At 40.0% G+C, this 72089-nt stretch overlaps 4 protein-coding genes and 1 pseudogene across 5 annotated transcripts in view; 4 read left to right on the plus strand and 1 right to left on the minus strand.

Moving 5' to 3' along the window:
• The window catches only part of LOC311491515 (enkurin-like), a 2114-nt pseudogene extending 1309 nt beyond the window's left edge, over nucleotides 1-805 (plus strand). The window contains exons 4-5 of the transcript in view: nucleotides 115-261; nucleotides 632-805. The product of the transcript in view is annotated as an enkurin-like (transcript). The remainder of the gene's footprint in view (nucleotides 1-114; nucleotides 262-631) is intronic.
• Nucleotides 806-12770: 11965 nt separating this feature from the next.
• On the minus strand, nucleotides 12771-18668 carry LOC311491516 (alcohol dehydrogenase class-3-like). Its single transcript, XM_084549451.1, has 10 exons — nucleotides 18601-18668; nucleotides 18420-18466; nucleotides 18060-18161; nucleotides 17177-17327; nucleotides 16981-17068; nucleotides 16670-16889; nucleotides 15721-15981; nucleotides 15467-15599; nucleotides 14981-15119; nucleotides 12771-13061 (listed from the first exon to the last, which is right to left on the minus strand). The coding sequence occupies exons 2-10, from the start codon at nucleotides 18435-18437 to the stop codon at nucleotides 13034-13036; spliced, it is 1140 nt and encodes a 379-aa protein (XP_084405577.1). The 5' UTR covers nucleotides 18438-18466; nucleotides 18601-18668; the 3' UTR covers nucleotides 12771-13033.
• A 404-nt stretch (nucleotides 18669-19072) lies between these two features.
• On the plus strand, nucleotides 19073-21236 carry gar1 (GAR1 homolog, ribonucleoprotein; the record flags this gene model as incomplete). The annotated part of the gene is made up of 6 exons (XM_084550145.1): nucleotides 19073-19268; nucleotides 19870-20024; nucleotides 20145-20204; nucleotides 20292-20406; nucleotides 20497-20649; nucleotides 20745-21236. The coding sequence occupies 6 exons, from the start codon at nucleotides 19073-19075 to the stop codon at nucleotides 20753-20755; spliced, it is 690 nt and encodes a 229-aa protein (XP_084406271.1). The 3' UTR covers nucleotides 20756-21236.
• Nucleotides 21237-22287: 1051 nt separating this feature from the next.
• On the plus strand, nucleotides 22288-29255 carry LOC311491407 (alcohol dehydrogenase class-3). The gene is made up of 9 exons (XM_084549311.1): nucleotides 22288-22344; nucleotides 22902-23003; nucleotides 26337-26478; nucleotides 26575-26662; nucleotides 26812-27031; nucleotides 27943-28203; nucleotides 28332-28467; nucleotides 28716-28854; nucleotides 29037-29255. Exons 1-9 carry the CDS (start codon nucleotides 22327-22329, stop codon nucleotides 29059-29061), a joined length of 1131 nt encoding a protein of 376 aa, XP_084405437.1. The 5' UTR covers nucleotides 22288-22326; the 3' UTR covers nucleotides 29062-29255.
• Nucleotides 29256-30065: 810 nt separating this feature from the next.
• On the plus strand, nucleotides 30066-35267 carry LOC311491638 (eukaryotic translation initiation factor 4E-1A-like). Its single transcript, XM_084549613.1, has 7 exons — nucleotides 30066-30122; nucleotides 31253-31356; nucleotides 31646-31741; nucleotides 32286-32349; nucleotides 33507-33620; nucleotides 33795-33934; nucleotides 34189-35267. The coding sequence occupies exons 1-7, from the start codon at nucleotides 30105-30107 to the stop codon at nucleotides 34301-34303; spliced, it is 651 nt and encodes a 216-aa protein (XP_084405739.1). The 5' UTR covers nucleotides 30066-30104; the 3' UTR covers nucleotides 34304-35267.
• Nucleotides 35268-72089: the final 36822 nt, after the last annotated feature.

The raw sequence follows: 72089 nt of genomic DNA on the forward strand, positions 1-72089 counted from the left end.
TAACAGCCTCGAGTGCTAAAAAAGTCATACATATGAAAACATAGAATACGTTCATGTTTACATTTAATGATAAAATTATATATTTTGGTGCCTGATTCCTTTTCCGACCTGCAGGATTATGGTGAAGTACCTGAGTACCTGCGGCAGCGCATCAAAGAAGAACGGAGGGCTCAGGACGAGTTCAACAACTTTGTTAAAGAACAGCAGGAGCAGGGAGCCATGAAACGCCTGTCGGATGAGGAGCGACAGGCCATCCTGGAGGTACTCAAAAACATGGCTGCACAATGGCAGCTCTTTCCCTAAAAACAGCAGCAGGGGATTGTACAGACATCTGACCGACTGGCAGAGGACAGGACATGAATTTGATGATTTCATGTATTTAACATTTTTAGGGAAAACACTTCTTTACATAGTTTCTGGTCAGTATTTATACTAGTTTAAAAAGAGGCTTTTATAGTACTAATATAAATATTTCTGACCCACGCTGGAGAATTAGCTCTTTAGCACTCCTCTACTGTCGACAACACCTCTGACTAATGTCTGTATACTATACAACAGCCTTGATTCCTGACAGTTAAATTATCGCCCTGCCTGTCTTGTGACATTGATCGGTTTCCTTTCTTGAATCCAGGGCCTGAAGAGGAACTGGGATGAGCTGCATCGTGAGTACCAGGGCCTCTCTCTCTTCATCGACACACTGTCAAAGAAAGCCCACAAGGAGCACCTTGAAGAAGCAATGAAGCAGCTGGAGAAGGACATCAACATTTTTGAGAGATTCAAAAACATCTACATACCCAATAATTAGGACATTAGTGTCTCGGAATGAAAAGCACTTTCCGCTTTATTCAACAGGCCATGCTTAACCTGGGCAGAGGTGAGCTGAAACCCAAAATTCAGTCTTTGAAGAATCAGCTATCTGTTTAAAACAGATATACTTATACCACTGCTCTGGATATGAGTGCTTGGTTATTTGTAATGCTGCACTTTTAAAATACCATGTTTACTGTTGGCACTGTTTGACATGCAAGTTTTCATGAGTGATCGGTGAGAGTGTCTGCAATAATGTTCTCATAGTACAAGTACTGACATTGTGGTTAAAAATGTCAGATGCAAGATTTTTGGGCCCCAAGTTTAATAAAACTTTGAAAGAATGTACTTCTGTGTAGTGCTTTTTATTTTCTTAATTTAAAATGTGTAGTAAGCAGAATAAATAGGCAAAGCAATTTTTAAGGTAAATCAACTTGGAGGTTAGTGTATTCAGCTTTAACTTTTGAGTGGGATAAATGGGCAAAGCAATTGATATTACTAATGATTCTGAGTAAAACAAACCTGGTATTAAGTGTATTGAACTCAAAATAACAATGTCACCATCCACTCAATTTTTAAGTTAAAGTTTCACACATCACACATTACTTTTAGGGCAACCGTTTCCTAAAATGTTTTAAGTAAACTCACCTTATCCAGGTTTACAGTGTAGTATCAGCAATGATCACAATGCAATTGGTTCCTTACAGGGAGGCATACAGTCGTATGGCCCGGGGGACAAGCGACCTCCTCAATGAGCTTGTCTTTCTGACTATGGTGTTGTGTATAGGGTGGTGAACATTGTTCATGATGGACTGATTTTGTTCAAGGTCCTTGCATCTGCCACTGATGTCAGGGACTCCAGTCTAATTGCGACCCCTCACATACTGCAATTGTGATTTAATATGCGATTTTTTATTTATTTTTTATTTTATCCTCTTTTCTTCCCAACAAAACATAATGAATGATTTAAATATGAACAACACAATATTAGATACATTTAGTGTAAAATGTTCTTTCCCATACGCTGGGCCTATTTGTTAGAATTAAATTAAAAGATGTATGACTTGAAATAAATGACATTTTTATTTAACTGCTCATTACAGAAACAAAGGCATGCACTGTGCAAAATTTACAGTCTTAAAAATAATTTTGGTCACCATGCATCATATCTTTGGCTATGAACTTGGTTCATGCCCGAGTGATTTCTCCGTGCCGTTTTGAATTACGTTCATATGGAGTGACACTTTCAAACATTTCATTCAGTGATCCCTGTCTTGAGGTATTTGGCTTGTCTGGCGCACTGGTGCTCAGCATTTTGGCCATACAACTGTCATACATTGATTTGTGGTATTTTTTTAAGTGCTGGAACAAGTTTGTAGTGTTACCCCGTGAAGTAGCAACGGGAGCACGGCATGCTCTGCACAACAACTGACGCTGCGCAGCATCTTCTTTTTTGAAACCAAAATAGTTCCACACCACCGACGTGCTGTTCCTCTTCGAGACTAAAGTCTGAGCTGTGTCAGTTTCTGACTGTTCCGTCGAGCCAGAGGCCATTGCGCAACAGGTTAAAGGGCAGCATGAATGTTGATGCAGCCGAGTTCTCCACTCTTTCGCTCGCGTCACGTGACCACCTTGTAATCGCGCAAGTTTTATCATATCGCGATATTATCGCAAATGCAATTAATCGTTCAGCCCTACAGCACACCACAGCTTCAGCAGCAGAAGAGGGCACTGGCAACGATAATCTGATAGAACATGTCCAGCAGCTTCCAGCAGATGTTTGCTCCTGAGGAATAAGAGAAGACCTTTTTCGTGTACTGAGTCTATGTTAGCCAACCAGTCCAGTTTGTGATCCAGATGTAGACCCAGATACTGATAAGTCTGACCCACCTCTACACACTCCCCGTTTATGTTTATGAGCTCCAGGTAGGGTCTGGTCCTCCACTGCCATCTCTTCGGAAGGTGGTTCACTCTGCAACACGAGTTGTTCACCAGATTCTTGTACACCTGCTCTTGTCCATCCCTGATACATCCCACAATTGCAGTGATCTGAGAACTTCTGCATATGGCATGACTCTGTGCTGTGCTTGAAGTCAGACTTAACCAAGATGACTCTCGGTGGCAGATCCTCATGTGTGCTGTTGAATGAAGTCATACATTAATCACTTGCAGTAGAGGCAGCTATCTAATCTAATCTAGGTGTGGATTTAACACACAAATACACACTGAGTTTGTATATTAGTCCTGTTTAGGGCTCAGGTTGTCTCCTCTGGTGGAGCCGTAAGTTTCTCTATAAGAAAGACTTTTACCTCAAGTTAGGGTCCTCATTAGGCACATCTTGCAAGTGGATCCTGTTCTCGGGGCCTGCAGGCCGAACCAAGATGACACCTGGTGGCAGTGCATCACTTACCCTGTTGAAAACACACAATTAATTACTTGCAAGCAGCCGTCTCTTGATGACCCTGATGAAGGATGAATTTACACTTACTTGTCTTCAGTTTGAGTCCCTACATCAATCCTTTTTTGGCTAATGGTTGCTTCAGGTTCATTGCTACGAAAAATAAAGCTCACATCGTTGAGTTTTTCACCAAAAAGCAGAGTACACAAACATGCAATCAGCCAAATCAGGCATATATCACCCGCTGGGTCCACTGAGGCTGGAGGTGTCGTTTAGGTAGCTTTGGGTAATGAAAGGATGCTTGAGGATACCACTAGGGGTGATCCTGTCCTTCTCATCCCACTGGAGCATCGCCTTCAGCAGCTCGACACACTCCCTCCTCTCATCGGCCTCTCTCGGGTTGTGTCTCTCCAGGCGCACCTGGTTTAGGAAACATTTGGAGAACACAACTGTGGGTCAAGTCCTTCCAAAAGCTTGAATTATACACGATGAATGTACAACCCTTTTCAGCACTTGGGTACAGCTTCATCAAACACTTACCATTTTTGCTTCGTCCAGTGTGCGGAACTTGCAACTTCTGTCGTTTAGTGAATCTAGTGAATTCAGTGATCATAATTGGCCTGGTCCAGGCAGTACTCCTCAGGTGTCTAAATGAAGAGAAAATTCAAAATATTTTAAATACTGAATTAGAAAACCATTATCTCATTAGGTAAAGAAAAGGCAATGATAAAATAGCAGGCAAAAATGTAACAGCTTGTGTATCGTACCTTCAGCCACCACTGATCATCTATTTTCTTATAAAACAAAGGCGTTTTTCCCTTGTTTCCCTTGTAGATGCCCCGGTGGTGGACCCAGGAGATCAGTGATGAGTTTGAGCTGCACACATAGCACATCATCAAGTTAGTCATGAAGCTTTGGTCAGGTCAAATAAATAAAACACTGATTTGACTGATCTTGTCTCATCTCCTAATCACTTTACAGCTACAGGACATTACTTACTACGTTGTATTCAGTGTTCGCTGGAAAGAGTCTAGCACCAATGTCAGCCATTACACAGCCCAGTGACCAGATGTCAATGGCTTCTGAAAATGGCAACCCCAGTATGATTTCTGGTGCTCTGATTGGAAAAAAACAAAAACATAATTAATGAAGTAAGTTACATTTGAAACTTAACAAAAAACTGAACAAGAACAACTACAGAACTCCATCAGTACAAAATATGTAAGTAGCACTGAAGTGAAGTAGCACCTGTATTGAGGTATCTGGAGAGTCTTTCCTGGCATTGCTCGCCACCTGTAAATAGCTAAACCAAAGTCTATAAGTTTAATCCTTAAGGGCTGCCGCATGTGATCCACCATCATGATGTTGTTTAACTTCAGGTCTCCGTGGATCACACCAACACTCGAAAGCTACGGCCATCTGTAAGTAACAAGGGTCACATCAACATTGATACTGATGCTCCATTTATAGGAACTGTTTGTTTAAAGGAACTTTTTTGAAACTTAGAAATAAACAGTACTTCTCCAACCATGCCCAGACCCCTGTGATACCTGTACCCCTGTTTAACATGTTCTGACAATGTGCAATCAAAATGAACAGTGTCTCACCTCCCTCTGTGCATGTATGATCTCTGTAAAAACCTTTACTGTCACAATGTCGTAAGTTTCCTCATTCACACACGCCAGCACTGTCCCGAAGCTGCCTTGTCCCAGGATTTGCACCAACTCGTAGTCCTTTGGGATTGGGAAGGTGCTTTTTGAGTCGCTTTCGAGGGAGTGACTGTGAAGAGCTGGAGTAGTGCATTTTTCTTTTGTCACGGATAGCTGGAAGAGAAACATGGACAAAAGAGAGGACCAAGCCATTTCATTTTATGACTCTACATAAACACATCTGATAAACTATCTACAAGACTACATGTTTTGTATAGGAATATGCACCACTAATGCACAATAATTGTTATTATTCATATATAGACCGGGGATGATTGTAACACAATCACCAAAAGCACCTAAAACTACTTTTTTTTTAGCTACATGTCTGAAACTTTTAGGCAAAGTACCCACATTTGTCTACTACAAATGGCAACAATTTAAATTTCTTAAACTATATCACAGACTTTGTGAGATGATGACAAATACAAAGTGGTCATTTGTTACAACCTACCCCACTGCTGGGGTAGGTTGTAACACATACTGGGGTAAGTTGTAACAGGTAGACAAAATGCACAAAAACTAAGGGTACTACAAGTGATATGCCACAACAACAGTTTTATTGTAAATGAATGACTGCAACAATACAATATATGTGCATGTGCATATTGTGTGCGTTTGTGTGTGCATGTCTGTACGCGCACATTCATATGGGTGTGTGTGTGTGTGTGTGTGTAAGTGTGTGTGTATGTGTGTGTGTGAGTGAGAGCAAATTAAATGTATGTGTTGGTATTTATTTAACGTTTACCTGATTTTAAATATTTTATTCATCATTCTTTATTCATCATTATTATTTATTATTATTATTTATTTATTTTTATTTATTCACAAACATTAAATTGAGTTTGCATGAAAGGTCCTATAGAAATTAAGAGGTCTTGAATCTTGCCTTTTCTACCCTGTTCTCAAGACGCTAATCCATCGTGCTCACCTCACGTGGAGTTAGCCCATAGTATATATCGGCTGCCTGGCTTATATACTGTGACAAAGTCTCCTCCTGCTCCCTGTTGAAGACCTGGTGAGGACTGCAGTATCCTACACGAGGAAGGTCCCTCGATCCCTGGTCTTTCAGTTCTTTATATTTCCGCCAATATCTGTTCAAGGTGACATGGCAGATTCCTTGGGATTTTGCCGCTGCCCTGACAGACTTTCCTTTCCTAACTTCCTCTGCTGCTCTTTTTAAAACATTGGCATCGACTCCACGATTTGTTTTTCTAGGCATTCTGTAGAATTAATAAAATCACAAAAATGTTCTTAGTTGTATATAAGGGGATGGTTGTAACACTTTCAAAACACGTGTTTCAACCTACCCCGCCACTGTCAGCCATTGTTTAGCTAGCTGTATTAGCATGGTGCTTTGAAATTAGCAGGAGGTTGATACACCATTCTTTACTAGAGAAACTACAGTTTGACCTGATATAACTCATACAACATCATCTACAACGGTAGAGGTACTAAACAAAATATTATCTTGTTATTTTTTTTTACTGTCTTACCTCAGAATTCAATTTTCTGTTTTAGCTTCTGGAGAGATCGCAAGACTGACTGGAAAATCTCCACGTGTGATTGTTAAGGAAGCCTGAGGACACTGAAAATGTCACATGACCCCTATCTTATCCCTGATTCGTGGAATTGGTAGTGTTACAACTCTCCCTGTGTTTCAACTATACCCGGTCTCCCCTACATAAGAAAAATGAGATTGTAATATTTTCTTCTCTGCTTGGGCATTGGAGGCTATCTGGAGCTTCAAAATGTTTGCTGCCTAATACAGAACAGTAGAGCTACTTACTTCGCTAAAAGTGAGGTTGTTTCAGATTGAGTTGAACTGGTTTGAAGATGAATGTCGTCGATTCGTTGCTGTCCTCGATACTTTTGATTGTACAAAAGCCCCTTTTGAAGATGCATTTAACATTTGTAATAAACCTTTAGTTGTACAAAAGCACTTAAAAACTGTTCATGTTCTGTTCATGTTAAATAGTTGTGCAGTGGGTGTGCCTGTGTGTCAGAATAATGAAAATCAATTACCGGGCCTTGACATCTTTGAAACGTGGATAGACAGACAGTACGTTGCTTGACTGCTGTGCGTCGAGGACCATGTTGCGGTGGAAGTCAAATGTCAGCTTCATCTTCTTCTTGATTGTGTCCTCATCAGCTATATGTTTAATCAGTGTGATGGATCTTCACTGAGGACAGTCTGTAGTCTAGGACAAACTGGGGCTCTCGTCTGGCAGCTGGTCCTCCAAGTCCATCCAAGATGCTACGCAATATCAAAAAAACACCATATTTTGACAACCATGTAAACATACAGGCAAAGAAAAAAAACAACAACAAAAAAAAACAATGTTTAGCGTTACCTCCATATGATGCTTGTCTGTCTCTAGCAGTGGATCTCTGAATACTTTTAATCCTCCAGGCCGCTCTCTGCATCATAATAATGCTCCTTGGAGCGTGAAAGGATAACAAAAACAGACACTCCATTCATGAGATTCTTTTAAAGTTAAGTGATTTTGGACACAACAAAATAGGAGGGACATTTCGAATATGAATCCACCACTCCTCCCTCTCTGCTCTCTCGTCCTTCCTGTAGCCCACTCTAACACATTTTTGAAAAAGACTGTGGGGTGAAAACAACGCCATCTCAGCCATAGTTCCACATCTGCAGCTTAAAAAGACTCATGTATGCAGAGCAATTATGTCCATTTTATTGTGCGAATAGTATTTCTGTGAGATAGATTAGATAGAGAAATATTCAAAAAATGAGTCATAATGACCACTTAGTCATTCATTCATCTTCTGTAACCACTTGTCCTGTGAAGGGTTTGCCAGTAGGAGGCAGTGTGGCGATTTGTTTCTCCCATTGGCTCATGTTATTTTCTCAGTCTGCTGAGCGAAGGTAGATCGGGTTGTCCACGAACCAGAGGGTTAGCAGTTCGATGCCCGGAATGTGCCACATGCCGAAGTGTCCTTGAGCAAGACACTGAACCCCCGATGTGTGTATGTGTGTGTGCTTGTGTGAGCGAATGGCTAGATGCGTCTGTGACTGGAAAGCGCTTTGAGTACTAATAGGTAGAAAGGCGCTATATAAAAACAAGGCCATTTACCATTTACATGAATTACTCAATCACCTCTTATCATACAATGCTCCAGCTACTGATACTTAAAATGTAGATGTAAATTCAGCATTACTTACCTCATTGCCTTCTGCCAATGTGTAATCATTGAGAATGAGTAATGGGGACCAGTCACCTATAATGGATAATTTCAGGTTTCTTTTCTGTTCACCACAATTACCAGGAAAAAAAAGGATTTCAACTGTGTTCAGTTAGGCGTGTATTTTTGGGGATCGACCCAGTTCTTTTGTGGCCTGGCAGTCAGCCAAGCAGCAGTGATTTGGGAGCCTCATCTTTAGACAGCTTTAGTGAGTTGTTGTGAGGAGAAGGAGAAAAACAGCAAGATGTACCTCACTGCGGCGGTTTAACAAGGTAACTATGACTCACCACGCACTCATTTTGATTCGTCTTGTCTTACCGCAAACCTTGAAGTCATTTGGATCAACACTCAAATGATGCAAGATACATCAAGCAAGACAAGAAATGTGGAAAACCAGATGTCCAGACTCTTGCAGCCCAAGAGTCATTAGAGTCAGACTCTATCTCTGGGCCAAACACAGCAAATGCTTGTCGGCCACTGACCTGGAGCCAAGAGATAGGTATTAATCTATTCATTTTATTATTTTATTTCATCCAGTTTTTATTGTTTTTACTCTTTATTTTGAGCATTTGTTAATAGTAATAATAATAAAAAAACACTAAATCAAAGTTGGTTCAAAAAATAATGGACAATAAAGTAAAAAGTAGAACTTCCTACTAAGTATATTCCTACAATCAAAAAAATAAAAATTTCCCAAACATTCCCAGGAATTACCCCAAACCCATGCGGCTGTGGGAAACAGGGGAGAGGTAAACTGAGCAGGTCTGCAAGGTAGCTAAATCTCTCAGTACTTTCCTCAGGCTTGTGAACTTCTTGCGGATTAAGGGGGTAAACATGGAGGGTCTGAGAGAAATATCCCCACCACCACCACCATAACCACATCAGATGACTGTTGTCTCATTGTTGACGTACTGAAATAAACCATAAGTGGCAGAGGGGATAAGGCTATGTTGAAACCTGTCGTGGAAAAGTCCTGTCAAAACCAAAAGGTCAAATGAGTTAAGATAATGTAACTTTCCAGCAAAGTTTATGACAATAACGAGCAAAGACAGCGGTTGAATACTTGCGCATAATCCGATTCTGCCATTTGACCATCAAGATTAGAGATTTATCTGCAATCAAGACACTATATAGTGCATATATGTGCTATCAGTGCTATTTTAGAGCATTTCTAACAAACTATCTCACTGTATGACTCCTTCCCCTGCAGGTCGGTAATGTGCAGTGTGACCAATATGGGAGAGACCAAACAAAGGAGTGCCATGATAGCACCTTAACGCTAATCTCTCAATTACTACTTTACCTCTGCTGTTAGACAAAACACAACAAAAGCTTAGACCTGTCACGCATATACTTCTTCATGTGTGTGTTTGTGGGTCTCTTTGGTAATAGCCATGTGTGGTCTGTCTAATCCCGTCCTTTGTTGTCTATTTCTGTTGCAACTTAACTATAAAACACTGTCACAACTGACAGGTTACAAAATGTAAAACACATGGTCTTGCATGGTTCAATGAGAAAAGCATGATACAGTCATTATCAGAGGTTTAGTGTTACAAAAACGCCTCTGAAGAGCAGAACCACAGATTTGTATGATGAGCGCCAACAGAAATGTTGTATTTTTCATTTAATTTTATAAGCTGTATCATATGTCTTCCATTTTATGCATACGGGTTCACTGCATCTAAACTGTGCAACAGTACATTATCATAAAACCAGGGCGAAGAAATGTTAGTGTTGAGTCTTTCAAGATTAAGTTCTCCAACCAGATAACCACTGTTTAGGCCGTTCACAAGCCAAGTATTTTTTATCAAGCCCAACACACACGGCAGTTTCTAAAACATACACATTTTCAACATATAATAGGCTTTCACACTGAAAACAACACACCCTGCTGTGCCAGATTTGCCACAACACAGAGCACTAATGCAGCGGAAAAACAGTCGTCCTTCCAAGACACTAAATACTGTATTGTGCTGTCCTCCGGTGAAGCTGAGTATATTCCACTGACACAGAAGCTAAAGCTAAACGTGTTAGGCAAAGACCGGGGATGTCACAGGCAATGCCTGGCATTAGGCGTATAATGGCCAGGATTTGCTGATAAAACAGGGGCCTCACATTGGCAGTCTTTAGTGACTTAAGTGGGCCATAGCCGTGGGGCCATATGGTATATCTGTTCTTCAGTTTATCTCTTTCAAATGTGCTCTCTCCCTCAAGCTTATTCCGCACAGATATAGTTGATACAGTCGTCTCTGCCTGATTTTGATTTTATATTATTTTTTTATGAGATGAGGGGAGGCACAGTGGTGTGGTGGTCAGCCACTGATGCCTTGCAGCAAGAAGGTTCAGGACGAATCTAGGCCGACTGGGCCTTTCTGTGGGCGTAGTACTCCAGCTTCCTCCCACTGTCCAAAGACATGCTTGTTAGGTTAATTGTGTGCATGTGAGTGTGAATGGTTGTTTGTCTCTCTGTGTTAGCCCTGTGATAGACTGGAGACCTGTCCAGGGTGTACCCCGCCTCTCGCCCAATGACAGCTGGGATAGGCTCCAGCCCCCCGCGAACCCTTCACAGGACAAGCGGTTACAGAAGATGAATGAATGAATGTTTATGAGATGGCACACATTAAGACCAACAGGTGTATAAAAGGTTTGTGTAACAGGAATGATGCCACCCTTGTGTAAGCCCTGTTCTAGCCTTATACTGAACAGATGAATAACAATATTTAAAATAGGTTATAGTAATGTGTCGTATTTAAACATTTTGACTTACAGTACAAATATCAAGTGTCCAAGTAAGCAAAGTGCAACATTGAAGCCGCATGCATAATATAAATTTCCAGAAACAGAGGTAGCTCTCATTCTTTTATTATTCACTCCTATGCTTTTCCAGCTGTGACATGTCAAAATGTCTTCTGTAAAAAAAGGCTTAGTATAGAGGTTATCAGTTGCTATATGTTAACCATAGACATAGCAACAGTAAAAATGTTACGTTTGTATGAATTTAATAGCAAATACACAAAAAAATAAAAGTACAGACATTGCAATTTTGTGGAGTCAACTGTCTTATATAAAAAACACAGAAATTGTTATTACTGTAATTATTGTTATTCAAATAAAACAACCAAGCTTGAAATACCTGATAGACTCAGTGACACAGATTCCCACAGTGGTAGACTGTGTAGTGTATTTTGTGTTGTTTTTGACGATACAAACTTTCTTTGTTAGAACAGGGTATTTCCCACTCCGCATTTTGATGTTCTCATGATATTTAATGCACCGCCATCCATCTGCCACACAGGAATATGGCTTAATAAATAAGAGGAAATCCCTTGATCCTATTCTAAATATTGTGAAAGGCAAGGCAGCCCTTTTTGACATTTTTTTCCCCCAGACATGCCTTTTATTTGTGTGATGGCATTTATATTTCATCGAGCATTTCTGTTGTCAGTTATTTCCATGAAGAGTCAGCAAGAGGTAAATGATCATAGAAGTAAAATGGGAATATAATTTGCAAATGTCAGGGTTGGAATTGACTCTGTGACACTTCTTTCTACAGTCTCCTATCCAAAAGATGCCCACTGAGAAGCTGCACAGACAAATGTGAAGCATGACAAGAGGGGCAGTTTAGGCTTCCGAAAATGCGTGCAATGCCGTGGCTGTAATTCAGAGAGCATGTGCCCCCCGTATCAGTTGCACAATGCTGTGACAATCCTGGAGTTTGCAGGGATCAAAAACCAAAGAGGGAAAAAAAAAACATACGAGACTTATGGTCGTCACTTTGGACAGTTTTCCCATCGATGAGGCAGACATTCAGACACATGTACCCAAGACGGCCTTATAAATCTGTGAGCATGTCCAACATTTATAGATGACGGTGCCGAGTCGCATAACCACCTGTCAAAATTCATCTTCCTCTACCGTTTGATCTCCCCCTCTCATCTCCTTCTACTCCTCCATTATCTGCATTGTTCTTGCTTTCTATTTTTCAAAAACTTTCTTTACTCTGAGATTTTTTTTATTGGTAGTAGTTGCTGTATGTTTGGTGATTGATAGCATACAGGCAAAGGAAAAAAGAGCACCCATTTTCCATTTTAAATAAAGATGGAAATGCGGGATAACTGCCAAGGGTATTCATTTGATCTGAATGGAACTTCAATAAAACAAATTCCTTCGACAGCTATTTCAGTTCTACACTGAGAGGCATTCCCCAAACAACCTTTTGTCTTCTGTCCTGACAGCCCACAACTGTTATTCTAGCTCTTCTTGGTGACTCCCTTTTAAATCAATATATAATATTACCAAGGATGAAATCTGGTAAGTCTGACCACATGAAGCACATACTTCTCCATGGCTGATGGCAGATTCAGACATTTGTTTCCTGTATGTTTTTTCCCATCTTTTCAGAGGATATTTAATTCTAACTATTGCTGTATATTGATATCTGGACCAGAATGACAGCTCAGTGTAGCTGTCAAGTGTGAGAGATGTACAGAGAAATTGTCCCTATGTCACTACAGCTGCTGTATATTTATGAAGTACATCCTTAATCACTTCACATAAGAAGAGTGACTATTCTGTTTTTTTTTTTTATCAAGGCTGTGAGAATCAGGAACACAACATCAGAATTTAATGTTAATAAAAATACAGCATTGAAAGCAATGTTTTTTTTTAATCAGGTTACATGTTTTTATGGACAAAGGCTGGAGCTTTTACATGATGTAAGACTGCCATCTAGTGGCAAATGTGACTATTTCCTACAGAGTCAAGCAGAGAAAAGATTTGTTGATATATTTAAGAAAATGGATCAACATTTCACACAGAAATTGTGTGCTGTATACAAAACATAATAGAGTAACACGAAAATGTTGGTCCTTCATCTTATTTAGTAGCATTTTAAGGTGTACCCTCCTCTTCAGTGCAGAAGGATGACAGTACGGATGCTAAGAAAAAAAATAAAAACAAGAAATAAGATAATCCTGTAATTTATCCCACAAGACACATTGAATAATATAAACAATATAACTGAAATTATTTAAACAGTTAATTGAGTTACAGATCTTAAGCTAACATTCACTGCTTCCAGCTGCTGCTACAACTGTAAATATATAGTTGGCTTTAAAGTGCTGGTTGGGAAAAGATAAAACTTTGTGGATGTCACCTTGGACTGAAATCTTATAGAAAGGTCAATCTGTTAATCAGTTACTCAAGAAAATTATGTCCAGAGTATGCTATGGAATTGATAAGAGGCCATATGTAACAGAGAATAAACAAAATACATTTGCATTGCGCAATTATTCCTGGAATACATATAAGCAGCTTGTAAAAGCCCTGAATAATACATTTAAATTACACCATTTTCCACCTGAATGCATAATTCTCCAACCTGCCTATGATACCTATTCATTATAGCAGCTAACTCCCTGTAATAGAAGTCCAGCAGTCACTAACAGTTGTATGCCCCTGTGCCCTGGTTTATATTCTTTCTCAGTCTTTCATGTAAAATCATCAGCTATATCCTGTACTTGTACCACGTATGGTTCACCCAGATATATGTATGTATCTATCACAGATGCTTATCTTGTTCCTCTTGCTGCTCTCTTCTCTCTCTTTTCCTTCCTGTTGAAACAGATAAGTTCCTTCCCTTGCTTTCCTGCTTGCTCTGGGGGTTTCAGGCCGGGTGTTGCAAAGCATCTTAAGACAATTTCTACTGTTATTGACAGGACTAAAATTTAATAGAACTGAATTTTGTGGTGGTTTGTTGAAGTAGTGGTCTGAAGAGCAAGTTAAAGCTTCAGTTATTTTTATAATCACACTTTTTTTACCCGAACCACAAACCAAGTGTTTACCCTAAACCCTTTATCCCCAAATAGAATTTCAGTGCCATTAATGTGTGAACTGTCTGAACAGATTTCACAATGTCAGAAATAAAAATATTGCACACATACAGCGAGTAAAATAAGTACTGAACACCATCACCCTTGTCAGTGCACATTAATATCAGACTCCATTGCTGAAGAAAAAAAACATGTTGAAGCTTGTTTAAAGTTTGCTGTACAACATTTAGACAAGCTTGTGGAATACTGGCAGAATATAGTCTGGTCAGATGAGACCAAAATTGAACCCTCTGGATGCCATAATACACACCATGTTTGGCGGTCAAATGACACCGCACATCACCGCAAAAACATCATACCAGCAGTGAAGTTTGGAGGTGGGAACATCATGGTGTGGGGCTGTTTTTTCAGCACACGGCACTGGCAAACTTCATATAACTGAAGGAAGGATGAATGGAAAAATGTACCGAGACATTCTTGATAAAAATCTGCTGCCATCTACCAGGATGACGAAGATGAAACGAGGGTGGACATTTCAGCAAGACAATGATCCCAAACACACAGCCAAGGAAACTCTCACTTGGTTTTGGAGAAAGAAAATACAGATGCTAGAATGGCCCAGCCAATCACCTGTCTTAAATCCAATGGAAAATCTATGAAAAGATCAGAGTTCATAGAAGACGCGCGCATGATTTGAAGACTGGGCCAAAATCATTCCTGAGCAATGCATGCGACTAGTTTCTCCATACAGGAGGCATCTTGGAGCTGTTACTACCAACAAAGTATTAAATAATTTTAAGTGTGTTCAATACTTTCTCCCTATGTCATTCCATTTTGTAACATGATTTATGGACATCTAAGGTTTGATTTCTTTGCATGTGTGGGTTGTTACCGACATCTGGTGAAATCTTCATATCAGTAGCACTTTTTAGAAATGTAATTACTGAGAAAAATGGTAATGTGTTCAGTACTTACTTTACCCGCTGTATACAGTATGAAAAAAAAACATAGGAGCAAGAAATTACCTTGTACCACTTTTTAGGAGGTCGAAGGCCTGATTGATCTGATCCAGTTGGAGGTTGTGGGTGATAAACTCATCCAGCTTCAGCTTGTCGTTCATGTAGTCATCCACCAGTTTAGCGATGTCCTGCGCGTTCTTCCAGCCTTAAGAGGACGGTAACAAAACTTAGCTCTTACATACCACAAGATTAATGTGAGTGAAACCCTCTTCTGGATGTATGTTAGTTGTAAGTTTATGATCACTTGTTTTGTGCTTCTCTGAGAGTTCCATCAATTTTTTTCTGCTTCAGACTCATTACTTTTAATCATATGCCAAAATGTGGTTACAGACTACAATGATCATGCACTATTTTTGTTTAGCTAGCTTCAAGCTCCCATTACTTAACTGCCATTTCCCAATGAATGTACCCATTTCAGTCAGTTTCTCAATCATACCACATATCATAACATGCTGCTGGCACATGTTTGAGTGAACAAAAATGCCTGCAAACCTCCAAAATAGGTCCCCTTCAAGGTGCGTCCCATCAGTAACTTTTCAACCGGCACAGACATTGATTCTGTCTCTGTCCACCCAGCAATGACACAGGAGCCCCAGATATCTCTCGTGGATTCAAATGCGGCACTCTAGGATGACAGGACCAGTTATCTCAGTTAATTATCCTTTCAATATAAATTGGCAAATTCATATAGTCTGGTGTAAGGGAACTCCTGTGTCTAAAATTCTGAATGATGTTGAGACACCCACCATGACTTCTGGATTTCCAACACACTCCAGAGCGTAGTCCACCCCTCCATCGGTCATCTCCACCAGAACCTCTTGGATCGGCTTAGGATGGTCTGCAGGGTTGATGCAGTCAGTAGCCCCTAACAGTCTGGCTTTCTCAAACTTCTCTGAGTTGACGTCAACCCCGATGATCCTTTTTGCCATGGCAACCTTGCAGCCTATGATGGCAGCCAGTCCAACAGGTCCAAGCCCAAACACGGAGCACAAAGAATCTTTTTCAACCTGGATGCAGGAGTCATCCAAAAGTTATTTAACATGACTTCATCATTTTCACTGATAACTTTTACAGCATATGCTATACATTACAGCCACAACATTAAGACCAATGACAGGAAAAGTAAATAACATTGACCATCTTGTAACAATTCAATGTTCTGCTGGGAAACTTTTGGACCTGGCATTCATGTGGAAGGCCCATGTCCATTCCCTGATGAGTCACAACTGTTTTGGAGGCACAAGGGAGACCTACACAATATTAGGAAGATGGTCATAATGTTATGCCTGATTGGTGTATAGATTATGTGTTTATTGCGGCTTTCTATTTATCCATGTATTCTTTCTTTTTATTCTTATGTGAACTTGACCTTGAGTAATATTGTCAATTTGTATTTGAATCAGGCTCACATGCCACTGCTTGAGCCAATTCTCATCAGTCACTCAAGAATGCTATGTCATTTTTGTTATGCCAGTTCAATTCAGACAATTAATTAAGAATCAGACTTATTACTGAGTCACTTCATGTTTGTTAAAAACAAGCATTGATCAGGTCATCTTAATTTAATGGGCAGAAAACAAAAAGTTATGGATAGTTGGAATTACATTTGTTCCATTTGTATCCATCTAGTTCGGCTCGGAACAACCTGTGCTCCAGATCAGAGTTGGTGTGACCAGAAGATTTGAATCCACTTACCATGGCTGTATTAACAGCAGCTCCATAACCAGTGGAGAAGCTACAGCCAAGCAGGAAGACTTTGTCCAGCGGTGCATCAGATCTTATCTTTGTGAGAGAGGTGTCGGGAACCACAGTGTACTGGGAGAAAGAACTGATGCCAAGGAACTGGTACACCTGCTGCCCCTTGCAAGATATCCTGCTTGTTCCATCAGCTAATACACCCACTTGTGTGTTTGCCCTGAAGCCACAAGAGACAGTATACATTTAAACACCACCAAAATCAATGCAAATGTCTGTTTATGTGTCTAACCATAGGTTAATGCAATCACCAGTTCTTCCTGCATTGATTTGTTTTTGGGTTTTGATATCGTTCACATTCACCGCAGTTTGGCAGAAAAACAGGAATCACTTTGTCCCCTGAGAAAAAAAACAGCAAAATAATTCCGTCAGTTATGGGGAAAAAAAAGAGAGAAATGAGAATCAGAACCAAATGTCAGCTTGGTGGTTATGAGCTGTACAGTTTACCCGGAGAGAACTCGGTGACATCAGGGCCAATGCTCTCCACTATGCCTGCAGCCTCGTGGCCAAGCACCAAGGGGAAAGGTCTGAATCTCATCCCCTTTCCAGTCTCATACAGGTACCCCCAGTCTGTGTGGCACACGCCCGTGGCAACAATCTGTATGTAGACATAGGGTGCTGATTCAAGTCACAAGGTGGTTTCCTTAGAGATGGGTAGATATTCACCACAGAAGACAAACAGGAAGTGAAAAATATTCTAGACGTAAGAGCCACATGACATATCATTGTTTCCAAAAAAAGTAAAAAAAAAAAAAAAAAAAGTACCCTTCCTTCTGGAACCAAGCCAGTCTGCTCCAAGCAGACCACAAACACATCAGCACTGAGGACACAGTATTTTTACTGAGATACAACACTATGCACTAACACAGACTATAGTTAAATGTCATGAAATACCCGTACTGTGCAATATCTGTTTTACATCTCCAATGTTTCTAGCCTAACACTTGTATAAAACATATAGTAATACGAGTACTTGTACTTATTGTCTTAAGAGTTAATACAATTATCTCAAACTTAATCACAAACATTCAAAATCATCGCGTTCAGCAGCTTTCTGTAGATTATGAGCGTAGGGTAATCTGAAAAGTAGTTAGTAACGAGAGCTGTTGGACAAATGTGGAGGACTAAAATGTACGTTTGTGTATAGAATGTGAAGTAGGAGTATGAAGTTGCATAATATTGTGTACGTTGAGTGTAAGTTCCTGTATTGCACATCACGTTTTTTTTTATTTTTTACTTTGTTTCTAAACTATGTTCTAAACAGAACATATGCACACTGTTGTTTGTTTTGTTTTTTTCTTTGCAGACAAGTGTGGCATGTGCATTTAACCTTGATTCGGACTTCATGGGACTTTGGTGGGGCCACCTCAACTTCTTCAATAGACAGTGGCTTGCCAGCTTCCCAGGCAACAGCTGCCCTGCACCTAATCACCTGGTAGAGAAACAGGGAAATGAAACATGTGAAACAATGATGTTCTGTTGTGACCATGTCTGTTTTTGTTTCGGGTGTGGCCGAGCCTGGCAGATATTTACTGCAGTGACAGCCCTGAGAAAAACAATTTTCTACCATTTAACAGTAACTATTGCACACCATACTTAACCAGCAGTCAGAGCAGACGAACACTTAACATTTCCAGTTTGTGTTTTTATGAGACAAACGGTGAATATATCGTGGATAAACTTTTCTTACCTGACCTGCTGTTGACATTTTTGAATAATATCGCCGTAATAAAGAGCCTGTATTGGAACAAAATAGATTAGCGGAATATTTACATCTCAGTACATCACCAAATCACACAGAAAAACAGTGTCGTGTTTTATCAATACTGGAGTCTGTAGAATTAAGCATACACTGTACTGAACGTACTGACCCTTTCTCTTTATCAGTGTCTCAGTGAGCGGAGCAGCGGCGGCGCCTGCTCCTTTAAACACAGTTGGGGTATTCGCGACACTTCCCGACACGATGAAAACCTTTACGGCAGTCACTGATCACACGTGTTGTCATCGCATGGAAGTCGGTCGCTGTGAAAATAGCTGCTAGCCGATCAAAGTTGTGAGTTTTTTTGCTATAAATATGTATAGATAGAGTTGTAGATTGTGTATTTTTCTTATTTTAAAGGCGAATATTTAATGTGTTGGTTTGTGTTTGAAAATGTGGATGAATTTTGTAGTTTGAATGACTAACTTGAGCTAACATGCTAGCGATAACTCCTGTAGTGCTTCTGAAGACACGCTGTTGAATGCAGTGAATTCAGTTACCCGTGTTTAACTAATACTTTGTAATTCATTGACGTGTTTTAAGACGACTTTTCTGACTTCTCATTCACAGAAGATTCGAAGAAAATGTCGTACAGAGGAGGAGGAGGAGGTGGACGAGGCGGTGGAAGAGGTGGAGGTTTTAACCGTGGTGGTGGTGGAGGAGGATATGGCAGAGGCGGCGGAGGATTTGGTGGGGGCCGAGGTGGTGGATTCGGACGTGGTGGTGGAAGAGGCGGTTTTAACAGACAGCAAGACTATGGTCCTCCAGAATATGTTGTTGGTAAGCTCGTTAAATCACAAACTGATCTAATGTTGAAAAGGAGTTGCTGAAGCATACATTGGTGTTAGGGAACCATGTGATCGTGCCATAATATGCTTGAGTGATACAGTGACGACACTTGAAGTTCTTTTAATATGGCAGTGTTGGGCTTTAATGATGTGATCTGTTTCAAATTTGAAGTCCAAGGAGAAGCCACAGGAAACAAAAAACTGCATTGCTTTCAAAGCACCAATATTTCAGACATGTTACTGAATCATATAGAAGTACCTGATATTCAAACAAGATAAATGTAACCGTACTTAACTATTTTTAAAGTTCACACATTCAGCTTTACAATCATTGATCCGTCTGGGGTATTCTGAACAATTAGCTAGTTGTAAAAAAAAACAAACAAAAAACATCAATCTATCCCACTTGATGTGAATGTACCATAAGCGCTTTAAATTCTGCATGAGAAATGGGCTGCAGTGCCTATACAGTAATCGTTTTTTATTATAAGAAACTATGTTATGATATTATGTATTTTAAAGCTTCTTGCAGATATTTTCTGCATGTTCTTCAAAAATTAACTTTGTTATTCCAATGTCTTTCCACTCTGCAGCAGTGGGAGAGTTCATGCATCCATGCGAAGATGACATTGTGTGCAAGTGTACAACAGAGGAAAACAAAGTTCCCTACTTCAATGCCCCAGTGTACCTGGAAAACAAGGAGCAGATCGGGAAAGTGGATGAAATATTCGGCCAGCTGCGAGACTTTGTATCCTTTCTGTTGTTCTTAAATCTGAACCTCGGAGATGAAATGTTGTAGGGACCTCTTGTGATCAAGTAACAGTATTGTCATCTAGAAGTGTGTTGGTTCCTTAACATATACTTTCAGTATTTTTCAGTCAAACTTTCTGAAAATATGAAGGCATCTTCATTCAAGAAATTACAGAAGGTATAAATATCTGGCAGACATGTTTTAACTGCTGACTTTGGTTACCTCTGCATGCTAAAACTGATGTATTTATATATTGTCTTTTAGTTTTATATAGATCCAATGAAGCTCCTCCCACTGCAAAGATTCCTCCCTCGGCCGCCAGGAGAGAAAGGGCCACCGAGAGGAGGCAGAGGAGGAGGAAGAGGTGGTGGGCGTGGAGGTAAGGGATTAGTCTCTCGTTTTGAGTATTTATTTGGTGATGGTGTAAAGAGCTTGTGATAGAGATTTGATTAATTGTTTTTTGTTCTAGGTGGTTTTCGAGGAGGACGCGGTGGAGGATTTGGAGGAGGACGTGGTGGAGGATTTGGAGGAGGACGCGGTGGAGGATTTGGAGGAGGACGCGGTGGAGGAGGAGGCTTTAGAGGAAGAGGAGGAGGAGGTAGTGGTGGACGTGGATTCAGAGGTTGGTCCATTTACTGTAGTAAATATCTACTTAGTAATGAAGTTGTGACACACTGTATGCTATAATTCCTGCTTTTTTTTTTTTGGTACTTATAGGTGGTAGATGATCTGACTCTGAGAGTCTGCCGTGATCTCATCCTCGTCTTCACCTGCTCCAGCTAAAAGGCTGCAATCTGCGTCAGATTGGATTCATACGGACCTTACCTCTGTTTATAGAACTTGAGTGGATTTTCTCTTTTGTTTTTGTACCAGTTTTTGATGAGCGATGGGTCTTCATGATTTTTATTTAAAAGGTTCATATGTATGCTTGTGTGTAACATAGGGGGGACCTTTTCAGCCTGTTTATGAAGGTTATTGGATCCCTTTGTGAACAGGCATGTCGTTATATCTTGTGCTGATTTGTAAAAATGTTTGAAGATTTCAGGAAACACGATACAAATATGCTTCCGTCGTCACATACAAGAATTGTGTGGGGTATCAGACTTCATTCAATGTTAGCTGAAAACATTTTAATATACAATTTGTAATCTCTTTAGCCAAATATTGTTGCATTTTTGTTAAAGACCTTGATTAAAAGGTGCTTTGGAACTGTCTGTTTATTTTAAGAATGCAAAGTATCCTGAATAGAAATCACAATTGTACACAGTGCTCTATTTACAGAGCCTTTGACACTAAGGTGTAAACCTTTAAAATGTAACTTTAAGAAGTGGACGTATGATGAGTTTATAACATCAGACCCAGTGTAGAAGTCAGCTGTGTTTAAAAACGTATGTCCCCCTTGACATATGTGATCCTCTTTGATACAGTACCTGCCAATAGAGGTAGTATACTTGAACACCACAATAAAACTAGATTTTTCAGTCACATTTCATAGAAGTAATAATAAATGTACTTTTATGTGGAAAGGGCAAGCATGCCCATGGCCTTATAAGCTAGTATTTCATTATTTGGCTAGGATATGTGTTTTGCATAATTGTGCATGAGTTTCTAGCATTGGCTTGCTGACATGTTGGACCACTCTTAATATCTTGGAGCTGCACATTTGAACAGTTAAGAGAACAGCGGACCCTAGATGTTAGATTCAGAGAAATAAAATAAGACATGTTGCATTGAGTAACACCTAATCTGGAACCACTGAGTCAAAGTTTATGGATTTTTAAGTAATTTGGAAAATGACTGCAAGGTCACACTCTTATGAGCGATTTGAGTATATCCCGTGTATTAATTGTAGTTATAAAGATGATAAATGTTTTTTTTTTTAAAAGTCAACAATATTGTGTAATGAGAAATATGTGCGTGAACGTAGATTTTGGATATTTCAGTAAGGGAGAAGGTACATGTCCGATTTTACGACTTTTAAATGAGGGGTAATTAAACACACGTTGTTCCCACCTATGCCACTATGGCTATACACACCATAGGCAAATCAATCAACTTCTTTTCATATTTTAATGACAGTTATCATTTATATTTAGGGTTTAAATGCTTTGGTATCTGACTTTTAGTATTCTTTAATCCACTGAAAAGGTATTTTTGAAACATTTATTGTTCAAATAACTGTTTCCTCCGCCGCGCCTACGTCATACGAGCACTGAGCGTTCTCGTCTCTGATTGGCCCAGAGGTTAACTCCTTTACGGCCGCTTTTGACCCGTCCTCTCTCTTGCTGAAAGAAGCGACATGGAGACAGCTGGCAAAGTAAGTAAATTTCCCAAACATAAAATGTGCAAGTCTTATTTAAAATGCACTCATTCTAAATGCAAGCGTCATTAAGGCGCCATGAAATACATTTGTAGCGTAAATAGGCATGGCTCTGTCAGCTAACGTGAAACAATGAATGTGCGTTTCATGAACTGCTTCAAAGAATCACTGTTCCATTACTGAATAGGGATCTTTGGTCAGTCGGCTGTAACCGGTATGTGCAAGCTGTCGCAGGATATAGTTGGCATGTTTTCAAACTAATCTAATAAAGCATCAAAAGACGCGTTTTTCCATATCTTACACACATTGCACCCATTTAGCATTAGAACAACGATGCTGTAAAAGCAATGCAAGCTAACTGGTGTTAAAGCTGAATATTACTCGACAAAGAATCTACTGGAAGTCTTACATAATTTAAATCCTGGATAGAGGTCAAAGGTTTGCTACACTGTGCAACTAATTGTTAGATCCCCTTGAGCTGTAGCCAACCCAATGCTGCAGCCTGCAGTTATTAATTTAATTGTTTAAGTAATGTGCTTTTCTTTGACTTTCAGGTCATCAAGTGCAAGGCAGCTGTTGCCTGGGAACCTGGCAAGCCTCTTTCCATTGAAGAGGTGGAGGTGGCCCCACCGAAGGCCCATGAAGTTCGCATTAAGGTGCATTTTAAGCCCGACTTAAACGCGTATGCCTAAACTTTCAGAGGAACGGCTTAGTGAGGAGTTTCTTTTTAAATGGTATTTAAAAGTTTTGGTATTCTTTTCATGGTCACATTTTCTTGAGAAGGCAACAATGGCTCTCAAATTCCCCTTTGAACAAACACAATTCTTCCAACCATAACCCTGTGTTTTATCCTTTAAAGCATGCATCTAACATTGGTCATTATATTGTTTCACAGCCAAAGGGACTTACAGTTTTAATTTGTGTATAAAAAATGAAAAATGAAACCATTGCATTGAATGAGGCATTACAATGGTGACTATGGCCAGACCGACATTCCCCAGTCCACAGTTTTTTTTGTGGTGGAAAAGTTGTTCTGGGCTCACTCCATCGCGAACTGGTTATGCCCCGGCAAAGATCTACTGGTCCAACTGAATAATTTGGGGGGGGGGGCTTTATATGGTGATAGACTAGGATAGGATAGGACTATCCAATTGTGTGAAGAGATATTTGTCACCAGGATACCTCTGTGACTATGTTCCTGGGGGAAAATGTTACTGCTAATGTGATTGCTATAAATAAATTTCTGTAAATAAATGCAGAATACCAAATCACCTCACATGATAGCTGATGGGATTGCTGCTAATGCAAAGCAAATGCAATTTCCAACCCCTGCAGCTTCATCTTTAAAGCATTCAACTGACAAAACATGAGTGGACTTCTATTATGAAGTAGTTACACAAATTGAAATTTGTTTGCCAGTGAGGAGTCACCGCTGGCCTTTCTCAAAAACGCAACAAGACAATGTTCATTTTCTGACAGGATTAAATATTGCAGGGAGTAATGAACTAATACAAATCTTGATTTGTGTAGCACTTTTCAAATCAACATTACAAAGTGCTTCACAGAAACATTAAAAAACAAATTTGTAATTTGAAAACGGGCACATAAAACAAAGTTAGAACAGTTAAAAGAAAAGCACAACACCATACAGTTAAGAACATAATTAAAACTCAAGTCAGACCAAGAAAGGCTCTACGATGAAAGTCTGTTTTAAGTAGCGATTTAAGAAAGATGACAGTCAGCTGGCCTGATTTCCTGAGGCAGATCATTCCACAGCCGTATAGCCCTGACTGCGAACGCCCTGTCACCTTTTGTTTTCAGCCAGGCCCCTGGAACAGACAGTGGACCTCTGCCCGAGGATCTCGATGTATGTGCTGGCCTGTATGGTGCTAAAAGGTCAGCGATGTAGTCAGTTGCACAGCCATGAAGAGCTTTAAAAGTAATCAATAAGACCTTAAAATCGATTCTGGCAGCTGAGTTTCGGAATGTCTGGTGTTGTGAAATTGCTTTAGAGCTCAGACGGGTAAAAAAGCTGTTATAGTAATCCAGACGTGATGATATAAATGTAAAATGTAAAATAGTCTCTGTGTCTTTAAAAGATAAAAAGGGCCAGATCTTGGAAGTGTTGCTCAGATGGTAAAAACAGTTTGAACTGTCTTTGTAATATGGGCTCATAACTCAAGGAGGGCCCAACAGAATTTGTGACCTTATATAAAAACGTTGGAGGTATCACATCAAGAGGGTTGGACGTCACAATATGTGATAGCGTTTCTAAAGGTTCAGTAATAGTAATGCGGTAAAACCGATTAAAAGTGTGAGGCTGTGGATGTGTGATCTCTGGGTATGTAGGGTTTGGAACGATAGAACTTCGTATGGCATTCACCTCATCCGTAAAATAAGATAAAACAATTTCACAGTCTGCGTCACTTTTGGCTGGGGCACTTGGAGGGGTAGGGTTTACCAGCAGGTCAACTGATTTAAATAAAACCTGTGGGTTGTGATGGTGGGCTGAGATTAAATTGGAGAAATAAGCTGATCTCGCTTATTTAACTGTTTTATTGAATTTCAAGTATGCATCCTTCATGAGATTAAAATGAACAACCAGACCAGAAATCTTCCACCTGCGCTCTGCTTTTCTGCATTCTCTTTGTGACTGAGGATTTGTTCAGTTATCCAGGGCTGCTTTTTGACTGATGACATGGATCTAACCTTCAGTGGTGCAGTAGGGTTTAGAGCAGAAAGACAGACAGAGTTGAACTTATTAGTTAGGTCATTTGTGTTGGAGTGATTGGAAGAATTGAGGTAAAGGCTGTCAAAGAGAGTGCTGGATTGAGGATTGAGGAAGCGAGAACTAAAACCGCCGCATGAGACGGAGCTGATGGCTGGTAGATCGCAGTTAAAGACTATACATCTGTGGTCAGATAGAATTAAACCGATCAGGTCTGTGATGGTTGTCTTCACACCCAGAGAAAACACTAGGTCCGGGGTGTGCCCATGCTTGTGTGTCTGACCACACACTCTTGACTGGTCTATGATTGATAGTTACTGGGATGTCAGAAACAGGAGGGTCCAGAGATATAGGACCTTGTGTGGCCAGGGGTGGGGCTACTGAGCGGTGTGCCCGGTGCAATGACCAGCAGGTGTGCAGAGGTAATTAGTCCATGTTTAATTAGTCACTAATGAAACATGAGCAGTCACAGTTAGCTGTTAGATGAAGAGCTGCAGGCAACAGGCTACCCACTTCCAACTTCTTATAGGCGGTTTAGACTACTACAGCGCAGAGCATACGCAGACCCTGCACAGACCCTAGCACCGTAGCTGACATGCACCTCCCCAGAAATGTTAACTACATGCCGCAGTGACGCAGACCGCAAGAGCTGTGATTGGTCCGCTTGGTGGTAGCGTGTTTCCGCTTTAGTATTTCCGGCTGCTTCTCCATCTCCGCAATTTCTAATTGATTGTTTTGGATCAATAAAGGTGGACTACATCAAGGAAAGGTTAACTGAGGATGTTTGGAGATACAAATATTTGTATGACTCGGCGAAACTTTCAGCCATTGTTGAAAGTTAAGCAGGCATAAGAAACAAAAATTAACCTGACTGGCAAAAAAGACACAGCACCGACTAGCATTTGGTTGGGGTAGGCTGCGTGCATAAGTTACGGAGTCTAGGTCCCGCAGCCTTTAGTGAGGCAGTCAACTTCCTTCACTGTGCCCTGCTGCTTGCAGACTTCATGGAATAATGGAAAAAATACATTTTATTTTTTAAAACCACAATAGTTCATTTTGCACCTTCCAGGTTTCTGCGACCTTTAGTATTAAACTTAATTTGCTGTTAGTACTATTGATCACAAGTGTTGCCAGATCGCTCAGGTGCACACTGCTCGAGACTGATGCTTTAAACGTGTTTGGAAAGAATATTCCACTCGTGTGTGTTTGTGTGTGTGTGTAGCAGCCCTGTCTGAACTTGAAATGACACTGTGCCTTTCAGCTGTTTGCTACAGGAGTGTGTCATACGGATGCCTACACTCTGAGTGGCAGTGACCCTGAGGGACTTTTCCCTGTCATCTTGGGACACGAGGGTGCAGGAACAGTCGAGAGCGTTGGTGAGGGAGTCACTAAATTCCGTCCAGGTACGCAGCAGCCAAACAAAACATTGAAACTTTACTTTCTAATACGAATAAGTATTCCTTTTCTGTTTTTTAATTATTCTGTTATTTTTCTTTAAGGTGATACCGTCGTCCCGTTGTATGTGCCGCAGTGCGGTGAATGCAAGTTCTGCAAGAATCCCAAGACCAACCTTTGCCAGAAAATTAGGTAACGTGTGCAGACTAATTTATGCAACCTTGAATTTTAAAAAGGGACCCCAAGCCAGGGCAACTGAATTAAAGCTCTTTAATCATCAACAATTAAGTTTCCTCACTTATTCATGATGCTAAATTATTCCCTGTGCTTCTACCCTGCAGAGTGACCCAGGGTCAGGGCCTGCTCCCTGACAAGACCTCACGCTTTACTTGCAAGGGAAAGCCAGTGTTTCACTTCATGGGGACCAGCACCTTCTCTGAGTACACTGTAGTGGCTGACATCTCTCTGGCCAAGGTTAATGAGAAGGCTCCTCTGGATAAAGTGTGCCTTCTTGGATGTGGCATTTCTACAGGTTATGGCGCTGCTGTTAACACGGCCAAGGTGAGTCTTCACAGGCTGCTGGCAAAGTGACTTTGACTACTTTCTTGACAAAAATATGTTCGAAATTATTTTACTATTTCTTGTTTGTAGGTCAGTCACCTAAAGTTAACAGAAAAGATACCGATGTTGTTACTGTCTTAATTTACAGGACATTTCTTCTGCCCCATTAAAATAACTAGCATTAGAAATTCCAGAGAGGAGATAATATGGGGATATATGTGTTTACATGTCCCAAAACATGAAGCAAAATAGAACTTCTTTTACCTGCACAAAGTGGTTTTGCCTTCTCTGGAGCGACAGACATAGAAAGTATTTTTTTTTTTTTTCCTGTTCTGCGTTTATTGACAACACTGAAATGTCCAAGAAAATGTCCAGTACTGACCCATGTTTTCAAGAGCACCGACTACAAAGATTCCAGCTTTGTTCATCTTTTGAAACACCTTTTTGAACTTCAGTTTGACAACACTTCAATTTGTACATTGTTATTCTTCGTCACCAGGGATGTACGGTCAGGGGAGGCAGGTGAGGTAGCCGATGAGCCGATGAGACAATATTACTATATATAATATATTTGATTAAGGAGACAATTTGGTTTTAAATTCAAATATGTCCATTTGCGTTGTTTTTCTCACTGGGAACTCATATTGAATGAGTATGAATGAACTGTGGAACTGCAACGGTAATCGCACGCGCTCTCTCTTATTCTCTTAACTGCTATAGATTTGACATTATCCTTTTGGCCACATATGTTCCTTATACCTATATGTGTGTAAATAATGCTCATGTGAGATATGAAACGTAACTAGTTAGTGTGAAAGCCAATTGATTGGCAAATTTAAGCTATTCCAATTGGGTTCATAATTGTAAATCTGTGCCTCACTGCACGTCCCTGTTCCTCACATCTCACTCAGGTTGAGCCTGGCTCCACATGTGCTGTGTTCGGCCTTGGGGCAGTGGGCTTGGCTGTTATCATGGGCTGCAAGGTTGCCGGGGCAACCAGGATCATCGGTGTGGACATCAACCCTGCCAAGTTTGAGAAAGCCAAAGAGTTTGGAGCCACTGAGTGTGTGAACCCGAAGGACCACAGCAAGCCCATCCAGGAGGTCCTGGTGGAGATGACTGACGGCGGTGTGGACTATTCATTTGAGTGCATTGGGAATGTGCAAATCATGGTGAGACTGTGTTCACATTTTATCACGCCAAAGGGCAGCAGTTTATATTGATTCAGAACAGTGTGTAAAGTCGTATTAAAAAGTTGGCATTGCTTAAAGTCAGTGACATGACCAGCCTATTATTTCAGAGAGCTGCTCTGGAGGCTTGCCACAAAGGCTGGGGTGAAAGTGTCATCATCGGTGTAGCCGGAGCTGGACAGGAGATCTCCACCAGACCTTTCCAGCTGGTGACCGGCCGAGTGTGGAGAGGCACAGCCTTTGGAGGCGAGTTACTGCATTAGAAGGACTTAATACTATCTGGCTGCAGTTTCCACTTTCTTTTGCATATTTTAATCTGAGCACAAACTTTTCTTTTTAGTAAGTGGACTCAAAGACTGTCCATTGTTTTTAACCCTTTAAAATACTGAGGTTTTGTATCATTTCTGTTTAAGCAGCAATTTATTCTTCATTTTTTTAGTCAGCCTTTTTTAAATGAAAATTGCAATTGGTAAACGAGTTTTGATCTCCATCAGGTTGGAAGAGTGTGGAGAGCGTCCCTAAACTTGTGGAAGACTACATGAACAAGAAGCTGAAGGTGGACGAGTTTGTGACTCACACCCTGCCGTTTGAGAAGATCAATGAGGGATTTGACCTCATGCATGCCGGAGAGAGGTGCAAACTGTTTATTTAAGCATGTTACATGTATTGTTCTAAGAAAAGCTTAATTACTGTAATGTTTTTTGAACTTCAGTTTGACAAATATTTTCTCGTTTTTCTTATTTAGTTACTGTACTGTAAGGCTGTACTTTCAAAGATTAACGTATTTTCTTTTTTTTTTCCACCTCTCATTGCAGTATCCGCACAGTCCTGACTTTCTGAAGTGCCTAAGCTGACGTCCTTCACATCCGGCCTTTAAACAATCTCCTTCTGTAATTGCAGCACTTATTTCTCTGCACTTATGCTGAATACATAACTTTCAGTGTTAGACATTTTTTACTAACAGCAGGATATCTGTTTGAAACTGACTTAACTGTGTCATTAAATAATGTTTGAATCAAGTCTCTGCAGTGGTATTTGTTGACATTAAATTTGCATGTCAGGCATTTGGCTGCTGCTCTTAGTAAGAACAGCCGACAGCTATTTAGTCACTCTCTGAGGAGTTGATACCATGAAACCAAACATTTAATCATTACTCCACGGTGCCACATCCATACTAACTGCTTATATTATATGACACAATTTACCCAGGAAGCACACGTCAGAAAATACATTTCACAGTGAAATCCACTGAGAACGCTGTTTGCATCATGCAGCAATTTATAAACCGTTTCCTGCATGTGGCGGTGTTTATATTTTGCACAAATCCACAGCTAGAGTTTGCGTTAGGCTTTTTTTTTCATCCTTCTTGTTTAGGTGCTATTGAATATAGTTCTGTAGAAGATATGAAGCTTATGTTAATCGACAGATCATGGGTATGTTCACCTTTTAGACAGTGATATTCACATGTACAGCAACACACCTACATCACAATTAACTGTATTTCTCAAGAGCTGGGATAATCCTGACAATTCATGTTCTGTATGCGTTTTGGTATTATTTTGACCATAAAACACCATACTAATTTAGTTCAGAAATACTTTGCAAACAACAGAAATTTTGAAATGATGTACACTTCATTCAATTATGTGTATACTTCAATTATTGCCACTCAAGATTTATTTAAATATATTTTTTTGAATGATTTAGCTATGATTCACAATATCAATAGCTGAAGGGATAAGAGTGCGCCCCCCCCCCCCCCCCCACCCTAGTTCAGCCGTTGACTGTATACCTTTTGTCTGCGCATGCGTATTCGTAACGGACCAGATGCTCCAATCAGCTATTTTAACAGACGCCAAAAAACTGAATGTGATTTCCAGAAGATGGCGACCGCTCTAGTGGTGAGTTACCTGCACACACTGAACGCTAAATCACTTAAACTGGGGTTTCACCATTTAAAAAAACACCTTTATTCAGTGTTCAACGCGTAAATGGTAACATTTAAGTTGATAGTTTTGACTTGGCAACAGAGACCCTCGTTAATTCAGTCAACTTTGTGTTGTCACCTCTGACAGGTAAAAGGACTCGCTAGCCAAACATCGATTTAGTCTCGTAGGTTTTCTATTCTGACGTTAGCGTTCATTAGACAGTTTTACGTGTTGTTTACGTGGAGCAAACATGCCTGGTTGGGGCGGTGTGGACTCGGTAAATACCTCAGTCGGTATCCTGAGATGAACTCTGGTGCTGGGATGAATGAGAGGAGTGGAGGACGCCTGGTGTGTGTCAGTGTTGGTTAATATCACATCACATCACAGCATTGTCAGCTGTGCAGTCTGAAACCGCGAACCTGCAACCGTAAACTGTACCTTTGAGAAGAGGTCTGCAAGTTCTCAACAAGTCCACGGGTTAAAGTCATTTCAGGTTGAAGTTAATTCACTTTGAATCCTCGTCGTCATGCTTGTTGTGTTTTGTTTTTTTTTTTGTTGTTTTTTTTTTGTCTTGCAAATATACAAGAAGCAGTTTTTTCGTAAAGGTCATACTGTTTAGTTTTTTGTAACAAAGCTCTGTGTGCTACATCTCGCACGATAAACAGTATACCTCATGAAAAAAATTACTGAAAAGAAGTGAGACTTGCATGGATCTGTCTATGCTACTTGATCCTCAGTAGGTCCTCACAAATGTGCAGGCTTTCGATTTACATATTTCCACAGAATTCAAAAACTGACAAATTTGCTAATTGTGCCATGAATTACAAAAGTATTTTTTGTCTCTCTCATTTGATTACCATTGCATTTTTTATTTTTTTTTACCCCAAAAATCAGGTGGTCCACCAGCAGGTCGTGTCCTTCGCCTTTCTGAAATTTCTTAACTCTCACACACGCAGACTGAAAACACTCATGCTAACACAGGTTTATTGGAATTGAGTACAAATGGTATAAATGTGACTTCATTACAGATGCTACATGAGAAATATGATCATGTAAAAAAGGTATTTGGTTATGTAATGTGCATTTGTACTTTCTTTTTCTAGGTGTCAACTTCAGTTTCTGCTAATGCTGAAAAGAAAAAATGTGAGACAGCTATTCAAAAGGTTGTGAGTCCTGAAGCATACATCAAACATCCATTGCAAAACAAGTAAGCTTCTATTCCCTTCTCATCCCCCTTTCTCAGGTGATGAGGTGTTTCATACCAGAATCTTACCAGATTCAAATATTGCCAGTGTACCTATCAACAAACTACTAAAAATCTGCTGCTAATAAGACATTATTCTTTGGTTGTAGAAACACTATAATCCCATTTGAGTGCATATTGCTGTAATCAGTTAAGATACTTAAAGTGGGTAGGATTTGCATGACCTATACCTATAGCTGTAGTTTGTAGTAAATTATCTGTTTTTTGTTTGTTTGTTTTTATTTATTTACAGGTGGGCTCTCTGGTTTTTCAAGAATGACAAGAGCAAAACATGGCAAGCCAACCTTCGTCTCATCTCCAAGTTTGATACTGTGGAAGACTTCTGGGCGTAAGTGCATTATTGCTTTATGGTTTACATTCAGGGCTGTAGAATCACACATCAGGCATGGTTGTAATTGTATTAGCTGCTAAATAATTTCAGCTTTTTGGTAGATTAAAGTGCAATTTCCGTCCTAATATTGTGTAGATCTCCCTTGTGCCTCCAAAACAGTTGCGACTCATCAGAGAATGGACATGGACCTACTGAGGGTGTCCTGTGGTGTCTGGCAACAGAATGTTGTTAGTGGGGGCCTTTGGGTCCTATGGGTTGAGAGGAGGGGCCTCTGTGGATCATCCCACAGATACTTGATCAGTTTGGGATAGCATTAGCTTGAGGGAGTTTTTGCTGAGTTCTTGTGTTATTGAGGCCTCAACAACAACAACTCCCAGGCACAGATGATCAGTCAAGAATTGAATAATACTCACTTGAAATGTCCAAATGCTGGTTTGTCTGTCTCTGTTGTGGTGCTTGAGCACAGCGTATGTTGGCACCAAGACAAAAGGCTTGGTGACACATGAAGTTACATGCTAAAAATGTCTTCTTTTCTTCACAGATTATACAATCACATCCAGTTATCAAGTAACTTGATGTCTGGCTGTGACTACTCGCTGTTTAAGGTCAGATTGCTTTTATTACTGTCTTTCACAGTTTAATCTGTTCATTTTCTTTCACTGCTAGAGGATAATCACCTTTATTGTATTTGTACTGCTTGCTAAAATTAAGAAGGGACACGAGTATTAAACACAATCATGTGGCTTGATGTTTTGAGATTTGCAAATATATGATCTCCATCATCTGTGATAGATTAGGTGGATGCAATCAAAACCGTTTATTCCAGGTACCAGCAGTAAGGCAGGTTATACTTCACTGTACTTCACTTTATCTTCTTTGGTCACAAAGAGCGTATGAGGAAAGAGACTGTTATATGAATATTAATCAAGAGTGAAACTGGACCCCATCTGTCAAATAATGTCAAGCAGAAACAGAAAGGAGAGGTGGCATATTTGAGAGTGTTGGGGGGGGGGGGAGTTGTGGTTAACAATGCGGTTGCTGCTTCAATTTTACTTATTATTTATGAGGTGCTGAAACACTTCAGTGCAGGCTGGCAAATGGCGTAATCCTTGTGCAATCACTTGTTTAGTTGAGGTTTTGAAGACAAATGTCACATCCAGGCTGCTGTGTCAAAAAAAAAAACTAAAGGAAAAGGCACACCTATTCTGTTAGCTCCAAAAGCTGAAATCCCACCACAGCTTGTTTGAACCTCTCCGTAAGGGCCCGTTCAGACCTTGCATTAAGATCCGATCTGGGCTATCTGATCGCAAGTGGCCAGCTTTCCGTATGTGTGTTCAGACCTGACATTAACATGCATCTCCAGACCCGATCTCGGTTTTGTGTTCTGGATGCCAGTAAACCCTGACATAACCTGGGGCGCAGTGGCATATTTTAACAGCTGATGTCTCTAATGAATCACTATAGCCAGGGCACGTTGCGTTCACACTACCAACAGAATGCGGACACTTGCAACCCAGATCGCCTCAAAATGTGGCTCATAGCTCTCAGATGCGATGTGTCCTGGGGGTGTTCACGCCTGTCTTTTATGTGATCTGATTGCCCAGATCGGATCTTAATGCAGGGTCTGATCAGGCCCTAAGTGACCATGCTTACATTAAAAGCGCACTATGTTGGTGTTCATCTGGGGCATCTTTTTACTTTATGCATCTCTCTATGTGTATGTATAGCTATAAGTATTTATGGGGCTTGTATTTGAAAACAGGATGGGATTGAGCCCATGTGGGAGGACGACAGGAACCGACGAGGCGGCCGCTGGCTGATCACTCTGTCCAAGCAGCAGCGTAAAGCCGATCTGGACCGGTTCTGGTTGGAGACGGTAAGCCTATACGATTATTTTACATGGAAGATATCAGGAAAAAACATTTTGACATGTTAGAATTGGAAAGCACAGGGTGTAAATCATAAAAGATAATCATGAGATACTAACTACATTTGAAAAGTGGTTGTTCCCCAATAACACGGAATTTGGATATGTCTGATTTTCCTGCAGCTCTTGTGTCTTGTGGGAGAAGCATTCGACGACCACAGCGACGATGTTTGTGGAGCCGTCATTAATGTCCGAGCCAAAGGAGATAAAATCGCTATATGGACCACAGACTATGAAAACAAAGAGGCCATCACACACATAGGGTGAGCTGAAGATGCTACATTTTTGTCAAAAGGTCACCAGTTTAAGTGATAGAATGATTATATTTTCATGCATATAAAATGTTACACTGTTTTGTAATTATTTGAATATTGTTACTCGATATTGTAGGAATTGCAGGAAGCCGTAACGGCAGTAACTTAATAACCAGACCAATAATTTATTGCCACCATTTATTAAGACTATAATGTTTTTTTTTTCTGTGTTTGCTAGTATGACATTAATGTTGTTCTTTTAGGCGCGTGTATAAAGAGAGATTAGGCGTACCACCAAAAGTGATCATCGGTTACCAGTCGCATGCAGACACGGCCACAAAGAGCGGCTCCACAACCAAGAACAAGTTTGTTGCCTGAGGACTCGTCAACCAAGATTGTCTGTCTGCTGGCAACATAGATTTTCTGTCAGTTTCAATGAATGTAATTTATAAGTTTGTTCACCAAAAAGAAAAATCGTTTGAATTGAAGATAAAGTTTTTGTTTGTCTGTTTGTTGCCACTTTACAAAGTGTTTCTTTATGGTAAGAGTATGTGCCATCACACTTGTTTAGAAACTTGAGGTTTTGTGTTGGTGAGTTGAAGATGGCAACTTTTCATTTTCAAATGCAGCTACATGTTTTGGGGAAAATGTAATTTATCCGGTGCGTACTGTATTTCTGATTTCTTTAAATACTTGACATTAAAAGCAAAGCACTCTAGTTTAAACTGTAGCTGGAGATGAACAACACTTAAAACAGACCAAAAACTTTAATTCAGGCTGTTTACATAGAAATTTCAGCAGCCATTTTTGTGTAGTCTGATACATTAAAAAGTGACTTTATTAGAGATGTCTGAGTTTAATGCACTGTTTCACAGCTTGTGCATTATGGAAAGTATGTTTATTTTGAAGAATGGATCTATTTGAACATTTGTGGTGCTTCACATGAATGTTTAAAATATTTGCCACTAATTATGAACATTCACACCAAAAAATGTAGAAAGAATCCAGTTTTATAAACTGATGCAGCCTACAAACGCTAGGTATTCAAACCCGAGGGAGCTGATGGTATTATCCAGATGAACATTGAGAATTTTGAGTTGTAAAGCACATACATATTAATTTATTTTACCACAGCGAGCCTGTTTTCCAAATGTACTTAACTGAGAGTTCTTATTTTTTTCTTGTTTCTCCTAAGCCTTTTTTTTTTTTTGTAAACTGAAATGTGCCTTGAATGTAACACCGTGTCTGATTTACAAGATTCTGAAATGTACAAAAAAAGCAATGTAAATAAAGGTCTACAGTGAAGTGGTGATCCCAGCAAAAGTTTATTTTCAATATATCAAAGAGTATTTTAAGAGTCTTAAAATAAAAAAACGCTTTAATGATATCTGAAGAAGCCCTGTGATAGACTGGAGACCTGTCCAGGGTGTACCCTGCGTCTCGCCCAATGACAGCTGGGATAGGCTCCAGCCCCCTGGTGACCCTTCACAGGACAAGTGGTTACAGAAGCAGAAGAACAAGATATCTGAGAATTATTTGTGTTTGCAGGTGATTATATGAAATTTCGATTATAGTTAGAAAAAAATTGAAAAGTGGAAAATGGGGACCTAAAGCTATAATACCATTCAGCTTTAAACTGGCACACATTTACAGTATCTTAACAAGTTCTGCCTCTGAAAATCTCTGGTCTTAAATCAGCTCAGTGTTTGATTAACAAAATGTAAAATCAACATCTATAATGAAACATTTTGGGAAGCTACCATATGTAGTTATCATTATTGCTCGTCTCTTCTGGTATTAGGTGCCATTTTTTTATGACTTTTTTATGTTCAGAGTTATTTTGGTTGGCTTTGTAACTAAATTAAGGCAGATTAAGAGGTCTCTGTTGTAGCTGCAGCTACAGTAATTTATGGCCCCCGCCTTTATTAGGCCACACAAATTGCAGACTGGTTTAAAGGGGCTTTAAGTAATCTATGACATCCATTGACTGCTATTTGAGAGGAACAGAGGCACTGACTCAGACGTCCATTTAAAATAAGCCTCCTTGTAATTGACACGATCCATCAAGGCACATTTTTACACTAGAGACAGCTAGGAGGAAATTAGAAGAGGGATCTGCTGAAAAGTCTCTCATGGTTGTGAGTAAAGGGTTTACCTCACAGTGAAGACAGTGGTGGATCATTCCTGTCGCGACATATTCAAACCTGTATGTACCAGCTGAAGACAATTATTAGCCGAGCCTGGATCACTGCGGACCTTAGCTGGAGATAACAGATAGTAAAACCCCAGACTGCATCAAAACCCAGTGGCCTAAATGAACTGGAGAAGCTTGCTACCTCAGAGACACAGGCCCTTTTATTGCATGTCCATAAAAAGGAAGGAAATGGCCTTTGATAAGCTGTGAATCACAAAGTCCAAGACAAACCTTAGCTAGATGGTTGTTTTAGGTGACTTTGACAGAGAGAAACTTGTTTTTTCTGATGATCAGTTAATGATTTTGTCTCTTATTTAACATTATTATATTATTACTAATAAACTTGATTAGGGCTGAGGCCTCACAGCAAGAAGGTTCCGGGTTCAAATCCAGGCCGACCGGGGCCTTTCTGTGTGGAGTGCATGTTCTCCCTGTGTCTGCGTGGGTTCTCTCCGGGTACTCCAGCTTCCTCCCACCATCCAAAGACATGCTGGTTAGGTTAATTGGTGATTCTAAATTGGCTGTAGGTGTGAGTGTGAATGGTTGTCTGTCTCTCTGTGTTAGCCCTGTGATAGACTGGAGACCTGTCCAGGGTTTACCTCTTGTCCGATGACGACTGGGATAGGCTCCAGCCCCCCCGCGACCCTTCACAGGGCAAGCAGTTACAGAAGATGAATGAATGAATGAATGAACTTGATAGAGTTACATTTTACCAACACAAAATACAACAGCAGTGGTTTTTTATAATCTTCCTCATAAAATAAGATTTGGTTCAGGTGATCACCTGATCAGTGTCTCAGTAAGTAGGATGAGGAGGCTTGTGTTGGAATCGAAAAAACACTGGAATGGACTGGCTGCCATATGTACAGATGCTGATTTAAGAAACATTTGTGGGAGTGGTCTCTTATTTTTTTCCAGAGCTGTATATATATATAAGCATTTCCATTATTGCATCAAAATCTTCATCCTGACTCTTTATATTTCTTCTATTACCAGCCTGTGTTTGCTTTACTTCTGTCTGTCCTGAATGAAATTTTGAGCCCGTCTGATGGGACTCATCTGTTGGCGGCAGTGTTTAGTATGACTTTATGCAAAACATACCTTTTGTCTCTCTTGGGTGATTAGCACGTCTTGTGCACCTCCTCCAGCGTTAGCAGCTGACACCGGAGGTGTGTGGATTTGATGTCTCGGATGTCCTGACAGATGGAATTGCTAATCTGAATTGACACCTGTAATTTACAGAGGCAACATAACGTGCCCCAGCTCTAAAGCTTGCACAAGATGACTTGCAGAAAGAAAACACAGCTCCCATGACATGGGAATTTCCACAACTTTTAGCCCACTGGGGAAAATAATTTTCACTCATCATTCATTCAAGTTAAAGTGGCACTCCATAAGTGTCAAAAGATTTCACTTGGAGCAAAAATGTATGTTCTTTAGAGTCTTCTTATAATTTCACATTTCTGGAATCTTCTGTTTATTAAAAGTGTATTACATCTCATAGCAATCTAATAATCAGGTCACAGAACCTCTAAATTGGGTTTAAAGAGAGTAGTGAGTGAATGAGTTTGTCATTTTGCACTTGCATGATTTGAGCTAATGCTGCTGTTGAGAGCAGCTTACACTGAGTAGGCTTGGTTTCAGAGCTCATCTAATCAAAGCACACTTTGATAAGATGTCTGTTTATGAGCTCGTCGGCTGTCGCAGAGATCAAAGCTGACACTCGCAAGCAATCTAAGGATATACGGTGTTGTGTATGAGATATATATTTTTTCCTCTCTCTTGCATGCTGAACGTCTTATGTGAATTATAATGAGCCGACATGCATAACCTAAATAAAGATCCAAGGCTTGTGTCTTATTATAAAACCATGGGAATGGGTAGGTTGCAGCCTCCACTCCACACTGGAAGGCTTTCCACAGGATTCTGGAAAAACCGACTGCAGGGATTTGCTTGCTCTGAGCCACAGGAACAGTACAGAAGCAAGGCAGTGCTCTTCGACAATAAGGACTGGCCTGCAGCCAGTCATTCTGAATTCAGAATGACTGGCCTGCAGCCAGTCATTCTGAATTCAGAAATCAGAAGTTAGCAATCTGAAATTAATATGTAATCAAAATCCATCTATCTGCTTCTCCTTTGTTGCCATGTATGATAATTAATGATAGAGAGTGTACACCCATGTGACTAAGGCAGTGTGATTTCCTTTTCTTCTCATAAACAGTCCACTAGGAGGCAGTACAGCTACACACTTGACTTTATCATAGGCTCTTTGCATCCTCCATAAATGTTTCGGTGGAGGAAATTGGGATTCCACTGGATGTGTCTCCTCTGCACACACAGGGATAGAAGATATCTGAAAATAGCAGCTGGGTGCCTTATTTATTTATATAACTCCCCCAACACCCACACCCCAAGAAATAAAATTCACATTGCATACCCCCCCCACATTGCCTTGGGCAACTGTCAGCCTCCTGCTCAGTGGGCCACCTCATATGCACAAGTGCAGTAGGTATAAACCCTGTGACATGACTCCACTCTGGACGACGGCATAAAAGGTTGCAGAGAGTTCTTTGAATCTGCGGGAGGTTCTGATTCCCTCTGTGATTCATGACAGACGCACCGCTGTACTATTCGTTCGCTGTACCTCAACAGCAGCTGCTTCTGAGGACTATAAGCTATGCTCAGTGGGTAGGTTATTATCCATGGTGCTGTTTACAGAGTCCTCGAGTCAATAATAATCTTGTCATCTATCGGTCTGAAGCAGAGGGAGGAATCCACTCGTTTTGCTGTGTAGTAAATGGGAGGCTTCATATCACATATAGTACGTGTGTGCACAAACGCACACACACATTCACACACTCTGGAATTCAGAGTATGACACAGATCTTCAGCTTTTAGATCAGAGTTTTTCTATGTTAGAAGTAGTACAAGAACATGTCGTTTTTTGTGGATATTTTTTCACATCAATATGTTACACAGAATTAGACAGTGTTTATACAGTTTTGAGTAATTCAGTAAGTCTAGCAAACAATTTCACATGTAATTGCACTGTAAATATAAGTCTGTCACCGTGTTTTGTCAGTTCAGCATCTGGTTTATGACATCTGCCAAGCTCTAAAAATCCAAAGCAAAACCCGACTCAGAAAATTATGTACTATTTCACTCGAAAAAAAATATAAATAAACTTGTAAATATGCTTCAAATACTGTTGAATGAAATAGTGCCAAGATACTCCCTATATAGAGTATACACCGATCAGGCATTAAATTATGACCACTGACAGGAAAAGTAAATAACATTGACCATCTTGTGACAATTCAATGTTCTGCTGGGAAACTTTTGGACCTGGCATTCATTCATGTGGATGTTACTTAGACATGTAGCACCCACCTAGACCAGACCAGGCACCCCCACCCCATAGCAATGACACTCCTTGATGGCAGCAGCCATCCCCAGCAGGATGCAGCCTGACACAGACACACATAAAAACGCTTTAGGAACAACTAATGTGGGATGATCCACATAGGCCCCTCCCCTCAACCCATAGGACCCAAAGGCCCCCACTAACAACATTCTGTTGCCAGACACCACAGGACACCCTCAGAAGGCCCATGTCCATTCTCTGATGAGTCACAACTGTTAGGAAGGTAGTCACAATGTTATGCCTGACCAGAGTAGTCATAATATTTTATACTGGTGTCAGGTGTACTTAGGAGATAGATAACCCCTCTGTTTCACCCCCCATAGGATTTCTGGAGAGCGGTTTTGAAGCTCGGCGTGCTGTTGCCATGTTGTCGGGTACATAGGTGGAGCTTGAGTGGAGCTAAGGTGGGCGGGTGATGCCTCGGCAGACAGCTTGCAACCTGTGAGGACACCAACCTGCCAGTCAATGTGGCCACAGCCTTAAATAGTGCATTACTTAATATAATTTAAACAGACGATTTATTGACTAATTCACCCCTGTACATTTGTCATTAATGGAGAAAATAGCTTTATAGAAAAAAACCCTTTTAGTACTAAACTATAAAGCCTCAAGTGGCCATTTGAGGAACTGCAGGATTAGAGCTTCATTTTTTAGCCCCAGAGGTGGCTGCTTGTTGAACAACAGCACTGAGAAAAAAAGTTCACTCTAATTTCACCCATCATCTGTATCAAAAGAGAATTTATGTGCTTCTGTCTATTTGATTTCACTGTGAACCGTTTCTCTGATTCACGTTTTAACCTGTCATGCTTTGTTCTGTAAACCACTTTGTGATGAACCTGCTTGACAGAAAAGAGCTTTGCAAATAATTTTTTCTTTGTTTGACTTATTGGAATGAGAAAGACCGGAGGGTGAAAAGCAGCCAACACTGGGATGTGTGGCCCATATTTACCTCCGTAATTGCTTCAAACAGAGCCATGTTCAAGTACGAAGGAGGCATTTTACTGCCCAAACACGGCTCAACTTGTGGAAGTGCAATCAGCATTATCCACACCTAATGCACCGGGGATCCCGAATCATTCAAATACTGATCAATGTAGCATTCACTGTTACTGCCATAGTAATTTGTCTGTTCTTCTTTTGTGCAGCACCACTGCATCTGCAGCTGATCATAAACCCTTGATATTGATTTACAAGCAAATGGGTTGCTTTAAAAGAGCGAAGAATTTGCCAAGTTCTGTCACAGATTTCTCAGCCTTTTACTGTGAACAGACTGTGAAATGGCAAACACTAATTTGTTAATAATAAGCTGCTTGTACCCTCCACCAAAAAGATGGAACATGAGTATCTTGGCTCGTAAAATGGCATTGCTCAATGAAGTGAACAACCACAGTAAGCTCATTTATTTAGCAGTTCACTGAGTTGTAGTGTGAGGGTACAGTACACTTGCCCTCCACACTGTGATGTAATCCACACACAGACAGCAGTTTCCACACCGACACTGCATTATGAAAAGTTTAATTGTAAATTGATTCATAATGCACACGGAAGGCAAACAATGTGAGTAAGTAAATAATACAATGCATCGTAATGTGATGGTGCAAATTTTCACTTTGCATGTGGCAAATCGCAGGAATGAAACTCTAGAGTGTGACTCATAAGTGTCATCATGTCATCATCATCACTGGCATGTGGCTGGGGAAGTGTTAAACACCCCTGAGATTTATCAACAGGCTTCGTCCAATCTGCCGGGAATGGTGACTGGAAAACTGGTTTGGCAAGTCAGGAAAAATCAAGATCCAGCAGAATATTTTTGGAAAAAATCAAACTTCATTTGTATCTTGTGGTGCTAAAATCAACTTGGGTGTCAGCGTTTGTATTCATTCATAGAATGCCACAGCATGGTTGCGAACAGCATTTGTTACAAGCTACATTTGAAATTGCAATCCCTATTAATTTCACCAAAAAATCCAAAGTGCAACAGAGGGTTAGTCATCAGTGATAGCATCTCAATGAATTATGGGGCTATAGACTGTAAAGCTGAAAAGCCTTGAGCACAAGCCATTGTGGCCAATACTCATTTCAGTCAGCTTTCCTTCTGTTATATTGTTATGCCTCTCCACACCCCCATTGGCCTTGCAGTGTCAGCAAGTATCTTGGAATAGTGCATAGGCTTGATTGTCTTAAAAGAAGGTGTGGTTAGAAAGGCATGGCTGGGGATACCTGCAGAGGTCACCACTCTTCCATTGTTGAAGTTCACCATAGGCTAATGTAGGAGCCTATGTGTTTTGTTTTTTGCTTTTTCATTTGTGGAATACAACCCTGGTGTCTGGTTTTCAGCACTTCATGATGGAGCCAATGAGCCGGCCCAGAACGAAATATTACATAATCAAATTGGTTTGAGGTACGTAGTGTTGTCAAAACTCAGATCGATCAAATCCATTAACTATGAGGGTGCAATCAATGATTTACCAATATGGAAAGATACAAATGTGCCAACTGGTACATCCGACATCGGCGGTTTCCCCACCGGGAGTGATGGGGCGACACCTGATTTCACTGAGAATGTAATTTATCATTTTGCTGCTTTGAAAGAGAGACGGCAAAAAATGTCAAAATAGTTTGGTAATGTAATTTAAATAATGATTGTGTTTCTTGTACAATAAGTGCAGCGGTTGAATTGAAAACGTCATCAGTTCCGCTTTTTATTCTGGCTTTACTGCACCTAAAATGTGATGATTGTGAGGAGTCACTTTACACTGAACGGGCCACCTTAGCCATCATAGCAACATTGCCCAAAACTGCCAGCATTGCTCTCCTTGCCTTTAATAATATCATTATGTTTTATATATTTTCCGATAACATCTTTGGAAGGAAAACAAAATGAAAATGTCTGCTTGACTAAAACCCTGTTGATTTGCCATGAAAGCTATTTGTTTAATGCTGTTTTTAGCAGCGTTATGACTGTAGCTCATGCTGGTACAACTGACACACACGCACACTTTGATTCTAACATCTGACAGCCTTCACTGTCTTTATAATTCCTCCCAATTTGTTTTCCAAGAAGAAAAACTTAAGTAGTTTATGGTAGCAGTCACATGAAGGTTACTTATCTGAAAAGATTATCATCACTTGCATACTGTATATTTGAAATTGTGAAGTCCTTTTTTTGTCAGAGAACTAGCTTTTGTTTTTTGTTTTTTAAAGTATTTTACCACTGCTTGCCCAGGCAGTTGTATTGATTTAAAAATACATTTGTGACCTGGCCAAGAAAGCAGTGTTATAATCAGCAGGCTGCAGACAAACATCATGCTACAGCCTGCATGTCAAAGGGGGGGAAAGCACTTACTAGTGAAGTGCAAAGTGGACAAATACTATGAGTCAGCCTTCACTATGTCAGCAGTCCAGAAGCAGCTCAGACGCTAACTGTTTTTGGATCGTGGCTAAAGAAAGCCTAGGTAAATCTTTTATTAAGCCTTTATTATTTTAAACATTTTAAGAGAATCACAGACAAAAAAGACTAAAAGCACATTTTCTCATCAGATCACTGAATTTGGCCTGAATTTGACCACGAGATCCTCTTGCTTTTGTATTTTTTGCTGTACAATATTAATGATGAATTGTAATAAAAGGTGATAGTATTGTTTTTTGTATGCCAGCTGGTAAGTAAAAGAAGCCTTTAAACAGTAACATCATCTGATTGGAGTCTCTTTGGGAAGGAATGAACTTGTCTGTAAAACCTGTAGAAAATAGTTGGAAAACAAACATCCTCTGGTCTTTGTTACACAGTAAAAGTAAACAAAGCCTCTTCTGTATTCTAAGCAATGCTTCCATCCATGCCGATTTGACCTTGAGCCAAAACTATGAACTCCTACCCGCTTCTGGCAATTTTGTGCTCGGACCCGGCTGGGGTGTAACATAGCAAGTAACTTGCTCGAGCAACAAAAACAAACTCAATCCTTTTCGTCGGTATGGGCTGCAAAAAAGATCCCCTGGCAGCTGCTTAGTTAAATGAGCTTTCCTTCCTGTCGGTTCAGCAGTAATCACTGGTGTCACAGCTCCAGAATCCAGTCTGTGTTAAATTTATTCCCCAAAGCTTTGGGTATCATCCATCTCAGAGCCTGCTTCTCTGGACAAGTTGGGATTTTCTGACCCAGTTATATTTTTTCCTTTTTTTTTTTTTTTTTTTTTTTAATCTGCAACACATTTACATCAGGTGATATTAGGACAGTATGAGGTGCTGCTTCTTATGCAGTTTGATCTTGACCCTGAGGTCGGCTCATTGTATGTGAATGGTGTTTCCCTGGCAACGTATTCCATACAAGAAATGTTGATGAACACAGAGGAGGGAGTGCAGGGGAGATCTCTATTGGGATCATTCACCGGCTGCAAGAGCTTGTGTTCATGATCAAAGAGGATTAACATTTTAGGCGTAAGGACATAATTGGCATATCAAGTACTAGAATTCAAGCCATAGTTAATATTTGGACATTTCCCCTGAGAGTGCAGAAAGGACAGCGTATCAGCTGATCATTAAAAAATGAAATCCACTGTTTTAAGCACCACAGATTCATTTTTCTGAAAGGAGTTGTCACCCAAAGTATCAAACCTGTGACCTTTTTTTTTTAGCACAGAAAGGTCTGTATGACAGCAGCAGACCCCGCTAGCGGAGTAACATTTACAAAAAGCATCCCCGCAAGCTCTTATAAAAAAAAACTTTCCCTGAGAAAAATAGTTTCGGAGCAAGTGAGCTGGTCTCACCACGCTGGCTCTTTGTGTTCTGCTCCAGATATTTAGGCCACATCAGATATTGATATGCCATTACATTCTGTGCAATTGCATTTTTGTGATGGATAACAGAGGCGGGCACATTATTTGTAAAACAAACAGGAACTCGCTCAGCCGTCCTGTTCTTCGGGATTGAGGTTAATGCAACAAAATCCTGCATGTTCAACATTTGTAACGATACCAAACTGCCTCTAATCCAAGTCTCTAGTGTTTAAGAGAGCGTGTGTTTTTTCTGTGTTTGTGTGTGTACATCGATTTGTTAGCTGTGTAATCCTCGATTGTGACAATGGTCAGCGAGATTAGGGCCTAGAGCCACAGAGTCGGCCCTTTTAGGCGGGTAATGGGCAAAAAAGCGTGTTAATTGCCCTTGACTGTTGAAAGTAAATTAATTATTGATCGCTCTCTCGACTCCTCGTCTGTACTTACATACCCTTACAAATCCTTTTATCTCCGGCTTGTAGGAAGAACATTTCCTCTTTTCCCATCATTATGCAGGCGGGTGAGCAAGAGGACCACTAGCCAGCGTCTTCAGCCGAAGCCATCTTGATTTCTCCTCCTGCTTTTCTATTCTGAGAAGACCTGTCAGAAAGTCTCACCTTGAAAGCCGCTTTACCTCCCTCTCTGATCTCACACCTCTTCTCTCTTCCTTCCCCCTCCTCTCTAATTTTCTAATGGTGTATTCTTGCTTCTTTCAGCCTTCTCCTTCTCATGTGCACTCTCCTTCCCACACCAGCGTTTGTTAAAAATAAATAAGAGAAGAAGATTAATAAAAAAACAGCGCTGAGGTCTAAAGGCTGCGTCGTAAATTGATGACAGTGAATGTAAAGGCGTGGAAGTAGTGCAGACAACAGCATCATTATTCTACCTATTGATTTTCTCCCTCTGCTGCTAAAAGGGAAAAGCCACCACTGTATTTGAAATGAGATATAAACAAAGTCCAACATGATGTAACTGCATATATTTTTATTTGCATCGGCAGATGTCAGAACCCAGCCATGTCATTAGTTAGACATGTTGGGGAAATACATGTCTTTATTATTGGTTTTAAACAGTCTCATGTCTTTAATATAAAGACTGAGAGAGTTTTTACACCATAATTGTCCATTTGAAAATTGTAAGTGATCGTGAACTAACACGGCTGCTACCAGTGACACAATATGAACCGGTGAACAGGACCAGGAGAAGGAGATGAAGATGGAGACGGAGAAAGGGGCCTGCTGAGGATACTAGCATTGCTGTAGATGATCTTAGCAATGATTACCAAGAGGGCCTAGATGCCCAGCTCATCATGAATACCCTGCAATTGTGAATCAATCATTTTAATGGAGCAGGCATTTACCATAAACGGCACCTCCGAAGAGTTATCATCGAGCTTGCTACACGGGCTAAGTAAACAAAAGCAAACAATACATCTGTAGCCTTGCATGAACTTACATATGCTTATCTCTGACAGTTCTCATCCTGTTGTATCCTGGCACTGTTGGCTATAAATACAGAATTGTTGTGATGTTGCATTTTTTCTTAATTGTACAGTAAGTGTTTGCATATGTATTTTGTATTACATTGTACATGTATTGTGTGCTTCTTATTGCCTTTTTTACATCATGGCCAGGGGACTACAAATGAAAACTAGCCTTCTGGCTAATTCTGGCTTTTTTAACCATGTGTAATCATGTGTTCTATGAAATTGCACTGTCCCTTTTTTAAATAAACAGTATAAAGAAACAAAATCCCTAATAATTTCACACTCAACCACAACAACGGATAGTTTCTTTTTTATTGTTGTTATGAATATGTCTGATGACAGTTTTACAACTTGTTGTAAACGTATTCAGTGGCACAAATTATAGTGACCTTAATGTGACACTCATTCATGCAACCTTTGGTCTATGGAACCCAATTCTTTCATGAAGAATTTATCTGCTGTGAACACAGAATATCAGGCTAGGATGCACACAAACCTGTCTGCTGCTTGTGTGCAAAGCCCTCTCCTTGGCATAGCTGCGTGAAATTTTGCATTCAGAGGTGTCTTCACGTAGGCGAGCTTGTGAACCTTACATCTATATCCGTTTAGCGGAATATCTCGCCTTGAGTATAACACAGAATCACACTGTAAATGTCACGGAGTGGGTTCTCTGTCTGTCTGTCTGTCTGTCTGCGTGTGTCTGTCCGTGTTGAAATTAAATAGTGGAATCCGACGCATTAAAGGAACACTTTGAAATTCAGAGCGCCGTCTCAAAAAAGTCAAGCAACCCCATGTCACCTGCAAATCTGATATGAATAACCATTTTCATCGACACCTGGTAATTAAACCTCTGTTTGCAAAAGCTGTGTTTGCCTGAAAATATCTGATGCCATAAACAATGATAGCTGGTCTGCGTTAATAGGAGAATGCAGCAGGTGTCGGTCAAACACAGAGCATAGCCACACAGTGAGAGGTCTAATCAAGCACGCCTGTGTGGGAAGTGTAGGGTCTGTAACATGCTTAGCATTACTCATCAGGTCCAGCATGTTTTAACAGCTGTTGGATACAGAAATGCTGCCCTTTAGCATGTTAACATGTTAGGATACTAATGACACGATGATCACCTGTAATTTGAAATTAAAGATGGCAGGCAGTGCTATATATAAATGAACATCTGTTACATTCGAGCCACTGAATACAGGTTAAGATAATCAGTGCCAGCTAAAGATCTTGGAGTATACCAGAGTTTTGATGTATGTGGTGACATTTCTGCACCGGTGCTCTGATAGGCAGCAGTGATTGGTTTGCCAGACTTGAGAGGAGAAGCCACAGGGATGGAGACAGAGTAGCGTATAACAAGAAGAGACCCGTAGCTGAAAAACCCCGTAGGAAGCGTTGCAGAAAGGTTTCAGATGCGTCTAGATTAAAAAAAGAAACATAAGACTGGTTTGTCTACTGAGCTTCAAAAAGAGCCGTTCTGAAGCTCAATGTGTGACTGTAGATTTAGCAGCATTCGTGTAATAGCTCTCTACGCCATAAAGGGGGTGTTGAACATCCTTCAGTATTTTCGATAGATTTCGAGCCAAGTAAAAAACATTTCTGCTCTCATTTCTGCTTGTGATCTCTGTGAAATAAACTACCATTTGTGCAACATTTCGAATTTATTTTATTAAGATGCAGTATGTGAACAGTGCAGTCCTTTGTCAGCATCCCGTGGTACATGAGAAAGTGACAGCACCTATATTTTATGTGCACGGTGTAAAACTGTTGCTGAAGACTATTTGTGGATTCTCTGAAATAAATTGTCCAAGTTTGTTGCTACAGGGAAAAAAAACAACAACTCATTGTCATATAATGTGATATATGTCTGACTACGGGAATAGAAAACATACCACAAAAAAAATGGACCCAGAAACACAGTAGCTGTTGTTCTGTCTTAGTCTGTTCAGTTGCAGAAGTTGTACCCGACAAGTTAATGTAGTTACGTGACTTTGATGGTCGATTACTGAATGTTCCAGCACCAATGTCACCAATAAAAATTAAATTCACATTCATAGTTCTTGGTGACTTGATCTATTCTTATTCTGACACCTTTATCATGAAATGACCTTGAATCCTCCCGTAGCATTCCTCCTATGATAATTGAGAGAGAGATTGAAACAGATTTCAGGCTTTTGTGTCCTCGTTGTTGGCAGCGAGGTGTTCATCTCTCTGAGGCTGGGATCTTTACGATGATCTAATCTCTTGCATTTAGGGTTTTGGTCAGCTGAATTATATCCTTTCTGAACAATATCCTTTGTGAACAAGAAAGCAATTTCTTTTTGGGGAGAAGTTTATGCACTGAATCATTGCACCGACCCGCTTCACAGAAAGGTTGGGGCACAAAATGATCTGCGCAACAACCAAATTACTTTTGCATCACTATTTACAGATCAAATGAAATTTATTTTAATGGCTTTAGTAAACAGACGTGAACAATATATAGATGAGGTACATTATTATAGGCTAAAATGAAAGCTAAATTTCTTCGACCTAAGTGGACAATTACGTGATAAAAGAAGAGTAAGAAGGAGTGTAGCAAGCATTGAAAAAGGCTTTTGGATTCAAAGAGTCCAACCAAACAGATTATTGAAAGCAACAACAGCCGAGCCACAGAGGAGTGTGCGTGTACTTATTTGTGTAGACGTTAATCTACAGTTGTCCACAATATTTGTTGAGATGTAAGAAATAAAAAAAAATCACACTGGCGTTAACCAAACCCATGGTAACAGACAGTCTAATTACACTGAGGACACGAACACCATGTTTCTAATTATAATGGTTTCCATCTTTCTTTCCTCTGGTGGACAGTTATTATTGCCTGTGATTTGCACATGATGCAAAGTCTGAAATATTCTAATGTCAAGTATTAATCTACCTGAAGGCAATTTACAGTGGCACGGGATGTTTGCAGTTTCTTGATTAAAATTCATTTTGTTGGATACTGTGGTGAAGATTTTCCTGTTTTGTCGACTCACTGATTATATGTCAACCGGAGGCTTTGCTGGGATTCAGTGGCATCTGTTTCCCTGAGTCCTGTCTTAGCATGAAAGTTTGTCCGGGTAAAGGGTTCCCTGTGTTATTCGTTCCTTCATACTTTTCCATTACATGACCCATGAATGATTCAGGAGCCACTGTGTTTGTTGCAAATAGTCATTCATTTTTTATAACAGCTTTATCTTGAAAAACCTCTCCTGCCCTAAAACCAAGCTGCTGGATCATGGTTGGATTTTCATCACTGGTGGATGAAGTGCCATGCAGGCATTTTCTGACATGCCCAGATGCAGGATTTCATAAATTGTGGATGTGGGACTGATGGACTCCCTTGTTTTCTCTGATGACATTTCCATACATGGCTCACTGTGGAAAATGTCCCTTTGGCTCACGGGCATCACATCATCACCTCTTATGGTAAACATGATGCGGTAAGAGTATCCAAACAGTACATGCATGCACAAAAATAATCCATTTCTCACAGTTTTGAATATCCTCTGCACCAAGCCTACATGGATTATATTGGCCCAACCACGCAGCAAATGCTTTTAAGTGGGAAGACAAATGCATGCACATCACTAATTGACTGTGCGTGGTTGTACGCTCTTAGGTTCTTAGGTTAGGACTCTGTTGAGTCAGCCTCATTTGAAACCACTTCCTATGTAGATGCTCTACATAAGTAGCTATTTACTGAATGACCAAAATACTAAATGACATAAATGCCTAGTATAAGAGGTGCTCTGTTAGAAAGAGACAAAAAAAACAGTGTACCGCAAGCTATTAGTCAAGATATAATACAAGCACACATCAAGTTTCCATGCGACTCTGAAGTGAGGCATTTCTACTGCAGTGTAATTGAATTTTGACCTCAAGAGCAGATATTGAGCTGCAACATGGCAGTGACCTGAGTAAGAGTTGGGATTGGGTGCAATGGGGCTATCCTAAATCTCTGTTAGGGCAGAAAATAAAATAAAAAAAAAAGAGCCACTCATGTTTCTTTTGGTGTCCGCAATCGTGTCAGAGGATGTGGCGCAGCTACATATGTGTGTCCCCGGCTGCAGTGACTCCCCGCCAGCCTTGAGGGGACAGTTATCTGCTTGACTTTTCTTCACCCCGAGCTAGTGGCAGACTCTCCATCCACCTAAATCTGCAGTTGTGCCAGGTGAGAGTGGTAACCTCATTTAGCTAAATGTTTTTCTTCTTTCCTCCGCCCCAGGAACTTCAGCTTGTAAAACGAGTTCAAAGGGAAGTTATCTTGTCCTTTCCTCACTCCGCACCCCCTCTCTCAAGTCTATTCTCTCTGCTCCTTCTTTTCTTTTTTACTCTTTCTTTCCCTCTACATATCGAGCTTAATAATGCAGCATAACTGATCCCCCTCCACCCCCCTCCTTATTTTATCTACACCAGATAGTGCTCAGACAGCACAAGCTAATTTTAGAGGATGACACTGCTGAGTGCTTGCGATAAGCAGCTCACAATGAGTGGGACATTATTTCCTCTCTCTCAGGTTCCAGTCCTTCTCAGGTGGAAATCACTGTAAACACTGCATGTCCCAGATCTCGGAGATTGCAGGAACTGCAGAACATATTTTGCATCATTACTCCAAGCTCCAAATAACACATCATATCTGCATTCTGTACAGCGTCTGACAGAATTAGTGCTTGGCTGTGATGTTTGCACTTATTCATGGTTCTTATTTCTAAATGCATCTGCTTGCTTTTCAGACGTGTTCCAAACTCAGATGGAAAACATTACGTTCAGAGGATGACGTGCCCGTTTAAGAGGCATATTTTCAGCAATTAACAAAGAGAGTAGCTAACAGCAGGGGGCTCCAGATCCATGGTTGGCACAGCAACCTGTTTAGCATTCCATGTTTAGAGCCCACGGTCCAAGTGTTTATCATACGAAATGTATTATTAATTTCCAAGCCTTTAGAAATATCGACCTCAGTATTTGTCTAACCTAATCATGTTTATTTTATCTTGCCCACAGCGTGTAAATCATGCTAAATCAGCTTTAATTACACTGGAGTGGAGTTTGTCTACAGTTGAGGCAGTAGAGATTAGATTCAAGGACGGGATTATTTCATTGCTATCACAGATATTTGGTTGCCTCTTGTTCTGTTTGTGTATTGCAGCGCTGACCTGTGGGCGTATGTGTGTGTGTGATCTTATCTGACGAGGAGGGTAATTGGAATTTATAGGCGGTAATAGATAACACGGCTGTACATACAGCCGAGCTGACAGCAGCGGGAACAGCAATATAGTATATCCCATCATGGCTGTTCATTTTCCAAAAGTGGTTTAAAATGGAAAGCCAGTGGCAGAATGATACAGTAGGGTCTGACTCAGACTGAAGCTGCTCCACCTGGGATTTCATTTTCTGTTTTTTAAAGCTTGTAAACCACATGCACAGAGTGCAGGTGGTACTTGGTCATGACCTGGGGATTTCAATGCAGCAACACATTATCTTTTATAAAGTCGTATAAGGTCTCAGGGGACATTTTAGCAGCTGTTATCTGTTCTCTCATGTCTCCAATTGATGCTTCTGTAACCTTCTTCTACACTCTCAGTCACTGTGCTGATTACAGAACAGAAAATGTTAAATTACTTTAAGCAGCAGTGCCAAAATAATAGTAAATAAGTAAGGACGACACAGAGGTTTTGCAGTAAAATCAGTTCACTGTAATGGGATAACAATAACTAGTGGATTTCCTTGATGGGATGAATAAATCTGTTCTTGTTTTTCCTGTAGAATTTAACCTTGGTAAACATAGCTGGAAGCTGCTGTAGCTCATGAGCTGTTTTTACTTGACCTCCTGTGTTGTAATGTAAGCTGTTTCACAGAAGAACGGTTAAGAGACAGAGGAAAAGCTTATTCTCTTAAGCAAGCACGCTTGATAATTGAAAGTACAAGCTAGCATTAGCAAGTTCTTGATAACAAAAAGAATGATAAAATGTTAGACTGTATAGCGTTAAAACGGAAAACTTAAATAAGTTTATTATACTGAGAGAACTTCCATAGGGCACTTTCGAGCCATACATTTCTGGAGACTGTCTGAGGGTAACTCCTCACTGGGGCTACTTCCATAAAACTACTTTTTTTTCTGTATTTGCACCACCAATAGAAAGTCTAGATGGCTGGCAGTTGCTATAGCAATGCACAGCAAAATACATAGCCTAGGTGACATACAGACTTGATAAAGCATGAACTTCACTGTTGTGCATGTCTTAATGTGCTGGGATAGAAACTGCCCTGAACTAAATAAGAAAAAAAAAAGCTCCTTGGGGCCCCAAAGCATGTATTTTCCTGTCTTTCTAGCATATTGCTGTACGAATTCATGACTGCCAGATTTTTTATTTATTTATTTATTTATATTACAAATCCGATATACGCTGCCTGGCCAAAAAAAAGAGTCACCACCTGGATTTAACTAAGCAAATAGGTAGGAGCCTCCTATTGGATAATTACTGCATGGGTGATTATCTTTCAGCTGGCAACAACTCATTTAACCCCAATTGATGCAATGAGTAGCTTCTCATTTCTTAAACAACCATGTCTAAAGACACATCCCGTGGTTGTGGAAAAAATATTAGTCTGTTTGAGAAGGGTCAAATCATTGGCATGCATCAGGCAGAGAAAACATCTAAGAAAATTGTAGAAACTACTAAAATTGTTTTAGTAGTTTCTACTGTCCAGTGCATTATTAAAAACTGGAACGATAGTGGGGAACCATCGTCTTCAAGGAAGAAATCCTGATTGATCGTGATTGGTGATCACTTAAACATTTGGTGAAATCAAATCGAAGAACAAAAACAGTAGAACTCAGGGCTATGTTTAATAGTGAAAGTAAGAACATTTCCACATGTACAATGTGAAGAGAACTCAAGGGACTGGGACTGAACAGCTGTGTAGCCTTAAGAAAACCACTAATCAGTGAGGCTAACTGGAAAAAAGGCTTCAATTTGTTAGGGAGCATAAAGATTGGACTCTGGAGCAATGGAGGAAGGTCATGTGGTCTGATGAGTCCAGATTTACCCTGTTCCAGAGTGATGGGGGCATCAGGGTAAGAAGAGAGGCAGATGAAGTGATGCACCCATCATGCCTAGTGTCTACTGTACAAGCCTGTGGGGGCAGTGCTATGATCTGGGGTTGCTGCAGTTGCTCAGGTCTAGGTTCAGCAACATTATGTGTCCAAAGAATGAGGTCAGCTGACTACCTGAATATACTGAATGACCAGGTTATTCCATCAATGGATTATTTCTTCCCTGATGGCACAGGTATATTCCTGTCATGGTTTGATTAGTTTCTTGGGTTTCTGTTTGTTGTATTTTGTTAACTTCTTGGATTTTTACAGTAATGGTTTAGTGTTTAGTTTTTCTGTTTTCCGTTTCCTGTTCTATTTTGTTAAGTTCTTGATTTGCTGTTACGTGTTTCTCCCTGTGTTTTTCCTTCTGATTAGGTCATTGCTTTCTCCTTGTGTTATGTCTTGATTTGTTTCACCTGTGTCTCGTCACCCCTCTGTTCCTCGTGTGTGTATATATAGCCCTGCCTTCGCCTTTGTTCTTTGTTGTGTCATACTGTTTCTATGCCATGTTTGTGTCTTTCACAGTCATAGTTTTTTCATGTCTTGTTCAAGTTTTCATAGTGTTTTGGTTTTTTGGATATCCTGCCACGTCAGCAGAGCTTTCTGTTTTTGGCCTTGTTTTGTTTAATTAAATAGCCAACTCCTGCCTCAGTCCTCAAAGTCCTGCATTTGGATCCTAACCACCATTACCTCGCTCTTCTTGACAATTCCAAGATGACAATGCCAGGATTCATTGGGCTCAAATTGTGAAAGACTGGTTCAGGAAGCATGAGACATCATTTTCACACATGGATTGGCCACCACAGAGTCCAGACCTTAACCCCATTGAGAATCTTTGGGATGTGCTGGAGAAGGCTTTGTGCAGTGGTCAGACTCTCCCATCATCAACACTGGATGGAAATTAATCTTGCAGAAACAATGCCACAGTGAATGTGTGCTGTAATCAAAGCTAAAGGTGGTCCAATGAAATATTAAAGTGTACAACCTTTTATTTGGTGGCGACTTATTTTTTGGCCATGCATTGTATTTAAAAATTACTCTTGGTGCAAAAAAGTTCTTCACTCAGTATTCTTCACAACCCTCCCTCACTGGTATGTGCCTGCCCAAAATCACCATGATTATACAGGACATCTCATTTAAGCAGCACAGAGTCAAGGTATCCTTTCAGAAACATGTGAATGGTCTTTCTATTCTTTTCACAGTGAAATGTATTATCCCTATAGTGTTGGAAGTAATAATCTCTGTCACTTCAAAGGGTTAGAGGAATGTATGCAGAGATTCTTGTCGTATTCAAATGAATGTTTGACAAATGAGTTTCTCTTGAAGACACATGATACATTATTAGCATCTTATTATAACTAATGATGTGGGTGATCGGGATTATGTAGAGGAGATAAATCATTTCCCTTCATTTCATTTAGAGAATGACAATGTTATATGGCTCTTAGCTGGGCATTAGACCTGGGTCAAAGATTTTCTCAATTTAAAAGGGATATTTTCTAACTAGGGCCTTCCTTATTTTCATAGTTTCTGCAATCCATTGATCATGTTGAGAATCTCATCACTTACTTCTCAAAGGAGTGTCAGCGTAACTATCGCAAAAAATTGCCAAATTAATTCCCAACAGCTATACCCAAAACGAGATTAAAGCTCCACCGCATTCTGCACACTCGATGTGCTTAATTCCGTCCACAGTTACAGGCAGTCGTGATAAAAGTTTCTCTGCTGCATCTGTATTGCATTAATACTATACCATAGAAGAAGTCCCGGCTCCTTCATTTATATTGCATTTACACTGCAGTGATAAGTCCCCCCTCTTGACATATGTGCTGCACTAATACTGTAATAATAGCAAAGGTAAAGGTCCTTGACAATGCATCAATCTTACAGGAGTCTTGCAGGAGCTGCTTGAACCTATTCTCTTAAAAATGTGATAAAGCGAAGCTGAAGACTTGCAGAATATTGCGACAGTGACCTCATATCTTAAACAACTGGGTGCTCAGCTATTCCTTTTGCTGCCTGACAGCTGAAAAGAGAGTGCATCTGAATTTTGCTAACCGTTGCTTCAGAGGACACAGCAGCACTATAAATGTGATGCTGTGGTGTGCAATGAAAAATGGTTTGTATGATAGAGAGGTCCTTGGTCGGTTTTATAAGGCTGACTTTGAGACAGACTATTAAACATATAACACTAGTGTGTGAATACACAAACCGCTCTATCATTCTTAGCTCTTGGTAGTGTGTTCGAGCCAAGGTATCTTAAGGCTTCATCCTGGGAGTTTTCTATGCAGGACTGATGTCCTGCAAACTGTACTGAGAGACAATTCAGGTTAAGAGCATTGGCTACTGAGGCACAGGGCAGCCTTTGTTTGGGGATTTCAGTTTGCATTCAAGACTGTGCTTCCCTTCCTTAACCACTTGCTTCTGTCCCATGGCCACTAAAAGAGCACACAGATTTGCTTAATTGAAAAGAAAAGAAAAACCATGTTTAATTAGCATGTGTAAAAAACGTGTTATTTTCTACAATGTTGGCAGTCACTAGTAAAACTGTTGCATCCTCAAGTTGTATCTGTTCTGTAATTACACAGTGAACACAATTTGCAAAATGTTGATGATGAGTCTTAAAATAAAAATGTATTGGTTATTTATTTGTTGTGCTACTCGATCAAACTGCTTACTCTTTAATGAGATAGAGTGTTAGTTAATCGTTAATCGTAGGGCTACAAAGTGTAAAATAAGCGCACCGGTTTATGCCTCACATGCGTCTCCTTTGGGAAGCTGGGAAGCCATTGTCCCAGAATCCACACCCTTTGGTATGCCAGGTATATACAAGAAACTGAAGCATATTAGCTCTACTAAGAGCACTAGATTTAATCAATTTCTTCACGACAACAGTTATCTGTTTTACATAAAGCTGACGATAACCTCACAATTTTCTAGCATACACCGTTTCATGTGTTCCTGGGTAAAAAAACAAACAAACAAAAAAAAGTTCATGTATTTCCTCTTCTAGTGTAGAGAGACACAAGAAATCCATTGGGTTGTCCAGCATGGGATGCATATTTTATCAGTCCTAACATCATATATAATGTATGACTTATATAGTTTGCATGATTGTGTTTTTCGTTGTTGATTTTTCCCCAATATTTGCTTGCTGCACACATAGAAAATAGACTATAAGATGAAACTACTGCTGCAGACTGAAACATAACACATAACCAATGCATAACATTCTTGATTGCCAGCTGTAGAGTTTAACAAGCTACATGAGGTTCATGCTTATGCTAAACTAACATGTATTGCACCTGCTATATATGGCTGAAATGACAATAAAAAACCTCTTGACCTATCAGCAGCTGCTGTTGCTGCTTAGTTCAGGAGCAGGATGACTTTGATTTCACATGCTTCAACAACATTCAGACTAAAGTAATGAAGAAGAAACTACTTGGATGAGTGGCAAATATGAGCAGCTCTGTTTTTTGGATATACCATGACCTGGATGACTGAGAACCTTCACAGACCCAAAGTTATAAAGTATATCAGTGACGTGCCTTGCTCTGAGCATAAAGACGATTGAGCGCAGCCACACTAAAAAAAAATAAAAATATTATGTTAGTATGACAGTATGCGTAGATGTAGTTGCGCTGTGATGCAATTGTTTGCTGCTGATTTGTTCTAAATAAAGTTATTGTTTTGTGTAACTTAATGTTCATAATCAGCTCTCATTCTGAAAAGGAAGTCTTTAGAAATGGTTCTTTAAGCCTACCGTAAAAGATTTTACCATTTGTTATATATCAGTCAGTGGATTGTTAACATGGAAACATCTGCATCCCTGGTAACCAGGCATGATGTGCACTTGTGTGAATAAATCAATTTGATACAGTTCACATATGAAAGACATGGTGAAATTGCAGCTCAGTAGTTACCCACTTAATTAATAATTTCCAAGTACCGCACTCGTGAGCCCTCAAAACCTGTTAACAACCCACTGTTTAATTTGAAATTTGGCCAACAAAAACAGAACAATTCTTTTGTCTCCTCTCACACTGAAGCAGACACCCCGCACTGCTTTTCATGCAAGTGTTCATTCACATTAAGTTGGTGACAGGAACAGATGGACAGTTTGTTTTATGACTTATGACAATGTACATGTTTTATGTTGGTGTGAGGTGTTTAGAAGGATCTGTTGTACAGAGTGTACCCACCTGCATATTATTAATCAGCAACTCTCGGTGCTCGGTAAGTTTGTATTACGATAAAATGTAAAAATTTCCTCGTTAATGTGCCTGCTTTTCCACAAACTGCCTCGATTTAGTGAAATATCACTAATTCTGCCTGGTTGTCTTTTGACAGTTTCAAGAGATCATGTGTGAACTTGTCACATTCATTTTGCTGTTTCACGTGTAAGTGAAAAGACCAGTAAAAATAAATGCACAGCTTTTCCATTCTGATTCCCAAGCACGCCTTTTCAAACTGTATTTTATTGATTTAAGCAAGATCTTTTACTTGAATACATCTCAGCAACACTGATGCAAGAATTTCTTCACATTTATTTCATGTTGTTAGTGTTTATTTTAATCCCTCTGGACAGTGTGCAGCATCATAAACCAGTGATAGATATGGAAAAGGTCATGCCACCCTCTTTTCATCATTGATCGACAGCCTGCTGTCCAGACCTCTGGAGCAGGTTGAACAGGCCCAAACCTCACAGCAGATCAGGCCAGCTTCTAAAATTCAGAGTCACACAACAGCCAAAAGAAAGGTGCCCAATACCTGAACTCAACCACATTTTTATTTATTTAGTTCCTCGGAAAGGTTATCAAGTACCTTTCCAAGACAGTGACTATTTTATATCAATGCAGCCATCCTGAAAAGTTTCTTGTTTGGCAGATTGAGAGACATAATACATGTCTTCACAATTCTGAGATTGTTATTTGAACTGCTGTCTTGGTTGAGTGTTTAGCTGGAGTTGAGCAAGCTTCTGATTGAAAGATAAACTGAGATTGCTGACTGCTCATTTGTTCCACTGACTATAGTCTGATAAAACCCTCAAGTCCTTTCATTCTGTCTCACTGTGCTATTCATAAAAAGAATTGTTTGCAAAGAGGTCAAAAGCACAAGATGTAACCTCTAATAGGTGAATTATGTCCATGATGCCGGTTTAATTTTGTCACCATCTTCCAATAACATTGGCCTTTGACTTGGCCAGCACCGGTTGGTCCTTGTAATCAGGTTCCAGATCCAGAGTCGGCATTAAAAGATTTTACGGGACAGATTCATCAACAATCCCATCACAACTCGATCGAGCATTATGTCTGGCTGCCACAGAATGAAAAACTGCGCACTCCGTGGTTTCCATGGATTGATGTGGAACAACCATTGCTCGTGGGGTTAAAGAGTTCTTCCACATGGGACATGTTAATTGAGCACTGTCGATTAAAAGCCCACAGCCTTGTCAGGTCTCCGATGTGCTGAGCTGGGTTTTTCAGCCGCTTGTCCGGTCTGTGTGTCGCAATCCTGTAGAACATGGAGCTGGGTGTCGGGTGTTCTTCCATGATGGGATCGGCCTAAGGGGATTGCCTATTGCCTGCTTATTTGTCAGGTGTGTCTGAGCAGTCGAGTAAAGAATTAAATGAATGAATGAAAATGTGAAGAATTGACCAAAACATTTTTGTAGCTGTCTGGTATTAATGTCATAACCAGTAAAATGTTCATGTGTACAGTTTGATCAACAGCTCTCTGGCATAACATATTTGTTTTTGCAGTCATAACCACCCACAGGGGGCTGATGAATGGAAGAACCCTATAGGAGTACTTGCATTCAAAATAACACATTATAAGGTCAAAAATGATGCCAGTTCCAAACCATATATAACAAATGTAGAATTGCACTGCTGAAGGGGTGCCTGGAGGACATCAGTTTTGTTGAAGCAGCATATTTCCAATGTTTCTAATGGTGTGTCAGTATAGCCGACAGACGCTTTGATAGTAGGCCGTGCCTGCCCACGTTAATGTATGTGCGGTGTGTCTCATCCTTTGCTCATTGGTTACTTTAACATGGACAATATTTCTACAACATGATTAAAATAGTTCTTTAGAGATTCCAGCTTAAATGTTTTCATGGACACTAAATCCCATGAGAATCTGTATCTGCGTTTACATGCCCCAGAACATAAATCAGAACATTTTTTTGAGCATGAAATCTGCTGGAAACATGGCACAGTTTTACTGATGACACTGAGTCGTTTAACGTTCTGAATGGCGCTGCCCACATAGATTACTCCTTTTTTTCATCTTTTCAAACACTTGTTTGAATAAGCAGTTGTTTTGCTACCGTCATGTTGAAAGATGGCGCAATCAGGTGCAGAAATACTTATTTATTGCTCACAGGCACTAATATTTTCCTATTTGACAGATGACTAACACCACCCCTCTCAATCCAATTAGTATTCCACTAATATTGTGATTATTAGTGGAATACTAGAGTCAGTGTAAACTAAGCCAATGTTTTAGTGCTGTTATCATGTTTTACAAATGTACTTTATAATCTCATTGTTAGCCAGATGACCCACCAACTTGCAGGAGCTAATATTATAGCAAAATACGCAGATCCGAACTTTTACCACGTGGTGGATGACGGTCTCTGCAGTGAGAGTACTCAACTATGGACTGTGGTTTCATGGCAGTTGTCAGAGAATATTATCTGAGATTTCTTACCAAATGCAGACTGCAGGTGAAGCAATCACAGCCCAAGCTAGGAGAGATTTGTATTCAGCCAGATCTGACACATGTAAGTGCCAAGTGAAACTCTACCCTGAGCATGTCCTCACTCAACGCAACACCAAATGTCTTGTCTGTTACCTTGTGTTCCTGCCTGAAGTAAGTTTCTCTGTACTTTTTGTTTCTGTTCGTGGGTTTCTATATTCCTAAGAGCTTATCTGCAGCAAAGAACAAGCCTGCATTCAGTGTCCTGCCGTCTTAACTTAGATCTTGTCTACCAACCGTGACCGAGAAAGGCTGAAATTACCTCATAGGGGAAGAATAGTTTACCGTAAGAAGCTTAATAAGTGACATAAATTAAGAGTTTTGTGTCTTGAAGAAGACCCAAGGAGCCAATACACAGAACAAATGGCTTATTTCTCATCCAAAATTTGGCTCCTGGTAAAGAAATGCTGCTACTTACATCTGAATAATCATAACAGCTCCACAGTTTCGGTAATTGCCCTGCTGCAAAAACCACGATACAGAGCAGTACGTTTTATGAACCATTAGGCCAGCCTTTAGTTAAGTTTTGCTTCAGTTTAGGACAACTTTTAATCATGATTGCTGCATTTATTTGCTTCAACACCCAAATCGGTGAAACATTTATTAGACAGTCTATTATGAGTCAGTTTTATTTTATTTGCCTCGTATGAATGTGAAATACGCACATGAAGATATTTCTAACTTCAAACAGCACCCCACCCCTACCCCCCACCCCCACCATCTGCCTCAGTCCACCATATTACAATTATAGGATCCACCTCTGAATGGATGCATGAAAAATGTACAAAATAAACAAGAGATGATTATTGGATTTATGAAGCAGAGCTCGGAGCATTTGTCCTTGTGGAGAATCCTCTTCCCGCCTTGGCTGACAGAGAATGAACTGATTAAGAATGTGGGAGCCTTGTTGTACATCGACTCTGGGAGAGTTGCACAATAAAATTAACACAGATGTTTATTTGTCCAGGTGTTGCAAACATTAATACATTTCTGTCTCCACACCACAACACCTTTATTTATTTCTTTGGCTGTAGCGCGTAATTCTCGCAGTCAAGCTCATGATTTCCATACTCACACCTCCTCCTCAGATGATCCTATTTTCTGTTTGGCAAATAAACTTACTGGATTGTTATTCATCCTTCATCCTCGACAGTCTTTTGTTTTGGGAATTTACTTTGCCTACGTGTAAATGTAAGTCACATTCATCATGTAAACTTGGAGCTGTCAGAGGCAACATAGTGATAACAAACTTGTTTTTTATATGTGAAAGAATATTTTGAGGCTCCTCTAAAATAGCTACGTGCAATTTTAAAAACAATGAGTGCAATACTAACTTAGCCATAATGTAAAAATGCAAAAAAGGTAACACTTACCTATGTGACTTTCAGTTATAAAATCTGAATCATTTGAGAGCATCATGCATGCAGGTGCATATTGTAGCTATGCTACAAGCTAAACACACTTCCATTAAATGTTCAAGATAAGACTTAGCCAGTCAAGTTTTCCTGGAAGCTGAAAACAGTATTGGATAACACATTGCCAAAGAGATTGTGAGAGAATCACACCTCACTGTTTGATGACTCCATGTTGTCTCATAGCTAACTTATAGTGATGTGTCATTCACAAACGAGCCGCCTTCAAGAGCCAACTCTTTGTAGCAAGAACGAGAAGAGCCGTCTCCAGTGGGGAAGAGCCGAATCTTCAGCCGCTCCTGCTCAGCTCTACTGAGAATCCATGCAAACAGGGGAGGGACTTTATATTTAATGGGCACAACATGCCAATCACATGCGAGGACAGATTAGGATCATACCATAGGTGAAAGAAGGAATGGGAGCATCTAGAGTGTTTTAATGTTAAGACTTTGGCCTGTATGTATTGGATTTGTTTGATTAAAATGTTAAACAATAAGAACTGTGTATATATTTTGTAATGAAAGAAATGCATAAAACTTTTATGAAAACAGTGAATGTAAAATTGCTTACCAACACACAAACCATTCATAATGGCTACATTGGGCTAAAATGGAAGGCTCTGAGTTATACGAAATGAAGAACCATTTGGGAGCCATAAGAGCCGGACCTCCAATCACTACTAACTTCTACTGGTGAGTTAAAGTCTCAGTTATTGAGGGTTATATATTTTGTGAACTTTTTCATCCCTATGTATCTAGGCCTATATCAATCTATATCAAGACCATGTTGCTTAACAACAAACAAGGACGCACACAGAAACAGCTTGTACTAATTATTATCTGGAAAGGTGTTTCCCAGATGATGGAGGTCTTCCAGGTTCTACTAATTAAACCTGGTGGAAGTGTCTGTGTGCGTCACATTTCTTTGCAAAAGCTGATAATCTCCACATTTGCTGGAACACACTTTTGCTTGAGATTAGTTCTGCAACAAAAGCTTTGCAGTGTGACTGTGTGCTTATTGCATGTCAGCAAGTCAGTCTAGTAGTTTGCCTCACTATATTTTTTCCTTTAAAAAAAGTCAGCCATCAGTCTGTGAAGTGAGAACCTCAATTTTCCTGACCTGAGAGATATTATCTTCGATATTGAGCCTGAGTGATCTGCTTTATTACATTGTCACTTGTTCCATGACAAACCGTGTTGGAAAAAAATAAAAATCACCTCACTTTACCGTTGGAATTTTTCACTTGTTTTAAGGGAAATAAGATTTGTAAGGATCATTACAGAAAGAAATGACTTGATAAGATGGATATTGTTTGCAATGAAATGCCGCCAGGGCCATCACCTGTAATGTAATAGGGAACAGTGTTGTTATGGACTGCGACAAGGGCAGCTACTGACGTTCACCTTGAGATAAGGGTCACACTCCTGCCTCATAATCCATAAAGGAGCCTTAATAGCCTTTCCTTCTGCCAGACACGACCCCTTTTCACACCAAAGTAGAACAATACTACCTGTCAGTGCCGACAGGTACTTTTAAACTTTCACAACATAACTGAAGACGTACTGGCACGTAGGACAACACAGTTGTGTGTTTGGTTTGCTTTAAAGGCCTGGTTGCATGCAAACACATGCTTTTTCACAACCCACTGTATGCAAGCTAACATTAGCTTCAACTTCCTACAGTGACATGGAATTCTACTATAGCAACATGAGGAGTGGTCACTTTATTAGAAAAGGCTGAGGAGACAAAGTGGTCTTGATTTGAAAAAGAAGCAAGTTCAGTTCAGTGCTTGAGTCTACTGGTTTTAGAGAAACGATCCTGGCAGCCCCTCAGGAATACAAATGTATATATTAAGTACATCCTCAAGGTCTGGTCAATGATACCAAAGAATGAAATACACACACATTATAACTCTACATATTCATTCATTCTTATGTTTAGATAGAAAGGTTGTCTAAAGGAAAGCTAAAACAAATGCAACTGGCTGAAACAAACAAATGCAACTGGAGTTTCTTTAAAGATGCTTTGCCATTCATCCAAGTAGCTACTTCGTTTTACATCACTGGGATACATGTGCGGTGCACACCTGAATCTGATCGACAACTAGAAGTTCTTCAGGTTCAAGGTGGGGCTAAATCGGGCTGACATTCTTGCATAGGGAGACATGTTAAGACTTGTTTGTAATGTAATAGTGGCTTTTAATTGGTTTCTTTGTCCAGCTCCCCTGTTTAGAGAAGGGTTCTCCAATTTTACATTCATGGCTTATTTTTTCTCCACCATCTGTCAGTTACATTGTATAAATTGCTGTCCTTGAAAGAGTGTCTCTTGTCCTTCAGGTGTAGATGTGGATTGCTGAGTCCTGACCTGAAGAGGTGCCTCTTCTTTGTTGAGCCATGAGTTTGTAGTCTACTGTTGCCTGGTTGTTTTGTCCTGGGGGGGGGGGGGGGGGGGGGGCATGGTTGCCTCGGTGTGTTGCTGGGTTTGAAGTGCACAGGGATATGATGCATATTGAATTGTTTTTCAGATACCCAAGCCACACAAGGGATAATATTTGTAGTTCTCCTTCTCTCTGACTGGTCTAGGTTGTCTTTTAATGCTCCATTTGGATAGCTACGTGTTCTATCAGTGATTATCTGATGTGTTTGTAGGTACAGTCTGTGCTCAAAGGTGTAGCGTTCTGATGACCTGGTGTTACAGAGGGTGGTGGGAATCAAATAGACGTTGATTTGTGTGAATAGGTTTTCTATATACTTCAGTATTGAGACTCATATCCTCCTCAGGATCACCAATCTCTTCTCACTGATATTCTGGGAAACAAAAGCTCACCTGCAGCTTTAAAAAAAAAAAGTGAGTAAACTCAACTTGAAAAAGAAAACTCAGTTTCAACTCATAAAGTAATGACTAATGATCATTTCTTGTTTTAACTTGATAATATGAGTTAAAACAACGTATTAGTTTAGATTATCCATTGAAGAAAATTAATTTAATCTTTTAAAATGAGCTCACACTTCCTTAATATTTCAACACACACTTCCAAGTTAAGATAATTGTAACTAACTTGCCATTTTAAGTTGAGAGCACTAACATTTTTAAATGTTTTTAACTTTCTCATCTTGACGACTAATGGCAAGTTGTAAAGTTTACCTAAACTTCTGACAGATTCAGCTCACTTCTTGTTTGTCCAAAAATCCAACATGTATTTTAAAATATACTGACAAGATGTACTAAGGTTGGTATTGGCATCTGAAACAATGTAATCACTTAAAGTGTCTAGAGAGAAGGATATTAAAGTTTGACCCACCAAAAGCAGCCACTTTGGAAGACATTCCTGGTAGAGAAACAACTTTTAAAATCCACCCATCCATTACACTTATGGTGCCAGTATTTTTTGCTGATGTTGTAATGTCATCCTTTAATCCTTTTTTGTAAAGCCTTGTTTCAAAGGTATTGCCATTTTCTACTAATAGTTCTATCTAATTAAAAGATGCGAAAATATCAATATCAAAAACCTGTCAAGACTATTGGAGTTAAAGAGAAGAAAAACATTCAGATGACTTATTGGGGCTGGAATGTTTTACAGTGTGTCTGGAAACTTGCAGTTGAATTCTGTCTTAAAATAAAAATCCCACTGTAAGGAGGGAAAGGGTACCTTAAACAGTATAATGTATTTAATACTCTGTACAATATTGTAAAAGTACACAGTTGGCCTCTTTGCACATTTGACATTGATGTGGATCATCAGTATCCTGACGAGCCAGACCCACATTAAATGTAGGGTCTGGGCACTCTCCATAGACAGGGCTCAACCGGAGGGGTGGGATAAACGGTTGTCTTTCAAACTCCCTCTCCACGCAATAGGATAGCGCTACAATCAATCAGAGCAACGAAGAAGGTGACGTAGTCAGAGCGACGGAAAAGAGAGTTCCTTTCTCAGAGAAAAGCTTAACTTCAAGTCTTTCAGAGTGGCGGCCAAAGCCGATTCGAAAGAAAGTTGTTCGCTAGCAGCAGCCATCGCTCTGGTAGTTCTAGCAGGATGGGGGAATTCACGGGTAATTCACGGAACTTATGGTCGCAGGTCAGTCGTCATCATGTTAAGCCCGCCCACCGACTCGTGATTGGCCCGGTCCATTTTGGATTTTTCGACATCTCAAGTCAACGGAGAGTAACTAGACTGCCCCTGGAAGCAAATGTAATTTGCTGCCGCTAGGGGCGCGTCTAGATTCTAGGCTAGATCATCAGATCTCCGGGGCATAAATGTGAATCAATGGTTTCTAGTTGTTTTATTTTTTTGCACACTGTAGATGACAGTAATGGAGTAGAGGATGATGGATCTGAAGAAGTGGGTCTACTCACTGTCTGTTCTCTTTATAATGAATGTCAATATGATTCTAACCCCTTGAACTGTTTATACCTTTTTCATCAACTCTACTACAACAGTCCCTCAGTATCTGGGTTAATTTGCACGTAACGTCTTTTGCCTTGGCCGAGGGAGTCTACATGACAATGACGCATAGGGCATGTTCACAACGGAAACGGAAATAATAATGCCTGTAAAAAGCCTGTGGGAAAAGTGATCTAAGGTAACAACAAAAAAGAAGTGGTTATACAAACCCGAAGAAGTAGGCTCATGCATTCATTATAATGATTAAAATAAACACCATTTGAATGTATGTGGCTTTTCTGTATACACAGCTAATTGGCTAATTGTGGCTGGTTTTGAATTATAATTATAATTAGCCTTTCATTTATCACAGTCATATGGTCTGTTATGTGGCGATGTGACAGAACAGTGTGATAGCAATGTATTTCCTTTGTTTCCTTCTCTCTCCCTCCCCCTCCCCTGAGTGTTATCAGTTGATTGCAACTGATTCCACCTGAGAAGTCTGACAGTGCCTGCTGATTGGTTGGTTCGGCCCCAGATCATCCAATTACGACCCGGGCCTACGTTAAAATGGATCCAGCTGCAGGATCCATTCTCTGCTGCTCACTCTCAGATGGTCTGCTTGTTCCAGTCTCTGCTCCCTGCTACTGCTTTATCGCTCTGCTCTTACTTTGATTTCTGTTACCTACCTTGTTTGTTATGAAGATGTGTGGGCCTTTAAGTGCCATTTATGTTAGTTGTGGTGGAAGGTGCGGGGTGCCCTATACTCCTCATCATGTAGGTAACCTTTTGTTTATACACACTAGGATTATTGGTTGGTGCCACCTGTGTATTTTTGGTTCCACCTTTTAGTAGATAAGTTAGGCCTTTTGTTTGCTACTTTCAACATGGAGAAGTTTGTTTGCCAGTTTTGTTATATTACTTTCATTTACTTGGCATAACCACATAGTCCAGTCCTTCCCCACTGTGTATGCTTCAAGCAGATTTTCAGTTACCTTTGTCTTTAAATATATCCTGCTTTACATCTAGACTCGATTTAAATGGTTGTCCTGTGTTTGTCCCAAAATTCCCATAGACCCTACCTAACACTATGAACTGTCTCCTTCTGACAGAACAGCTCCTTGATGAACACATGGACAGATAGGGCAATGGCACAGGTTCAAGCGGTGGATTTGCATTTTAAATGGTGTCTCTGACAACATAAGCCCCGTATTACACTTAAATGGCTGAGTAATCAAACATGGAGTTCACAGAGACCTCTCAGAGGGCAAAGGCAGAAAGCATGAATCATAGTTCTGCTAATGAGGCTGGAAATGACAGAATTTATAAAAACAGTTCTCTTCAACAGAAACTATTTTCATCCACAACGTCTCTTCACGAACCGTAGCAGTTGGTCTTTCGACAATGTTGTAGGTTGTAGGAGAAAACAGCTCAATCTCTGATTCTGAGCACATGGTAGACTCATTTTTGATTCACATCAGTCTGATCAGAGACATGAATCATATTCATTTTGTAGACCAATAATATTCTCAGAATCTTCATAAAATCTTACATTTTACTTAACATAGCCATGAAACATGTTTTTTGTAGCATAGTAACCATTTATATTTGGTCAATATTTTACAGAAAGCCTCTGACATAGTGTCCATGACATATATCTAGACTGAAACTGTTGAATCTTTTATGTTGCACTCTGCCACAATGCCAAAAGGTTCAATCTCATGTCCTACTTTTCAAACACATATAAAGGGCTGTAACTAATTTTTTTGCCTTCAGGTTAATGATGACATGAAGATGCCGGGCTACTTCTCATGGAACAGAGGGATTTGGCACAAGATGCTCTGCAAACACTATTCCAAATTGTGTTACTTATTCCACCTAAAGATTGCCACTTGTCAGCCACCAAGCATCTGTTCAAAAAATATTTCACAACAGAGAAATATGATTTGCACTTATATTGCCCTGACTGCTTTTGTGGTTTGGCAAATCCCTTGCTGAAAAAAAAACACACATGAATTTCCCATGTGTAAAGTGCATGTAAGACTTGAACAGGTGTTTGACAAAAATGGGACCACTGAAAAATGGTAACTTTTTCCATTAACTTGCTCCTCATTGGCTCCTCTGCAAATCTTTCATGGGCGCAACCCACATACTCATCCCGCAAATTCATGTTCCTTACAAATGTGATACCCTTTAAAAGGGGAAATAAACAGACTTTCCAAGTGTATGAGATTACTAAGTTTGTTTTTTAGATGTCCTCCATATGAGAACAGGCTTTCTTACATGTGCTCCGTTATGTAGCGACATGTGGAAAACATGTGATTCCATTGGAAAAAAAATCATGTGTGTGCTGCAAGTAAAAATGTTATGGTCTAAGTTATAATATGTTCTAGCGTGCAATCACTGCATTCAAGTGCTCGTTATAGCTCTAAATGAGAGTCAAACACTTCTCAGTTGGCAGGCTTGATTTGGTGCCTTCTCCCTACTGCAAATTTAAGCTTGTTCCATAGGTATTCAGTTGGACTAAGATCAGCACTGACATCAGGCTTATTCAGAATGAGCATTTTCTTCTAACACATTCTTGGGTGCTTTCAGATACACATCCTCTTGGAATAACCATGACCTGTGACTTAGATAATAATCTCTTGGTTTTATTGTGCACTGTACAGATTCAAGGTTGTGCCAGATGCTTTATAGCATTCGCATAACACAGCTGATCCTCCTCCATGTTTCACATGTTTCACTAACCCTAACCCATTAAAATGTCATTTCATTTTCATTTTATTCAGTTTTATTCAGTGGCAAAACAACGAAACGCAAATGTGCATGGTTAAAGCACTTTTAAAGGACTAGTGTGTAGGATTTTTTATTTTTTTTTGCCAACTAGTGGTGAGGTTGTAGATTACAACCAAATGATTATCCCTTCTTCAACCTCCCCTTTTCAAGCATAAAGGATAACATATGGTGGCTGTCCCTCAAAAAATAATGACTCTACAGTCAGTGTTTGTCTGTCCTGGACTACTGTAGAAACATGACGGAGCAATATGGTAGGAAGACAACCCACTCCCCATGTAGATATGAAAGGCTCATTCTGAGGTAACAAAACACAATGATTCGTTGTTACAGGTGATTATAAACTACTGGAATCAGGTAACTGTAAAAGCTATATTTCTGCAAACAGATCTCCTTAAATACTGTCATATCTCTAAATATATGTTTGGTGAGGGTTTCATATCATCCTGTGTTTACAAGAGTGACACACTTCCCCACACTAAGAGGAGGGAGGATATGTATAGAATAAAAACAATTGATTATTTGGTTATTTTTATATCACTCCTGTCTTGAGTATATTCCTGGAATTATTGCTTAGCTTTTTCTACTTCAGTAACGCTGTTTGAGGCAAAAATTAGAGAGAAAAAAGGGAGACAGAGATGGACACTGAATGAGGGAGACAGATTTGTTGAAAGGTAATGTTGTTTTGCTCTTCCCTGTGAGAGGGTTCAGGTCCTTGAAAGAAGTAATTATGGCTGCTTCTCGGCTGCTAGTAAAATGTACTGTCATTCTGTTGAAGTGGCGACTCAAAATGGATTCACTTTGATTCAGAGCACATTTTTATTCCACATGCTGCTATATGAGGGTTATTATATTATATATGTATACACTGCTGAAACACAAATACGAAATGATGTTTTGTTTGGCATTTTATGTTGCTTAAGTCGAGTTAATTAGCCACTAATTCTAATGCCACAAATTAACCATTACATGATGCTAATTAATTAAACCCTATACTATAAACGATCCATTTTGTAATAGAGCTATAACTTTACCAACCGAGTGACCCAGTCTCCTTGATTTTCTTTTTTCTGTCAGTCACTGCACGAAGCAGGTGTCTTGATTTCAGAATTGTGCGTGTGTATCGAAATTCATTTCAGCTTCCTTGTAATTTTTCTGTCAATCATTGAGAGCAGGTGTCATGTTTTTGAAATGACACTTTGTCTCTCTTTGGTACCAAACTTTTTGAGCTACAGGCTTCAGACTGACTTTCCTAATTTACGACCTCCAAAATGTCCCGTTACCTGCAGCTATTCTGCTTGACAATTAATGAATTTTTCTGTTGTTTTCATTATGATTCTGCTCAGCCTCTTAAATCTGTAGCCAACACATACACTACAGAGGAGTGATGGACTCAACACATCTGACAAAGACAGCTATTACAGACTAAGGGGGATACAGGGACAAAAAAAAGAGCAAAATTGGACTAAAGTGAGCAGCCTAATGCCTCCACCAGCAGCTGTCAAGCCATCTCAGGGTCCCGTTGCTAAATGAACTCTGTGGCCTGTACTGTTCACACTCCTCCCACCTCCTCCACCCATCGCCGTCTTCCTCCCCCCCCCCCCCCTCTCGTCTCTCAGAAAATGGGCACTGAGAATCCATTCTGGCCCACAAATCAAATCATATTATATTGTCATTTTCCATCTTCATGTCGTTTCTTCCTCCCTACTCACGTCCTTCTCACTCTATCATCCTTCTATCGCTCCCTTTTTCTTTACTCTCTCCGGCTCTTCCTCTCTCCGCTCCCTGCCCTGGAAAGAGGGCTTCTTGTGTGATGAAACATGTATGTCAAAAGGTGAGGAATTCTGTCGTAATCCCATCTGATCAGCCGGAGACATTAGGCTCTAAAGTCATGGACGGCATGACTTGAACATTTCGAATCTCTGTAGTGCCTTTTGTGGCTGGAGTCAGGCACAAGGAGAGAGCCCATTTAACAGTGGGATGATATTTTTAAGGACAGTCCTTAGTACCCATGTGGAATGACATGAAGTTTCACCAGTCTGCTTGGCTCATAGCATCCTCCTTGTATTTGGGATATGTCTTGTTCACCGAAAAAACATGTCTTCCATCTTTTAAAGGGAACTCAAAAGATGTAAAGCAGAGTATGAGCACAGACACAATATTTTTCCAACCACAATGAAATCATTCGGATCAGAAATTCTGACTTAACTGTTTTCATGGATGCTGATTAAAATAATACAATGAGGCAAGCAATTACATGTCCCAAAAAATAGATCACAAAGTGGTTTTGCCCACTGTTGAGCATGGAATCTAACAGAAATATGACAGAAGAAGATTTTTTTTCCCCCTACTTTACCGACAACATTGAATTCATTCAGTAGAAGAAGATGATGAACATGGTTTTCAGTGGAACTGTCCAAAATGTTTGTAGCTTCATTGGTCTTCTAAGCACTTGTTTTAGTACTGCCATTTTGCTACCTCCATGTTTCTGGATCCACTGGATGGACACCACCTCTTTCAATCTGATTAAAACTTCCTCCTGATCGGATCAGTCTAATCTGATAAAGGTGGTTACGTGAGTCATTTTTGGTCTGATTAAGCTATTATTATGATTATTATCAGAATATTAGTGTCCATGTAAACGCACAGAAATGGGACCACACCTTTCTTTTCTTTGGTAAGTGATCATTTTCCAAGTTATTCACAGAGGTAATGTCACAGGGTTTAAGTTGCACGCTGTGATCTGTCTGTTTAATAGAGAAGATCCAATTTAAAAAATTTTGATGTGATTCTAGGGAAATCGTCCTCCTCATCAGATACACCTGCCGCCGACCTTGGGGACATTACTGTTTTGACAACCTTGACCAATCTTATGAAATTACTATCCTGTGCCCCTCACCAGTCCACCTCTCCACGGCCCCTGAGCTCTTTACGAGCAGGATATCAACAAAGCCTCTCTGAACGATCCCTCCGCGGGGTAAAGTTATGCACATGTATCATGGAAACCAAACACACAAAAGCAACTGAATAAAACAAGTCCCTGAGGGAATCATGACCACAACTTGATGTTTAAGCTGCTATATCCATCACCAGGTAGTGTCCTCACCTCACTGGGGAAGACATGTGAACTGTCTTGATGTAAATATTGTGAAGTGTGAATTCACACAGAGATTTATCACACAGAGGGCAGATGACTCCGGCAAGTCAAGAGCGGATTTGTTCACAACCTCAAATCATGAATACAAGAATAAATTAGCTGTGAAATAAAGAAAAAAGAAAAGAAAAAAGTAAATGAAAAGCCACTACAATTAAACCTAAGCTTAGTTCATTTAAGATGATGCAATCAATTTATAAAAGTCCTTTAAATATCTGTATAATTTTCCTCTTTATACCTAACTTAATTAATTCCGTCATGAGTTTTATGAGGATTAAAAAAGAATAAAGCAGACAAACATGATAAGAATAAAAAACAATTGCATTAAAGCATGTCTTCAGTAAATTGCTTTAAGAGGCAGTTTAAGGATTATGCAAATCTTCTGAGCTGTTACTCAGATGGGATATGCCAGGTAGCTCCGTCCCTGTAGCTGCTGGTCTTCAGTCTAGACTTTGCAATTGCCAATTAGTCCCTGCTTTTTAAAATTCTCTCACCACCACGGTTGAAATTAATCATTCACTTGCCCTCCCCATCACCAGGTCAAGGCACATGATCTGCAGCGAAATGGCCCTTTCAGCAGGGATGGATGGATCTTTAAGACATCACATCCTAGAGTCATGAGTGAGCCCTCATATACATCCAAGGATGGACTCTCCAATCGCTCTACCAAC

This window comes from Chelon labrosus (assembly GCF_963514085.1).
Source record: "Chelon labrosus genome assembly, chromosome: 8".
NCBI classification, from domain to species: domain Eukaryota; kingdom Metazoa; phylum Chordata; class Actinopteri; order Mugiliformes; family Mugilidae; genus Chelon; species Chelon labrosus.

Excerpts from the sequence above, each read along its gene's own strand:
- LOC311491516 (XM_084549451.1), bottom strand. Across the intron at positions 15,600-15,720 it reads TTGGAAATCCAGAAGTCATG|AGTGCCGCATTTGAATCCAC; the intron begins GTGGGTGTCTCA and ends CTGTCATCCTAG. Across the intron at positions 13,062-14,980 it reads CTCCTAAAAAGTGGTACAAG|CATCCGTACTGTCATCCTTC; the intron begins GTAATTTCTTGC and ends TTTTTTTCTTAG.
- LOC311491407 (XM_084549311.1), top strand. Across the intron at positions 23,004-26,336 it reads CCCATGAAGTTCGCATTAAG|CTGTTTGCTACAGGAGTGTG; the intron begins GTGCATTTTAAG and ends TGTGCCTTTCAG. Across the intron at positions 28,468-28,715 it reads GAGAGGCACAGCCTTTGGAG|GTTGGAAGAGTGTGGAGAGC; the intron begins GCGAGTTACTGC and ends GATCTCCATCAG.
- LOC311491638 (XM_084549613.1), top strand. Across the intron at positions 31,742-32,285 it reads ACTGTGGAAGACTTCTGGGC|ATTATACAATCACATCCAGT; the intron begins GTAAGTGCATTA and ends TTTTCTTCACAG. Across the intron at positions 32,350-33,506 it reads GTGACTACTCGCTGTTTAAG|GATGGGATTGAGCCCATGTG; the intron begins GTCAGATTGCTT and ends ATTTGAAAACAG.